At 36.0% G+C, this 69,619-nt stretch overlaps 8 protein-coding genes, 1 long non-coding RNA gene and 3 other non-coding genes across 14 annotated transcripts; 10 read left to right on the top strand and 2 right to left on the bottom strand.

Moving 5' to 3' along the window:
• The first annotated feature begins 653 nt into the window (after nt 1-653).
• On the top strand, nt 654-4,936 carry LOC112023948 (cytochrome P450 724B1). Its single transcript, XM_024056577.2, has 9 exons — nt 654-941; nt 1,119-1,443; nt 2,415-2,567; nt 2,815-3,060; nt 3,164-3,250; nt 3,345-3,423; nt 3,542-3,648; nt 4,261-4,379; nt 4,696-4,936. Exons 1-9 carry the CDS (start codon nt 739-741, stop codon nt 4,805-4,807), a joined length of 1,431 nt encoding a protein of 476 aa, XP_023912345.2. The 5' UTR covers nt 654-738; the 3' UTR covers nt 4,808-4,936.
• Nucleotides 4,937-12,639: 7,703 nt separating this feature from the next.
• On the top strand, nt 12,640-12,737 carry LOC112024051 (small nucleolar RNA Z157/R69/R10). The gene has a single exon (XR_002884094.2). It is a non-coding gene; the product is annotated as a small nucleolar RNA Z157/R69/R10 (small nucleolar RNA).
• A 7,240-nt stretch (nt 12,738-19,977) lies between these two features.
• On the top strand, nt 19,978-20,063 carry LOC112024052 (small nucleolar RNA R11/Z151). The gene has a single exon (XR_002884095.1). It is a non-coding gene; the product is annotated as a small nucleolar RNA R11/Z151 (small nucleolar RNA).
• Nucleotides 20,064-20,156: 93 nt separating this feature from the next.
• On the top strand, nt 20,157-20,268 carry LOC112024053 (small nucleolar RNA Z152/R70/R12). Its single transcript, XR_002884096.1, has one exon. It is a non-coding gene; the product is annotated as a small nucleolar RNA Z152/R70/R12 (small nucleolar RNA).
• Nucleotides 20,269-23,129: 2,861 nt separating this feature from the next.
• LOC112024003 (uncharacterized) lies at nt 23,130-25,021 on the top strand. The gene is made up of 4 exons (XM_024056648.1): nt 23,130-24,048; nt 24,178-24,255; nt 24,345-24,505; nt 24,638-25,021. The coding sequence occupies exons 1-4, from the start codon at nt 23,130-23,132 to the stop codon at nt 25,019-25,021; spliced, it is 1,542 nt and encodes a 513-aa protein (XP_023912416.1).
• Nucleotides 25,022-27,809: 2,788 nt separating this feature from the next.
• On the top strand, nt 27,810-30,766 carry LOC112023973 (SEC1 family transport protein SLY1). The gene is made up of 2 exons (XM_024056612.2): nt 27,810-28,037; nt 28,420-30,766. The coding sequence occupies exons 1-2, from the start codon at nt 28,007-28,009 to the stop codon at nt 30,228-30,230; spliced, it is 1,842 nt and encodes a 613-aa protein (XP_023912380.1). The 5' UTR covers nt 27,810-28,006; the 3' UTR covers nt 30,231-30,766.
• Nucleotides 30,767-34,150: 3,384 nt separating this feature from the next.
• Nucleotides 34,151-39,623, top strand: LOC112023966 (proteasome subunit beta type-7-B). Of its 3 annotated transcripts, none has more exons than XM_024056601.2 (9): nt 34,151-34,284; nt 35,831-35,993; nt 37,454-37,595; nt 37,748-37,844; nt 37,926-37,995; nt 38,099-38,203; nt 38,553-38,651; nt 38,756-38,843; nt 39,181-39,623. In XM_024056601.2, the coding sequence occupies exons 2-9, from the start codon at nt 35,850-35,852 to the stop codon at nt 39,255-39,257; spliced, it is 822 nt and encodes a 273-aa protein (XP_023912369.2). In that variant the 5' UTR covers nt 34,151-34,284; nt 35,831-35,849; the 3' UTR covers nt 39,258-39,623. The 3 variants fall into 3 exon arrangements, with proteins under 3 accessions (XP_023912369.2, XP_065622077.1, XP_065622078.1); XM_065766005.1 differs by lacking the exon at nt 34,151-34,284 and adding an exon at nt 34,865-34,953; XM_065766006.1 differs by lacking the exon at nt 34,151-34,284 and adding an exon at nt 34,975-34,995.
• A 2,677-nt stretch (nt 39,624-42,300) lies between these two features.
• LOC112024013 (ras-related protein RABB1b) lies at nt 42,301-51,151 on the top strand. The gene is made up of 6 exons (XM_024056657.2): nt 42,301-42,533; nt 42,620-42,759; nt 44,857-44,939; nt 49,590-49,794; nt 49,902-49,970; nt 50,793-51,151. Exons 1-6 carry the CDS (start codon nt 42,488-42,490, stop codon nt 50,883-50,885), a joined length of 636 nt encoding a protein of 211 aa, XP_023912425.1. The 5' UTR covers nt 42,301-42,487; the 3' UTR covers nt 50,886-51,151.
• Nucleotides 47,111-55,626, bottom strand: LOC112023977 (pre-rRNA-processing protein ESF2). The gene is made up of 8 exons (XM_024056617.2): nt 55,488-55,626; nt 54,201-54,921; nt 54,004-54,067; nt 53,833-53,900; nt 48,780-48,869; nt 48,573-48,703; nt 47,684-47,835; nt 47,111-47,599 (listed from the first exon to the last, which is right to left on the bottom strand). The coding sequence occupies exons 1-8, from the start codon at nt 55,602-55,604 to the stop codon at nt 47,554-47,556; spliced, it is 1,389 nt and encodes a 462-aa protein (XP_023912385.2). The 5' UTR covers nt 55,605-55,626; the 3' UTR covers nt 47,111-47,553.
• LOC136064356 (uncharacterized) lies at nt 52,544-53,702 on the bottom strand. The gene is made up of 2 exons (XR_010625978.1): nt 53,117-53,702; nt 52,544-53,032 (listed from the first exon to the last, which is right to left on the bottom strand). It is a non-coding gene; the product is annotated as an uncharacterized LOC136064356 (long non-coding RNA).
• A 1,564-nt stretch (nt 55,627-57,190) lies between the features above and the next one.
• Nucleotides 57,191-66,601, top strand: LOC112023968 (pentatricopeptide repeat-containing protein At4g35850, mitochondrial; the record flags this gene model as incomplete). Its single annotated transcript, XM_024056604.2, is given in 13 exon segments — nt 57,191-57,333; nt 57,449-57,584; nt 57,740-57,902; nt 59,011-59,076; nt 59,181-59,278; nt 59,368-59,485; nt 59,574-59,783; nt 62,562-62,638; nt 64,358-64,451; nt 65,246-65,311; nt 65,403-65,480; nt 65,650-65,751; nt 66,406-66,601. Coding segments are annotated over 13 exon segments (1,335 nt in total). The 5' UTR covers nt 57,191-57,305.
• Nucleotides 66,602-66,856: 255 nt separating this feature from the next.
• Nucleotides 66,857-67,236, top strand: LOC112024034 (uncharacterized; the record flags this gene model as incomplete). The annotated part of the gene is made up of 1 exon (XM_024056675.2): nt 66,857-67,236. A coding segment is annotated over exon 1 (380 nt), but the record flags the coding sequence as incomplete, so codon positions are not given.
• Between the last annotated feature and the right edge of the window lie 2,383 nt (nt 67,237-69,619).

Here is a 69,619-nt window from a genome sequence, read left to right as displayed (position 1 = left end):
TAATTGTTTTCTAGAAAATGTTTGTTGAAAATTAATAAAATTTTCTAGAAAACAACTTTATGTTACATGAAACTAAACAAATATATAAGAACTTTATTTCACGTGAAGCTAAATAAGGAAAATCAAGAGAGATAATTTCCCAACTCATTTTAATTAAGGTCACTACCAATTATTGGAAAATGAAATGGTTTTCTAGAAAATGTTTGTTAAAAAATGAATGAAAAATGTTAATGTCAAAACAAACAGAGTATAAGATTAGAGCAATGTTATAGCCATAAACTATTTTATTAATCTTCATCTAAACCCACTACTCATATTACTTTTTTATTTACTAATAATCACTCATCACATCAATAGTTTGTAAAAAAATTTATAAATTAATTTATATCTCTAGTATTATTCATAAAATTATACTTTTACATTTGTAATATTTAGTTTAAATTATAAAATAGATTTATTTTGAATGAAGAAGAGAAGTTACAGTCACTCACCAAAAAAAAAAAAGGGAAAAAATTTGTCCTTATCTATTCTAAGTTTTTTGTAAGCCTGTTTTAAAGGCAAAATCTCCGCTTCTGTTGTTTATGGTCCCTATATATATAAGTCTGCCAGCATGCCAAAACACAGCAATTGAGACCATAACAAAGGCTCGAGAATCAACAAACAAGACAAGCTTGTGGCATTTCAAAGAATAGACAGGCTTGTGAATTTCTTCTAGCTGCAAGAGATATATCAGGCACTATGGTTTTGATTTTTCCTATTATATTAGCTCTGTGTTTAGGCCTAGTTTTGTCTTTTCTTCTCGTAAACTTCTTCAGGAAACAAGATGCTCCAAACTTACCTCCTGGGCACATGGGATGGCCCCTTTTGGGAGAGACTATCGGCTTCCTCAAACCCCATAAATCAAACTCTATTGGAAGCTTCTTACAACAACATTGCTCTAGGTAATATACCAAGTTCGTTTATTCTGTATATATATTCTCTTTTCCTATGTTCTTGGATGAAGTTTTGTCATACATTAGTATCAAATTAAGCAGGACATTTGTACCAAGATATGCCCATGCAGCTAAGTCTCATAAAATAAAATAAAAAGTACATCAATTTGGAGTGTTTTCATGCAGGTATGGGAGGATTTTTAAGTCTCATCTATTTGGCTCACCAACCATAGTTTCCTGCGATCACGAGTTCAACCTTTTCATTCTTCAGAATGAGGAGAAGCTATTTCAGGTGAGCTACCCCAAGTCCATGCAAGGCATTCTTGGGAAGTATTCTTTGATTATCGCAACCGGAGAGATTCACAAGAAGCTTAGAAGCTTTGCTGTCAGCTTCATCGGCACATCCAAGTCAACACCAGAATTCTTTCATCTTGCGGAAAATATGTCAATCTCAATGATGGATTCATGGAAAAGCTGTAAACCAGTTTCGTTTTACAAAGAAGCTAAAGAGGTATATAGTACTTTCAGCAGCTTAATTACATGGTAAAAATAAGGTTAAATTTCGTATTTGATACTTAGCTTTAATCGTTGTCTTAAAGTCATCCTCGTGTTTTAAAATGTTGGGAAAAGGTCCTTATCATCATTTTTAATGGATAAAAATTATGATGTAGCAAATGGAATTCGTGAAATCAAAATCACTTTGACAAGGTGGAGTTTATAAAAAAGTCGTACACAAAACTCTCATTTTTATGAGGCCAGAGAGAGTTTCTATGCATGTTGCAGTATTACATGTATTTTAATCTTACACTATTTTTGGTACTCTTCTTTTTATTTTAATCTTATGTTATTTTTGGTAATTTTCTTGTATGTTACCTAATTGGGTGAATATAAATGTCATGTTCCATTTTTTGTGTTCAACTTTATACTTCACCAACCCCTTTACCTCTCTCTTGTGTGTGTTTGTTTGTCAAAAACTTTATATTTCATCAATCACAACTTACATGTAAAAGTGTTATTACGTTTAAAATTATATTCATGCATTTGGATGAGTTTATAATCAATAGAAAAGAAGAAGGATTAGTTGCAACCCCTATCTTAATTTTTTTTCCTATTCTGAAAAATTGTTGTTGTACTTATCCCTTTAAAAAATTTCATCTATGATAGCAAAATTTAAAAAATACTCGTCAATATCTTTGTGTCAGTCTTTTGCAATGCCAACAATAACTTGACATGATTTTATTTCTCACGTTAGTATTTTCCATTCACAAAAGAACCGTTAAAAATTTATTATAATCAATTTTCCAAAATACATGGACTACCATGAAACAGTTTTAAATATAAAGACAATTTAGAAACAAAGGTAAAATGCTGATAACCAAATATGCCATTTAAGTAAAAATAAAATTAGCAATGACAATAACAAGAAAACAAAAACATACCAATTGAATTCATGTTTAATTTAACTTTTTCAATTCAACGCAGTTTGCACTCAAAATTATGGTGAAGGAGATTTTGAGTATTGAACCAGATGAACCACTAGCCTCAAAGATATTAGAAGACTTCGAGACCTACATGAGAGGCTTTGTGTCTTTGCCATTAAATATACCTGGGAGTGCATATGCCAACACTGTGAAGGTACTTAACATGTATGATTAAATAAAACGGTAAAACTTGTTGCATACACCAATTTGCACAACTTGAAATCATGTCTTCAACGCACGATTTTAGTTGTTTTTCATCTGTGTGTAAGAACGTGTGTGCAAATTGGTGTGTGAACTTAACATCACTCTAAATAAAATGCACCCATTGATCCATGTGCTAAATTATGCTTATGCTAATACTCAAAGCTATCTTTGATATTCTCTTTTGTTGGCTACTTTAGGCTAGAGCAAGACTTTCTTCCACTGTTAAACAAATGATTAAAGAGAGGGAACAAAGGAATATTGTGGGGCTTATAGAAAGAGGAGACTTCTTAGATGTGGTTTTGTCAAAGAAGAGCCTAACCAATGACGAGATAGTAAGCATTGTATTGGACATCTTGTTAGGGGGTTACGAGACAACTGCAACACTCATGTCCTTAATTGTCTACTTTCTTGGGCAAGCACCAAATGCTTTAGAAAATTTGAAGGTTGCTCTCTGTTTTCTCTCTCTTAGAATCTGCATGAACAAAAATATTACATGCTAATTGCTAAAGAGGGTTATTTTGTTCAACATTTATGTGTACTATACAGGAAGAACACCAAGGGATAAGGAAAAGAAAAGAGGATGGAGAACCTTTGAACTGGGAAGATTACAAGAAAATGAAGTTCACCCGCAATGTAATTATTAACATCATATTTATATATAGTGATTTATTTTCCACTAGAAAGGTTATAAAAGTCTTCATATAGAACTAACACATGCTAACTGTAGGTTATATGTGAAGCAATGAGATGTGGGAATGTAGTAAAATTTCTGCACAGGAAAGCTCTGCAAGATGTTAAATATAAAGGTTCTTAATTTACATAATTAGAAGTACTGTTTTGGAGTATATTATATGATTGTCTCTTTATTGCAATAATTGGTGACAGCTTCTAACTCAATGGAGATCATGATTAAAAATGTTGCAGATATTCTCATACCCTCAGGATGGAAGGTTTTTCCCATCTTCACAGCAGTAAATTTTGATTCAGCTCTCCATAGAAACCCCTTAGAGTTTAATCCTTGGAGATGGTTTGTAAGTATATCAATTCTTCCTCTAGTCCAATATGTAAAATCAGACACCTCGTTTAGACATAAACCTCTACTACTAATAATAATTAAAAACTTCATGTCAGATTTTTTTGTCACAAAAAATTAGCAGACACCTTCTTTGACGACTAATCTTTGAATGAAATGAAATAATAAACTTTCTGATATCATTATAATAATTTTAGTGATTTAAACTATTTTTTTTCTGCAGTCCTTGTCTCTTCTACAACTTTGTCTCCTTTTTGTTACTATCATTTTGTCCTATAAACAACTAGGAACCTTTTTCCAACTAATTTGTGATGAAAATTTTATACTCACTTATTTTTTTCTTCCCAAATATCTGCAAGTATCCTTTATTTTAGTTGTTCACATGTATCATATGTATATAGGTAAGCATTCATTTTCATGTTAGTTACAAGTTATTAAAAAGTATATATGGATAAAGAATTTGAAAAAAAATTTGAAAATGCCTTTAATTAATGCTAGCATAGATGCAGACACAGGACTTTGTAGTAGTTATGCATTTTTTGCATGTATATAAGTGACATTTTCTTAAGCTCCCAATAATTCCAATTTCAATCATTGACCCCATTGGCAGGATGAAGAAACAAGCAAAAAAGTGTCACCGTTTGGTGGTGGACCAAGGCTATGTCCAGGTGCTGAACTTGCCAAAGTAGAGATTGCATGCTTCCTTCATCATCTTGTCCTTAATTATAGGTAAAATTTCACTAACCCAGCCCCCACTAAAATGATGGCATGTATGGATTATGGATGACAATAGGCAGGTTAATCTAGCAACCTACTGCAACCCATTTAGGGTTCTATATAATTGAGCTTGCTTTATCTTTTTCCAGCAATCATTTTAATTGATATTCTCACTCATAGTACCACTTTCCATAAGGAGGAACATAAGTCTTTGGTTTAGGTGATAGTGTATAATTAAAGCAGCTCTTTATCAAGTATACTCAAAATTTCATGTAAAACTTATTAGTGCTTCTTCCTTTTGATGCTATATTCTATGTTCTTGCACCAGGTGGAAAACAAAAGCAGATGACTACCCACTTGCTCACCCTTATGTGGAATTCCGAAGAGGCTTGCTACTGGAGATTGAACCAATAGGGAAGATTTTTGGAAGGGAATCTTAGTTGGGTTTCAACTATTTATGTCCTCAAAAGCTAAAGTCAAGCCTATTCGCATTGGGGACCAAACAAGTTGTGACTCATTGATATGTTGGGATTGAAGCCCCCCCTAGAATATTTAATAGTCCCCTATTCAGCCAAAAAAAAAAAAAAAATTACATCGTCCCCTAGGTAGGCTACATTGTAAATTGCAACAATGTCCTAATGAATAAAGAAAATGAAAAAAAAAATAAAGAAAATGAATATTACATTAAATTGAAAATATATTCAATATATATATATATAATTTTTTTTTTTTTGGGCTAAATGATCAGCCCAAATGCATTATAGCATTCGGCTTTCAAAGATGCAAAAACCATTTTAGATGATACTGTAGCAGAAAATACCAAAAACACAACCACATTTGGTAATGTATTTTGCAAAAATTCCTACAACATGCTACCTAGTGAACATGTAAATATATACATGTCCATTGTTGCTTATCTTTATTTTTTATTCAGTTATCTCTCTCATTTATATTGAAAACACAAAAACTCTCTCACTCTCTCGTCGCCTCTCTCCTCCCATTTAGTTTTAGTTTAAATTCACAACGTTGATAACTGAGTGTAGCCCGTACTTTTGGGATAATTATTAACTTAACATGGTATTAAAATAATAAATTTTGAGTTCAATCTCTTGTATCTACCTTACACCCCATTTAAATTTTCATGTGTTTGGCCCTTACTTAATAGCAGCTTAGGTGGCCCGCACATGAAAAAAGAGTAATAAATTAAATGATTAAATTCACCAACTCCTATTAACTTAAACTTTTAAAAAAAATCAGTAATTTAACAACAATATACACTCACTATTTCTTTTCTCTTTTTTTTTAAGATACAGTCACTATTTCTAATTTATGCTATGCATTTTGCATTTTGTCAACAAAAAAATATTTATGCTCAGCAATAGTCAAATACGAAGAACCATCTAGTTTGGAACATGAATAACAAGAAAATAATTAAAAAATTTCATTGTAGGGTCACGATTTTCGGGCTAGGCCCAAATGCGAACGGCATCTTGGCCCAGTGGACCCATTACAATGAATTTTGTAGAAAGTGGGCCAAAGAGCTTGGCTTTAGTGCAGGAATAACAGTTAAAACGAATTTTTATGCTGATAAAACGGGAATGAACTAAGTTCATCAAAGAAAGCTTGTCCTCAGCCCAACTCGAGGAGCTCTCATTTTGTACATATTGGGTGATAATGGCTGCCAGAGTTCTTGACATCGCCATCCTCCCCTCCCTGGTCGGTTCCTCCAATTATATAGTCCTCTTTAAACAATCTTAACATTCCACTTGTTGATCATCCAAGCTTATACTTGAGTGCCTATCCCATCAAACACCTTCTTTGACGTTCTGTGAGTCGCGGTAACCGAGGTAGCACTGTTCAGAGTGATTTCCTCATCAATGCGCCCAGAACGTTAGTTGTGGGCATTTAATGCAGAGGTGACAGTTTCTCCTTGAATTGCGCCTCCACCATGCTCCCAAGTCCGGCCCATTGCACTCGTCCTTCTCTTTGGAGTGCTCTGGGAGGCTACCTTTGATTGTGTGCCGCTCTTCCTTTCTACGGTCTTGGTTGACCAAGGACAGGATTATCCTCGGCTATACTCCTCAGCACTTTGGGTTCTCTTTGTTCGTTCTCGGACATTCCTTCCTCCTCGGCGTGGGCCTTGGGCTCATTATGAAATGGGCTGGGGTCACCGAATTCTCTGGCCCCACGATAGCCCCTTGAAATCTTACTGTCCGGACCCTCGGACGAAGAGGAGGATTTTGATGTCCTTAGGTCCTTGTCACGGCTTGTCGAGCCTTGTCTTTCGTCAGCACCTGAGTCTCTTCACCTACCCAAGGCACGTTCTTGGCGCTTCGAAATACGGAGTGCCTCAATATACAGAGCACCTCGATATACGGAGCGCGCCCTCATTAAATTCTGGCGGCTCTGTGCCCCCACGTTCGTCAAGTACTTTAAGCTCTCAACCCTCTAGGCATTTCCAAGAACCTTGCCAAGATCGTGATCAAGGCCTAGGGAATGAGATGGCCCTGGATTAGAGCAAGGGTAAGGAAGCTGAGCCCCTTTTAGGAACCAAAGATGCCGCTCAGATCCTAGGCGACGCAGTTGAAGCAAAGGAAGCAAAGCCCAAAGATGTTTCTACCTTTCAACCGAGCAAGAAATGAGACCCTCCTCTTTCGGCCAAGAATCGAAACGGGCGTAGATCGTATCAGACTTTCGGTGCGACAAAGTCTGGGTCTCACCTTGATGGTAGGACATCTTGCAGTTAGGAGAAAGGTTCGTAAGAAATATAACATTTTTCTCTAGTATGCGTCTTTGCCTGCCCTTCAAGCTGGTAGTTATTCGCATCCAGTTCACTCACCGATAAAGGTTTGTACGATTGCTGAACGGCTGATGCCTGAACGTTGTCGTCTCCAATGCTTAATTATCATGAAACTGGGGGAGAATCAAGGGAACGTCTTAGGATGGGGCCATCAGGCCCTTCCACTTCTTCCCCTTTCTCATCGCCGGTACCACCCACACTGGCTTGATTGTTGTTGGTAGTCTTAAAACAAGCCTGTCTCAGCCTCCCTTTTTATAGTTAACTTTAAAACAAGCCTGCCTAAGCCATTCGGTGTATGATGTACCTTTCCTTTATTTAATAAAAAAGGCTGTACTTTTCACTTTATGAATTTTTTCTTTCTCTACAATTATTATTTATTGTGTGTGTTGTCATTTTTCCCTCCAATGGGACTCGGAACTAATGCCGTTGGTGGTAACAAGGAAATCGTCGCCTTGACTTTAACAAAGCCAACTACAGCACTTGGTTGCTAGCCTTAAATAAGTTAGCTATGTGGGAATAATTAGAAACATAACCATGTGTTCTATACCGCAAACTGTGTAACTATGAAAGGATATTAGATTTAAAGTAAGTCGTCCGAGGGGACCATCGTGCATTAAGGCTCTGCTCGGCATTTACAATGACGTCATGGCGTCGGTTTTCCCCAAGCGTCTGATCCAAGGATCCAAACATGTCTTAGGTTCTGTCTAACACTTAGATAATTTGTCAAAAGTTGTTAATTTCTCCACAGGTTTGAGTCCAAGGACCATGCAAGACCTTGGTTCTGTCTAACACTTAGATAATTTGTCAAAAGTTGTTAGTTTCCCCATAGGTTTGTGTCTGAGAATCATGCAAAACCTTGGTTCTGTCTAATACTTAGATAATTTGTCAAAAGTTGTTAGTTTCCCCACAAGTTTGAGTCCAAGGACCATGCAAGAACTTGGTTCTGTCTAACACTTAAATAATTTGTCAAAAGTTGTTAGTTTCCACACAAGTTTGAGTCCGAGAACCATGCAAGACCTTGGTTCTGTCTAACATTTAGATAATTTGTCAAAAGTTGTTAGTTTCCCCACATGTTTGAGTCCGAGGACCATGCAAGACCTTGGTTCTGTCTAACATTTAGATAATTTGTCAAAAGTTGTTAGTTTCCCCACAGGTTTAAGTTCGAGGACCATGCAAGACCTTGATTCTGTCTAACACTTAGATAATTTGTCAAAAGTTGTTAGTTTCCCCATAGGTTTGAGTCCGAGGACCATGCAAGACCTTGGTTCTGTCTAACACTTAGATAATTTGTCAAAAGTTCTTAGTTTCCCCACAAGTTTGAGTTCGAGGACCATGCAAGACCTTGAAACTGTCTAACACTTAGATAATTTGTCAAAAGTTGTTAGTTTCCCCCACAGGTTTGAGTCCGAGGACTATGCAAGACCTTGGTTCTGTCTAACACTTAAATAATTTGTCAAAAGTTGTTAGTTTCTCCACAGGTTTGAGTCCGAGGACCATGCAAGACCTTGGTTCTGTCTAACACTTAAGCAGAAGGTCTGAGGACCCGTCATAGCTAAGGTTTCGTTTAACCACTTTAGTTGATTATAAGATATTGGCATATACTTTCCAGAACTAGCCCCGCCGCAGGACCTCCTTGGATTGCTCTGTGTTACTACCATTTCCCCTGATGGAGGTCCAGCGAACTCAACCGCCAGATTTGCGAGGGCCTGACCCTGGATAGAGGTACAGGGCATGTACTTGATGTCAGAAGCCCCCAGAATTGTCCCTCATTCAGTAATCCTTCCCGTATAATCTGCACTTCGAAATATAGACCTAAGCAAAAGCTGAGCTAGGACAACAACTGTGTGTGCCTCATGTAGTGTCTTACTTGCATAGTAAACTAGCCACCATAATGGCTTTCCCCAGGGACTTTGGCCGATGAGGGCCTGATCCTATCTTAACTACCCGTCGCACATACTATCACACAAGCTCTCTCTACAGACAGCGCCAATTGTAAGGTCACGATTTTCGAGCTAGGCCCAAATGTGAACGGCATCTTGACCCAGTGGACCCATTACAATGAATTTTGTAAAGAGTGAGCCAAAGAGCTTAGCTTTAGTGTAGGGATAACAGTTAAAACGAATTTTTATGCTGATAAAACGGGAATGAACTAAGTTCATCAAAGAAAGCTTGTCCTTGGCCCAACCTGAGGAGCTCTCATTTTGTACATATTGGGTGACAATGGCTGCCAGAGTTCTTAACATCGCCATCCTCCCCTCCCTGGTCGGTTCCTCCAATTATATAGTCCTCTTTAAATGATCTTAACCTTCCACTTGTTAATCATCCAAGTTTATACTTGAGTGTCTGTCCCATCAGACACCCTCTCTGACGTTTTGTGAGTCGCGGTAACTGAGGTAGCACTGTTCAAAGTCATTTCCTCATCAATACACCCAGAACGTTAGTTGTGGGCATTTAATGCGGAAGTGACAGTTTCTCCTTGAATTGCGCCCCCACCATGCTCCCAAGTCTGGCCCATTGCACTCGTCCTTCTCTTTGGAGTGCTCTGGGAGGCTGTCTTTGATGGTGTGCCGCTTTTCCCTTCTACGGTTTTGGTTGACCGAGGACAGGATTATCCTCGGATATGCTCCTCGGCACTTTGGGTTCTCTTTGTTCGTCCTCGGACATTCCTTCCTCCTCAGCGTGGGCCTTGGGCTCATTATGCAATGGGTCAGGGTCACCGAATTCTCTGGCCCCACATCCATTTATGCAAATCTGCCTATAGCATTGCACCTCACCTAACCTGTTGCCATTTATACATTTCTAAACTTATTATCACTCCCTCATTTCAATTTTAAAAAATTACTCCTTCAATTCCAAATTGTTGTCTTGTTTAAAAGAAAAAAAAAACCAACTTTTTTTTAGAGAGAGAAAAAATTCTAACAATTTAAGTAAATATCATTTAATGTTTTGCATTTTGGTTAAAAACATACAATTTTGCTTCATTAACAAAGTACAATTTTGCAAAAATACCCCCCAAAAAATTAAACTTTAGTGAAAGAATAGTATTAACTTAAAAAAAAAATGCAAGTTATAGATTTTTTTTTATGGATTTTTTTTTTTAAATAAGACTATATTTTCAAACATCTCAAACTTAGGGTGGCAAAATCAACCCAAACTCATTTACCCATCTAAACCTACTCACAAAAATAAGATCTAAACCCACCAAATTATTAATTGGGTCAAATGGGTATTGACTCAACTAAATCCAATTAACATGAGTATTCTAATTAGGCACCTAATTAGATCCAAGTATTACCCACGTATCATTTACCCAAATTATTCAACCCTAAAATACCTCTAAAACCACTAAAAAGGACCAAAATACCCTTAGATCCACCAAAATTACTAAAATACACTCCAAATAACAAAAAATACCCTGAAACCCCTAAAATAATGAAAATATCTTTGAATTTCTAAAATGACCAAAATACTTCCAAAATCTCTAAAATAAACCAAAATACCCTAAAATTTCTAAAATAACCAAATACCCCCAAAATTTCTAAAACGACCAAAAATACCCTAGTACCTTTTTAAAGACCGAAAATACCCTGAAATCTAATTTAAAAACCATAACACCCAAAAACCTCTAAAATGACCAAAATATCCCAAAAATCTCTAAAATGAGCCAAAATACCCAAAAACCACTAAAATAACCAAAATACTTTCGAAACTTCTAAAATGACCAAAATACCCAAAAACCTCTAAAATGATTTAAAACCTAGAAAATCTCTAAAACAACCAAAATACCTTTGAAAACATCAAAAATGAGAAAAACACTCGTAAACCTCTAAAATAACCAAAATATCCCTGAAATATGAAATATCTAAAACGATCAAAATATTCTTAAAACCTTACTAAAAATAACCCCGAAACCTCTAAAATTGCCAAAAATACCTTCAAATCTCTAAAATGATCATAAATACCCTCAAAAGATCAAAAACTACCAAAATACTTTTGAGACATTTAAAATGACCAAAATACACTTGAAACTTCTAAAATGACCAAAAAAAAAATCTCAAATCTTTAAAATTGCTAAAATACTCTAATTTATATATCTAACTCATTTATGCCCAATCCAAACTCCACCCATTTGACACCCTACTCAAAATAAAATAAAGGACCTATAATTTGGGGTGAGTGAATATTTTAAAAGCTATAAAATGACCCCAAAAAATCTCAAAATCTCTAAAATGGCTAATGTAGATTTAGGATTTGTGGCCCAAGCCCAAAACAATGAATTTGTAGAGCGTGGATGATAGAGCTAGGTTAGTTATGGAATTAACAACGATTGGTTAAAACCTCCAAGTATAAACCAGCTGAAAGATACACGTAAAAACAAAATGAATTAGAGTCCGAAGAGGTTTTATGATAAATTCAGTAGTGATTACAGTTCTTAGAGCTACAATAAAACTTCTCTTTCTCTATTTTTTCTCGACCCTTTCTCCTTTCATCAGGAGCCCTTCTTCTTTATATAGTATCCTTCCCCCTCATCCCCATCGTCCACTTGTTCTTCATCTGGGTACCTACTTGAGTGTATGTCATGTCATGTATCTTCTTTAGTTTTTTGTGAGTGGCGGTAGCTGAGGTTATACTGTTCAGGGGTCTTCTCCACATAAATGCGGCCAGAAAAGTTACTGCAGTGCATTTAATACGGTGATGGCAGCTTTTCCTTTTAGATATTTCTCCATTCTTCTTATCTCCAGGCGTGTCTAAAGCTTATCTAGACTGCTGAAGTCATTAGTAAACTCATTCGAACTCCCTAGATATTTATATGACCAAGAATCTTTACATCCGAGGAGAAATGATCTCTTCAAAACACTGATGCTCTCTTCGGACGGATCTTCTTCGCTCCCAAGTATCCTTCTCTCGTGCAAAGTACCCATCAACAATTTTAGCCTCTTCAGACATACAATAACCTTCACATTGGGCTCTAGGCCCACTACGTATGATTGGGTTTTTCCCCCCACAGCTAAAATACTCTAATTTATGTATCCAACTCATTTATGCCCAATCCAAACTCCACCCATTTAACACCCTACTCAAAATAAAATAAAGGACCGACAATTTGGGGTGAGTGAATATTTTAAAAGGATAATTACAGATTACTCACTTGTGGTTTAACCCGAATTTAACTTACCCAGTGGTTTTACTTTTGACACTTTACTCACTCGTGGTTCATTTCGTCTATGCTCCGTAACCCACCTCTAATTTTTCCGTTACTCTAACACGTTTCATTAAAAAATCAAACAAGAAATCAAATCAAACACTCCTCTCCCACACGCTCCCTATGCTTCCTCAACCACTTGGGATCTTAGATGCTCCACAAACATGACTAATCTCTTCACTTGTTGCTTTTGTTCAAGCTGAAGAACTTGGATTCAGATGTGATGGTAAGCCACCTCTAATTTTTCTATCTTTGTCTGTGTTTGTTTGAAGTGTGTAGTGATGAGGCTATTTGTAGACTAGAGTTTCTGATCTAGGTTCTTCTTCCCATATTCTGATTATAAACCCTTGGCTGTCTGAGCACATTACCTCCTCTATTTCTTTTTATTTTTTGGTTTTTAATTTTTTTTTATGGCGAAAAGCACATTTTAGTCCCTACATTTTCAGGCTATTCCCGTTTTAGTCCCTAAGTTTTATTTTTACTGCTTTTAGTCTCTATCCTAAAAAACGGGTTCCATTTTAGTCCCTGCCATTACATCATAAATGGATATTGCTGACGTGGCAAACGGCATTGATAAAAAATAATAAAATAATGTCTACAGTAACCAGACCTTGGCACTGTTAGTTACTCCCCTCCCTTAGTAGTCACGTGTCCCTCACATGACCCTCCCTAACCCAAATAAAACCCCAAATCACGCCAATACCAAATAGAAATCCCTAACCCCCAAATTTCCTCAGCTCCTCGCTCATCAGTCACAACACAGATTGAAGTCCCTCACCAGTCACGAATTAATCCATACATCTTCAAATCAATTGCTCCTCGCTCACCACATAACAGAAAACCATCTTCAAATCAACTACTTTCCATGGATTCAAGCTCGATGTCATCGAGTGGAAGCTTGAGGAAAAGGGGCCCAACCCGATGCTTCTACTCGGAGAAACCCGTTTTGGTCGTTTCGTGGACACTTGACAACCCTGGAAGAAGGTTCTACGGGTGTCCAAATTACTGGGTAAGGTAGTGATTTTGTCTGGGTTTTAAAATTTTTTCTGGGTTTTAATATTTTTTCTAGGTAAGGTCATTTTGTGTAATGTTTTTAAATTTCTATATAGTTTCTGGGTTTTAAAATTTATTCTGGGTAAGGTCATTTCGTGTAACATTTTTAAATTTCTATATAGTTTCTGGGTTTTAAAATTTGTTCTGGGTAAGGTCGTTTCGTGTAACGTTTTTAAATTTCTATATAGTTTCTGGGTTTTAAAATTTGTTCTGGGTAAGGTTGTTTCGTGTAACATTTTTAAATTTCTTGTTTTTAAATTTCTATATAGTTTCTGTGTTTTTAAATTTCTAAATTTCTATATACTTTCTGGCTTTTTCTGGGTTTTTGGGTTATTTCTCTTAGTTCTAAGACCGTCATTTTGATCTTAAACTAACACAGCTTCATAATATTTGACAACCAAATTCTTTTGCTAATTCGTAGAAAAAAAGTAGATAACAAATTTTTTTCCTTCTTCATTTTTTTGCTAATCTGTCTTGGGAACCTAGAATTTCTTTTCTTAAAAAAAAAATTAAAAAAATTAAAATTTGGTTTTCTCAGCTTGTTGCTGACAATATAAATTTGGTTTTCTTGTATTTTGCTAATACAAGTGTTGGAATATTGTGCTAATACTATTTGCTAATACTATTTGTTAATGGGTTTTGCTAATAAGGTAGTATTTGCTGGTAAGGTAGTATTTGCTAATACTATTTGTTCTTGTTTTTCATGATTTTGGTTGAAGATATGATGGGTTTTATCTGGCCCTTGGGTGTCAGGTTGGACGCAAGTGTAAATTTTTTCAGTGGCGTGATGATGAAATCTGCGAGCGTGGCAAGGTGCTGATTCCGGAGCAGAGGCAACGGATTTTGACCCTTGAAGCTGCCATTGTAGGCTACAGGAAGAGAGAGAAGAGGCTGCTCATTTGCCTGGGGCTGTCTCTGGTGATAAGTGGGATGCTACTCTGTTTGATGCTTCTTTTGGTTGGCTAAATAGGTGGGTGGGGGGGGGGGGGGGGGAGAAATGGGTCATTAGGTGGGTAGGTATTAGTGGAAAAAGGCCTAAATTTTGGTGTTGGCATGTGTTGGTATGTATTAGATGAAAAATGCCATAATTTGTGTTGGTATGTATTAGTGGGAGAAGGCCTGATTTTTGGTGTAATTATCTTTGTAATCTAAGACTTAGCAATGGAATATGGTATTTTTAATTAATCTGTGATTTGTGTACCAATCTATTACATTGTTATGAAGTGTTTGTGCAGTTTGAACAGTGCCTTAAAAGGGTTATAACAAAATTTTGAATGGAGACAGCAATTTGATATTAACTGTGCAATTTGAAACTGCAATTTGAGTCTGCCAAGCAAGAAAATGGAGCTGACTGCAGAAACATCAGTTTTTAAAACTTATGAAGTAAATTTTCTAATATATTTAGCATCACTCAAATAAAAGGAGCTGACTGTACTGCAAAATAAAAGAGGCAGCTCTTTTATGTATTAAAGGAGCTAGGTGCAAAATATTTAGCACCTCTCAAAATAAAGGAGCTGACTGTAATATATTTAGCACACCAGCAGACTGTGATATTACCTGCACACCAACAGCCTGTCATCAAAACTGGAACTCCAATGCTCACATTCATTACATAATTTACTAAACTGCATAATTTACGAAACTGCATAATTCATTACATAATTTACTAAACTGCATAAACTGGAACTCCATTGCCCACATTGATTGAATTACATTTATTAAACTGCATAATTTACCAAACCTGCATAATTTACGTTCATTACATATTAAACTGCATAAAACATACATCATACATCATTACACATTAATCCATACATCATTAGATTCAGCCTAGCACATTAAACTGGCTACTGCCCAGCACATTAAACTCCAATGCTCACCAAACCTGCATAATCACCAAACTTCCCAGCACATTAAACTGAATATTACCTGCATAGACTATGTAATACACTCAAGTTTCATCCAAAAGACATGAGTTTAAGCCTTTTAAAAATTAAAGCTAAAAACCAGTAAATCTGAATAATGGAAGTTGAATCATCACAATATTACCAATAATCAAAATAATTACAAAATATTTAACACCAATGACTGTTTTGGGTGTACCACAATAATTACAAAATGTAGGACAAAGTCTACCAAGCACATTCATACAAAAAAAAGACTTGGTCAGCCATTATATAAGTATACCAAAATGCCAATTGTTCTAGCAGTTACATAAACATATGAAGAGTGCTTTCAACATATAGCACAACAAAAAAAAAGGTCCTGCTTCAGCTTGCTATCTTTTAGTTGATCTCATTGCTGCCATATATCTTGCTGCATTCCCAGTTGCATTCAAGGTCTCAGTAGTGACTGCACCTCTCTTCCTCTGTCTTTTTGGTCTTGGATTCGATTGGTTATCAGTGGGGGGTGGAGGTGCACTTGTGGTCACATCCTTGGCTGGTTATGCATTGCCTACAGCTGGGCTGTTTGCATGACCATCCTTGGCTACCTGCAAGCACAAGCACAATAACAATTAATAGTTTGCCAACTGAAAAAAAAAACCAATGGAGATATTGAAGTCAAAATAGTATATTTACCCTCCTAGTGGTCGTACTGGCTTGGGATGCACTCCCAGGCAAGGAAGAGTTCCCTCCTACTTCTCCCTTGCAGCTCCTCTTGTTGTGTCCTAATTTCCCACATAACGTGCATTGTTTTGAGATGCCTAGACCTCTATTTTTTCTATGACTTCTAGGTTCATCAGGCTCTAGTGTCCTCTTCTTCTTAGGCCTACCAGGAGGTCTCCTCTTGATAGGGGGTTGCACAGGTGGTAGTCCACTAGGTCTCCACATATTCTGGCCATTGATGGGCTTTATAATGGGTTCATAGCAATCAATGTAAGTAGTCCTTTTGTAGCAAGCATTGACATACTTTTCAGCATCTTCTCTGTTGAAAAATATACAAGAAATGGCATGGCAACATGGCATGCCAAGTATGTCCCACTTCCTATAGCTGCACTTCTTCTCTTCCAAGTCCACAATGAAACTCTCCAGCCTATTCTTCACTTCAAACTTCATACGACTAGCCCAACATACTATCCACTTGCTGCATGCCAACTTCTCCTTGTGCAGCCTATTCCTTATCTTAGGACATAACTTAGATTCCACCTTCATAATCATTTCTCTGTTTGCTTGAAATCTAGTCATCAGATATAGCCTAATACATTCAAGCCGCAAGCACATAGAAAGAAATGGAGAATTAATCATTCATGAATTACACAGGTCTATGGATCATAATGCAAATGAAAGGGAGAATTATGCATACCATGGTAATTATAGGTTTGCTCCTGAACTTAATTAACATGCTGTTGAAGCTTTCACACATGTTGTTCAGGATGGTGTCACTCTGGCCATCACTTTTGAACATGTGCCTAGCCCAGATAGTTGTTGAGTGAGACTGCAGCTATTTGAATGCATCTTCATCCACCTTCTTTAGCTCATTCATTGCCCTCTCAAATGCTTGCTGATAGGTAGCCTTGGCTGCTTTCCAAAAAAGGTCTCTAATAAGAACACCAAGATGATGTTTCCTCAACTTATTGTATAAATGTCTGCAGCAGATCCTGTGCTGTGGCCAATTATCAACAAAGGTGTTCACCAACCCCTGCAAAGCACAATCATTTAATTCAGCAAGCAATGAAGCTACCATCAACTAAAATTAATTCAACAAGCAATAAATCTACCATCATACCTTCTGCTGGTCAGATATGAACACCCATTTGTTGTCATCTCCTATGTCAGAAAGCAATAAATTAAGAAACCAGGTCCAAGTGTCCTTTGTTTCAGCCTCAACTACTGCATATGCTAAGGGAAAGTATTCATCATTGGGATCTCTGCCAACAGCACACATCAGCTGACCACTGTCTTGATCTTTAAATGGCATGCATCTAGACCAATGATTGGCCTATACCCTGCAAAAAAGCCTTTCTTGCAACCTTCCAGGCAGATGTAGATTCTTTCAAAATATGGTAGCTCAGTTGCCAATCCATGCTCGGCTGCCAAATTACCATCATTAAAAGTATGCATCTTAATCAAAACTGTGCTCCCAGGACTATACCTTCTCAACTCATCATAGTACTCTCATAGTTGGTTGAACTGTGCAGTGTGGGCCCCATCAATAGCATCTTGAGCTTTTTCTTTAGCCCTTCTTACCTTGCCTGTACTTATGTTAACCACATACTTCTCATGTACAGCATCCTGAATGTCCTTAAGTTTTATGTCAGGTTGTCTCCTAACCCTCTTCACTAACTTTTTCCCAATGTATGATGCTGTGCACCTTGGATTTCTATAACTTCTGCTGCATGTGTGTTCCATGTTCAATGTTTTCAATCTAAAACTCTTCTCCCTTGGCACCTTTGCAAGGTAGGCAACAAACTTGCACCCTGGCTGGCATCGGGCTCTCACTCTCACCAAGTCATTTTTCACAAATTTTATACCCCACCCACCATCAATTGCATAATCAGTTATAGCATCTTTAAATTGTTTAGTTGAGATGAACAACATATCCTTCTTAAACTTAAGGTGCTCAGCTTTGGCTATTGGCCTAAAGATTGGGTATTTGCTCCTCCTAATAGAATTGTCAACATCTTCTTCTTGAATGTCATCATGACTTGAATCATCACCATCCTCATTGCTTGATGATGATTCGTCAAGGCTAAGCAGCTCCTCACTCTCATAGTCAGAATTCATGAGACCACCATCCATTTGTCCTGGTTCAACCTCATCATCTTCAGCTTGATTGTCCCAACTATCAGTACTATCTTCACCAATATTCATTGGTTGAATTTCTGGCTCTTCTTCTAAGTCACTCCTCTCATCCTCACTACCCTCACTACTCTCCTCAACTTGGTCATCAACAACTGGTGCTTTGCCAGCCCTCCTAGCACAAACCTGCTCAGCATCTACCTTATGTGGCTCACCATGGTCAACATTAGTAAATTCAGCATTATCATGACCTCCAAATTGTGAAAAATCAGGTCTGTACTCTTCATCACCATACTCAGCATACTCAGCATCTACACTTACACCTTCTAGTTCACTACCAGGTAACTCAAGTGGTTCATGCACTGGATGCTCCACAAAGACATGAATCTTCCCATATCCCTTTACCAAGTCAGTCATGAACATAGCAGCATCATCATCAACCACCTGATGGAAATTTACGTGCTCTGGGTTCACACCAGACATTTTAAACCATAACTTATCTACTTTAGTGTAGCCAAATTCCCTACAGATTCTCTCAATTTCTACTTTTGACCACTTATCTGGGTTACAATTATCCACTATATCAATTGTCCCTCCCACATACACTTGAGGGTCCCACATGAAATGCCCACCATGGTGGACATGCAGAGTAAAAAGCTCATCCATCCTGCATGCAAGTTACGGGCAGAAAACAAAATGGAAAAAGATATCCACTTTTTGAAATTAATAATACTTTGTTAGGCTAATAAACAAATAAAAAAGCATACAATACCGACAACCCATTCACATGGACCCAGCCACTTCTTGAAAAGCAAGACACAATACAGACAATCAATGCAAATACCAACACAAAGATATCAAGGTCAATATAGTGGTCCTTGATAAACAATAGTGACACACAATACAGACAAACAACCACAAATGCCAACAACAATACAGTCAGTATTGTGGTCCCTGATAAACAAAAGTAAAACAAACATAGCTGCAAATACCAAAAGCAACACACAACAGCCAAACAATGCAAATCCCAAAAATATTCCACTATCACAGTCAGTATTATGTCCACTACAAAAGCTATAAAGGAAGAGAGGAAGAGAGAGAGTGAGACACAACGAGAGAGATAAATAGAGAGAGATTGAAATTCCAAAGCAATAACAAAACACAACATCTAAAAATTCCCAAATTCTCAAAACCCAACAGCTGAGATTCAGATGGCATTCATAACACAGAGAGAGAGAGAGAGAGAGAGAGAGAGAGAGAGTTGGAGAGAAATAATACCTTCGCAGCTCAGCACAAACACTCTGAAGCTATCTGTGATTATGCTTGCCGATTTGTGATTTTTTGAGCTTGCCGATTTGTGGGTTTTTTGTGCAACTCTATGGTCTTGTGATGAGTAATGGGTAAGGTAAGAGATTAGGGATTGCACAAATCTATGGGTCTTGCCGTCACGTGTGTTCAGGTGTGAATGGTGTCATTTTGGGTTTTATTTGGGTTAGGGAGGGTTACGTTCTGATCAAAAAAAAAAAAAGGAGGGTCACGTGACTACTAAGGGCGGGGAGTAACTAACAGTGCCAAGGTCTGGTTACTGTAGACATTATTTTATTATTTTTTATCAATGCTGTTTGCCACATCAACAATATCCGTTTATGATGTAACGGCAGGGACTAAAATGGAACCCGTTTTTCAGGATATGGACTAAAAGCGGTAAAAATAAAACTTAGGGACTAAAACGGGAATAGCCTGAAAATGTAGGGACTAAAATGTGCTTTTTGCCTTTTTTTATTTGTGTATAAAAGATGCATGATTTTTTGAATTAGGCTAATGATGATAACTTCATTATCTTAGCGGATTTCGATAAGAGATTTATTTCGATGATCTAAACGTTACACACACTGAAGCCCCCTAATAATATGTATGTTGTCTTTTAAATATTATAAAGTTCCACTTTTTTTTTTCTTTTAATTGTTAAATTTGGTTTGTGGGACTGGGACTTGGTTGCTATGATGAGATTAAACATTTGGATAGTGTTTTGGGTAGTGGACGAGAACCAAAAGGCCTCGCCATGAGCTCATTTTATTACAACGACTTCTCCTTCCATTGAGCTCTAGTCCCAACAAATTCATTGCTCAATTTATGCAATTGTGTACTATGTGTGTGTGTCTGTGTCTGTGTGTGTGTTTAATCGAATCTGTTGGGGTTTTTCTTGATTATGGGGGAAATATTCTATTTGGGTTTTTCTTGATTATTTTTTTTTTTAGGGTTTGAATTTTCTGGGGTTTGATGTAAAAGTGTTTGTGTTTTTTTAGATTAGGAAAATTAGTTTCCTTTTTCATTTGGGGTTTTTGATTGTTGTGGGGTTTATTGCAAGGGGGTTTGTGATTTGGGAAATTCCACATTGTTACTTCAATTTTGGTGTTTCTGGAATTTTTTTTTTTTAGCAGGTGCATTATTGGAATTGTCTGGAAAGGTTTCACTTTTAGATTAGGAAATTTAGTTTCCTTGCACGATCAAAACCCAGATGATTCTCTATCTAATAAATTAAGTGGGTGGCATTGTTGCATTTAAGATCCCAAGTGGGTGAGCAAGCGTAGAGAGTGTGTGGAGAAGAGTGTTTGATCTGATTTCTTGTTTGATTTTTTGACGAAACATGTTAAAGTAACGGAAAAATTAGAGGTGGGTTACGAAGCATAGACGGAATGAATCACGGGTGGGTAAACTGTCAAAAATAAAACCACGGGTCGGTAAGTTAAATTCAGGTTAAACCACCGGTGGGTAATCTGTAATTATCCCTATTTTAAAAGCTCAAAACTTATTTTAAATTGCCAATCACAAAGCATAGACGGAATGAATCACAGGTGGGTAAAGTGTCAAAAATAAAACCACGGGTGGGTAAGTTAAATTCGGGTTAAACCACCGGTGGGTAATCTGTAATTATCCCTATTTTAAAAGCTCAAAACTTATTTTAAATTGCCAATCCAACCTCCCATATTTTCCACTTGTTTATTAACACGGTTTTTGAGAATCATGAAAAAAATAAATACTAGTAGAACACATAGTGAAAGATTTTACTAAAAAGATGGAGAGAGAAAGAATGAAACACTCTGATGAAGAAGAAGATATGTTGGCCCGCAACACCAAGAAATTTAAAGACAGGCATTTGCCATCAGCAGAACTAGGAGGGAATGAGCATGAAGTGTGTAACAAAGGGAGAAGCTACAAGGACAAAGTAGTGGGAGCGATACCCAGAGCTTTTGAACAAGCCTTTGGCTTTGAAAGCTTTATGTAGGAAGATACTGTCTCTGATGATGAAGAAGAGCAGGAGCAAGAGGGTAGTACCAGAGTTTGCTTCTCGAAAGAAGAAAAGATTCACATGAGAGACCCATGGAAAAGGGCGATTATCATCAAAACTTTTGGGCGTAGACTGGGTTTCTCATTTCTTGTAGAAAAAATCCGTAGTATGTGGAAGCCGACAAGGAATATGGATTGTATTGATTTGGGCTTTGACTTCTTCTTGGTTAAATTTGAGTTAGCGATTGATGTGGATTTTATACTGAAGGGTGGCCCATGGTTCATTGGGCAACACTATCTAGCAATTAGGCAGTGGGAACCTGAGTTTAAAGCATCCACTGCAACCTTATCATCAGTGGCAGTTTGGATTAGATTACCGGAATTACCCATTGAATTCTATGAGACAAACGCTCTTCTTGAAATTGGAAGAGCCATAGGCCCGGTATTACGTATTGATGCACATACAGCCACTAGGGTGAGAAGGCGTTTTGCCAGGCTTTGTGTACAGGTAAACTTGGAGAAGCCGCTGCTAAGAACCATCCATATTAGCAAAATTGTACAGAGTATACAATACAAGGGGATTAACGCTTTATGTTTTACATGTGGCAGGATTGGGCACAAGGTTGAAACATGCCCTCATGTTGTTAGGGAGTATGCCACGAGGCCAAACACGGAGCAAAATGTTAGTATGGGAAATAACTCCAATGAATAGTTGGCTGTAGGGAAAGATGCGGAGAAGACCAAACTTGAAGATTACGATGAGTGGATGGTGGTTAATTGACGGAAGTCTAAGGGTAGAGTGGATAATAGACCACAGCAATTTGACCAGAGTCAGACAAGTGAAGTGATTCCTGAAGCTAGTTCCATAGCCACGCCTAAGGTGGCTGAGCAGTACAAAAGAGACGGCAAGAGGAAGGCAACGCACACGCAACCTGGAACGTCTCAATGGGAGACAAGCAAGACTTTAAAGTCAAATCAGTTCAGAGGCAACTTGGGAAAGGGTGCTAAGGTTGCTGGTTTTCGCTCTAAAACAAACCAGAGAGCTAAAGGAGTAGTTGAAAATCAACAAGATAAAATGGGCCTAGGGGAAACTAAGGGCCTATTCTCTTTTGGGCCGAGCCAAGGTGTAGTAAACAATGAGAGGGCTAACTCAAGCTCGTTTCTTTTTTCAAGTCTAACTAACACAAGTAATAGCCCTAGAATATTAGGGAAGGAGTCAGGTAAGAGTAATTCTGATAAGAGCCGAAATGGAAGGGAGAGAGAAATGGGGGATTTTCTACAAAGGAAAGGTGATACCAGTGGGAGACGAGACCGTACGGTGGATACGGCAGGACCCTACCGAGATATGGGGTTGGTTCGATGCAAAGTTAATGGGAGCTTGGAAAAATTTGTTCCCGTTGACGGAGTCGAGTCGACGGGTGGGGTACTTGCCATTGAAGGACGAGGCTTGGGTAACAACTCCAAACTCGTGGTGGAGGTTTCTAACGGACAGACCACCAGTGCCAATCACACCGCTGATAAACTTAAGGACATCAGTACCAAAATCAAGGGCGCTGAATTAGGAAAAATTTCTATCCAAGGTAGAAGCGGAGTGGATTCAACCAGTGGTTTCTGTGAGGAAGAGACTTCAAGAGCGCCCAGTGGAATGCGTGACGATGGGCAATCTTAACTGGGTGGAAATGTTACAATTTGCAAAACTGGAGATCAATGGCACAGTGCTGATAAAGGCAACGCAGGAGTCGATGGGGGTGATCAAACACTCAACAACTCTCTTTCGAAGAGTGTGGAAGTCGAAGATGGAGCTTTTGGAAGCATGGAAGTTGAGGGACAATGAAGGTGTTTCCTCACTATCTCATTTTGATTCTGCTTACAACCAAAATAGAATCATGAATATACTGATATGGAACTGCAAGGGTGCAATGAAACCCCAATTTAGAAAGACAGTTATGGATCTTGTGGAATGGCATTCACCAATTCTCATGGTGATTACAGAAACTAGAATGTATGGGGCTAAGGCCAACAAAATTATTGAGTTACTTCCATTTGATGGTGCTGCTGTGGCAGATACTATCGGATTTGCTGGTGGAATTTGGCTGCTCTGGCGAACGGACTTGGTGAATGTGGATGTCCTGGCAACAACCGAGCAGGAGATTCATGCCATTATTCGGGTAAGAGCTCAAACCTGTCATTGGCTTATTAGTGCTATTTATGCTAATCCCAGATTTGCAAAACGATGTATTCTTTGGAATAATATTAAATTGTTAGCTGTCATGCATGACCTCCCTTGGGCACTCATGGGTGATTTTAATGAGGTGCTTTCAGAGGAGGAAAAATATGGGGGGAATCCGGTGTGCCAAAGAAGGGTGAGAGCCATTAAAGAGTGTATGGATGTGTGTCATATGATGGATTTAGGATTTTCTGGGCCTAAGTTTACTTGGACTAACAAGAGAGAAGTTGGTGATCTTATCCAATGTAGACTCGATAGGTGTTGGGCTAATCCGGAGTGGAAAGGACTCTTTGAAGAGGCTAATGTTACTCACTTGGCAAGAGTTAACTCTGACCACTGCCCGTTGTTACTAAAGCTGAGTCCCAATTTGGGTAATGTGGCGGATAGATCATTTAGATTTCAACCGATGTGGCTCAATCACAAGGACTTCCCAGCTTTAGTGAGAGAGGCTTGGGAAGGGTAAAATGACAGACTGGATGGTGCTATTTCTTCTTTCAAAGATAAAGCTTTGAGGTGGAATAAAGAAGTGTTTGGTAATGAGTTTGTCAGGAAGAAGCAGATTATGGCTAGGTTGTTGGGTACTCAAAAAGCTTTAGCTTTGAGGCTAAACAATTTTGTGCTCAATCTCCAAAATCAGCTTACTGAAGAGTAAAATCTTATTCTACAGATGGAGGAGGAGATTTGGGCAATGAAAGCAAGGACGGATTGGATCATTATGGGGGAAAGGAACACCTCGTACTTCCATATGTCTACAATGGTCAGAGAAGCAAGAACAGAATTACTTGTATTCAGAATGCCGAAGGGGAGTGGATTCATGACATTGATGAAGTAAAGAACATATTTTTGTTAAGTTACAAAAAGTTTTATCAAACGGAACAATGTTTTTGTCCTATCATCCCCCAATGGAACTCGGATTGGTGTGTCAAACTTAATCAGGATGAAGCTAATGGGTTGGTCTAGGTTCCCTCGGATGGTGAGATTTGGTCAGCCCTGAAGTCTATGAAACCGTACAAAGCCCCTGGCATTGATGGTCTTCATGTTGGGTTTTTTCAAAGGTTTTGGCTTGTGGTTGGGGAATTAGTGAAAAAAGAGGTTAAATGGGTGTTTCTGAGCCAAAAGATACCTGAATACTTGAACCAGACACTCATTGCCCTTATTCCTAAGCAAATTGGGCTGGAGACTATCAGTCATTTTAGGCCAATCAGCTTGTGCAATACTGTTTACAAGATTATTTCAAAAATTATTGTTCAAAGGGTTAAACCATTGCTACCTACCCTTATCTCTCCCATGCAGGCAGCCTTTCTTGAGGGAAGAAGGAGTTCAGATAATGTGATTATAGCATAAGAGTTAATTTACTCCTTGAAAAATAGAAAAGGGAAGGATGGGTACATGGTTATTAAGATTGATTTAGAAAAGGCTTATGACCGCCTTGAGTGGAGTTTTGTAAAAATGGTTTTAGAACATTTTGGGTTTCCTTAGGAAATGATTAAACTTATTATGAGTTGTATATCCTCAACAACCACAGCCTTATTGTTTAATGGTAGTAAATTAGAAGCATTCCAACCCTCAAGAGGCATAAGACAGGGTGATCCCATATCACCATATCTGTTTCTGCTGTGCATGGAGTTTCTTGGGGCCCAGATCACCAGTATGTGCGAAGGTAAAAGGTGGGATAGAATGAAAGCTTTGAGAAATGGGCCGAGCTTCTCCCATGTGTTCTTTACTGATGATTTGATAATGTTTGCTAAGGCAAATCATAAGAACTGTGAGGCTATCATTGAGGTGCTTGATAATTTTTGTAATCTTGCTGGCCAAAAAGTTAACCTCGAGAAGTCTAAGATTCTTTTTTTTCCTAATGTTCCTAGAAGGCGGAGGAGGTTTATTTGTAGAAAGATGGGCTTGATTGCTACAAACAATTTAGTAAGATACCTTGGGTTTCCATTATTGACTCAGGGAAGATCAAGAGGCACCTACAATTTTATTGTGGAAAGGGTGCAAAATAAGTTTGCTAGGTGGAGGTCTAAGCTACTGTCTAGAGCTGGGAAACTTGTGTTAGTGAAGTCTGCAGCTACCCCTATAGCTGAATATTTCATGCAATGTCAAGCGCTACCTAGTCAAGTGTGTGAAGCAGTGGATAAAACAATAAGAGATTTCCTTTAGGGTTCAACAGAGGAGAAGAGGAAAATGCATATGGTCAAGTGGAGCACTGTTACCCTTCTAAAAGATCTTGGAGGTCTGGGGCTGCACTCAATGAAGGATAGGAATTTAGCGATTCTTGCAAAACTTTGCTGGAGGTTGGCTGGTGCTAAGGGTTCCCCATGGGCTGATATGTTGTCAGCAAAGTATCTTACACCCAACAGAATGACTGAGGATGGGAAGAAATTACCTTGTTCTAGTATTTGGACAGCTTGTAAAAAGGGAGGCCCAATCTATGTTAAAGGTCTCAAATGGGCTGTTAGGAGCGGTGAAACTATTAATTTTTTAGATGGATTTCTGGTTGTCTAAAGGTACTTTGCGTAGTCTCATTCACGGTCCCTTACAACGGGGTGAGGAGAATTTAACTGTTAGGCAATATCTTGACAATAAGACTAGTGGAAGGGCTTATAAATTATCATTTGAGCTACCGAATCAGTTGCTTAATGTTATTAAAGCTACACCATTATCTATAGATCAGAATAAAGAGGATATGCTACATTGGGCTTACTCTAAGAATGGTTTATTCTCTCTAAAGTCTGCCTATCTGTTGGCAAGGGGTTTAAATCCCTTGAACCAGGAAACTGATCCAATTGATTGGGTTTGGAAGGTGGAAACTCTGCCAAAGGTTCATTTCTTTTTATGGTTGTGCCTCCATAATAGCATTCCCACTGGAGAAGTTCTGGGTTCAAAGGGTTTAAACCTCAACCCCATCTGCAGTCTGTGTAATAAGGAGATGGAATCCGTGGAGCACCTTGTGAGGGGCTGTGAAGTGGCAAAAGGATTCTGGCAGGAGCTGAAAGTGCCTTATTGTATGAAGGACACCTTTAACTTACCTATTGGAAAATGATTGGAGTCCAACTGTAGGAGTGAGAGTTATTCTTTGTTTATGGGCATTCCATGGAAAATTTTGTTTCCAATGGGGGTTTGGCATCTGTGGCTGCATCGAAACAATTTTGTCTTTAAAATAGGTAAGGTGGAGTGCTTATGGCTCAAGAAATGTATTAAAGAGAGTGCTAAATTTTACGCCATAGGGTTCAATGCTAAAGTGGAAAGAAGTAGAGATGTTATACCCGTTGGTTGGTCGAAGCCACCAGAGGGCTGGGCTAAACTTAATACAGACGGATCAGTTATGGGGAACCCAGCGATAGCTGGAGGTGGAGGCGTGATCAGGGGTCAAGAAGGAGAATGGTTAGCTGGTTTTGCTAGACCACTCAGACAAACCAATAGCTGCATGGCTGAACTATGGGCATTAAGAGATGGGCTGCTGCTGGCTAAGGAGATGGGTCTTAATAATCTTATAGTTGAGGTGGATGCTTTAAGTGTGGTTCTCCTTATGAAAAACAGCACTTGTAATTTGCTAATGGAGCCTCTCCTAACGAATTGGAGGAACCTATTGAAGGCGTTCCCTAATATGCAAGTGGTCCATGCCTACCGAGAGGCCAACCAATGCACTGATGCATTGGCAAAATTAGGAGCTGCATCACTAACTTCCTTTGTTGTTTTTTGGACTCCACCGCCTATGGTGGATGGTATTATAGCTCATGATAGAGCCAATGTATTTTGTAACAGATTAGTTTTTCTTTAATCTAATGAAAGTTCATGGTTTACCCAAAAGAAAAAAGATTTTACTAAACATTTTCCTATAGATATAATGAAAATTAACATAATTTTTGAGAAATAATTACAACATGCTACTTACTTCGCAGATCAAATCTCACAGTTCGAACCCTTTCTCCCCTAAACTCCCAAAAACTTTATACATGGAAATGTACCAATTCAGTTACAATGCCTCTCTCTTTTAACACAATTTTGTAAGATGAAAGACAGAAAGAGTGTTTTTAATTTGATAATACCCTCTCTCTCTTTTTTTGTTGGCTGAGTTATTTATGAAATAATTTCATGTCATTATCACACATTAAAAAAAAAAAAAATTCAAAATCCCATAATGAAATAATTTTCTGAAGACATTCTCAAAAAAGAAAAGAAAAAATTTCGGAAGAAACAAGCACGGACGGAACGCAACGCTTTCTCAGGCACAGAGCCCCCAAATTTGCAGAGCTCAAAAAAAACATTTTACGTACACAGAAAGTAAGCGAAAATTACTGGTGTTTTCGGAACACAGTTTTCACTGGCATGGCTCTCAATCTCCGTCAAAAGCAAACAGGTACTCTCTCTCTCACTCTGGATCTTCTTCTTGCTTGCTTTAGATCTTCTTCTTTTTCTTTTTTTTTTTCAAATCTGAGAAACTAAATTGAAATTCCAACAATTAATCGAAAACCCATTTCGTTTATGAGAATATTAGCTTATACCTACCTAAATTCATCCATAAATTTTATGTTTTTGGCTAAAAAAAGAGACTGAAATGGAATTATTTTCTTTATTGTTCAATTGTGTCTGCAATTTTTGGTTCAGAAAATGTCAATCTCTGCATTAACAAAGTAACTGAGTTAAATTCGAACAATTAAACAATAACCCATTTCATATATGTGTGAATTAAGTGTATACGTGTTATTGAATTCGATGTGTTATATTGTTTGTGGGTTCAGAATGTATTACCCGAATGTTGAATTTGAACCAACCCGTGAATGCAACGGGTACTGCAAACGAAGAGGTGTACAAGATCTTGATCTATGATAAGTTTTGCCAAAACATCCTGTCCCCATTGATTAGTGTCAAGGACCTTCGAAAACATGGTGTGACCTTATACTTTCTCATTGATAAGGATCGAAAACCGGTCCATGATGTGCCTGCCGTGTATTTTGTCCAAGCCAATCAATCCAACATTCAGCGAATCATTGCTGATGCCTCCCGGTCACTGTATGATACTTTTCACTTGAATTTTTCATCCGCTGTACCCCGCCTGCTGCTTGAAGATATTGCATCTGGGACTTTGAGTTCGGATTCAATCCAACGGATTGCAAAGGTGCATGATCAGTACTTGGAGTTTGTGACATTGGAGGATAATTTGTTTTCGTTGGCACAGAAGTCTAGTTTTGTGCAATTGAATGATCCATCAGCTGGGGATCGTGAGATTGAGGAGATTGTGGAGAGGATTGTAACTGGTTTGTTTTGTGTATTGGCTACACTGGCCGTGGTGCCAATAATTAGGTGCCCACGTGGTGGGCCAGCTGAGATGGTTGCTTCAGCATTAGATCAGAGATTGCGAGACCATTTGTTGTCAAAGAACAATTTGTTTACAGAAGGTGGGAGTTTCACGAGCTCTTTCCAGCGGCCAGTTTTGTGTATATTTGATAGGAATTTTGAGTTGTCAGTTGCATTACAGCATGATTTTAGGTATCGAGCTCTTGTTCATGATGTTCTTGGATTGAGGCTGAATAGGTTGAGTTTACAAGGTGAAAAGGGTGGGATGAAGTCGTTTGAGTTGGATAGTTCTGACCCATTTTGGGTGGCTAATGGATTGTTGGAATTTCCTGAAGTCGCAGTGGAGATTGAGACTCAATTGAACAAGTATAAGAAGGATGTTGATGAGGTCAATAGGAGGACCGGTGGGACTGACGGGGCAGAGTTTGATGGGACAGACTTAATGGGGAGCACAAAGCATTTAATGAATGCAGTGAACTCACTGCCTGAGTTGACAGAGCGGAAGCAGGTGATAGATAAGCACACCAATATTGCAACTGTTTTGTTGGGTGAGATCAAGGAGAGGTCACTTGATTCTTATGCAAAAAAGGAGAATGAGATGTTGGTCAGAGGAACCATTGATCGGAATGAGCTCCTTGGTGTGCTCAGAGGGAAAGGGACAAAGCTGGATAAGCTGAGGTTCGCTATCATGTATCTGATCTCCTCAGAAAGCATTAATCAATCGGAAGTGGAATCAGTAGAAGCAGCACTCAGAGAGTCTGAGGTTGATACTAGTGCATTTCAGTATGTGAAAAAATTGAAGTCATTGAATGTCTCGATGGCATCAGCAAATTCAGCCAGCAGAAATAACATTGTCGACTGGGCTGAGAAATTTTATGCTGTGACTGCTGGTGTGAAGAATCTCTTATCTAGTGATAGGCAACTGGCATTGCCAAGGACAGTGGAAGCCTTGATGGAAGGGAAGCCGAATCCTGAAACTGATAATTACGTTGTATTTGATCCTCGCACTCCTAAGTCAGGTTCTGGTAGTAGTCATTTGAAAGGACCGTTTAAGGAAGCTATTGTGTTCATGATTGGCGGTGGTAATTATGTTGAGTACGGGAGCTTGCAAGAGCTTGTACAGCACCAGCAGCCTGTCAAGCATGTTATATATGGAACTACAGAAATCCTCACAGGAGTGGAGTTTATTGAGCAGCTTACACTGTTGGGGCATAAGATGGGATTTGGGAGTAGCACTGCTGCTCCAACTCCTTAATACAGATGTGTCTTTCATTCTCTTTGACGCTTGCAGTTTGGCATGGCACCTTATACATGGTTGAGGGGAGGTACTGTGGAAAGTTAAAAAGCAATAATTAATTGAACATAGATTTGAAGCTGGCTATTTCAGAACTGATGCAGAGATTGTTGGACAATGCATTTCTTTCTTGATTCCGAGGCATGCGTGCTGGTTTCAAATGATACTTAATATTGACTGCCTTTCAGAATCTCAAAGTATGCCTCTTGGTCTTTCATCATGGGGTTTCTTCCATTGAAAATCTGTATTTAACTTTATTGAAGAGTTTGAAGTAAGTTTCTGCAGTTAGAAAATATTCTTTTTTCTTAGCTGTTCTTGAAACTAAGCTTATGAGAAAGATATGTTAATTTTTTCCATACGTTACTATGAGTGCTACCCTGATTAACATTTGGCAGTGTAAGTTACCTGATGTATGTGTTGATTGGAAATTGTCTGGAAGAATCATTTCTGTATCTACTATTCAGTAAGTAAAACTTGTGGATGAATGTTACTTGCTATTGGTCAGTACTTGTATGTAATGTAATATATAAATTGCAAGAACCATGTCAAGAGCTCAATTGTTGGCACCTTTTGGTGTTTCCCAAACATCAAGGGTTCAAATCTTTTTTTCCCATTGTAATTATTGAATTATCAAAAAAAAAAAAGCAAGAACCACTTGCTCTCTTTCAATGGACACTTAACTTTCACGGGCTTTAACTTAAGGCTTCGCATTCACGTCTTTTGATCGCGCTAATTTTCATTATGAGCTCCAACTCAAATGGCAGCTCTTTTTCTTGTAAGAGTAAGGTGGAGAGTAAAGATCATGGGGCTCAAAGCACTTGGGGGGGTGCCACTTGAAGTAAAGAGTTTGCTGGTAATGAATGACCATTTTAAACGCTAGGAAACAAAGCTACTACAAGGTGAGAAATAATGCAAGAAACCAATATAATCACCAACATTGATTCAATATAATTATCTTACTTGCAACCCCACATAAATTCGCCTTCACACCAAAGGCTTCAAGGACTGCTTCTAAAATTGCACTTGCACTGAGAGACTTTATTATCATCTGCCAGGGACAAATGGAAGGAACCCTTTAAGTACAACTATCAGCGATAAAAATAACTTCTGACTGACAACAAAGCATAAATATTGAACAAATTCCAATTTTGATAATTTAGTAAAATCGTTGACCCACTTACAATAAATGGTTCATTGGAAAAGGATACATACTGTTAAGAAAAACCCAAGTTAGGAAAAGAGAAAACAAATAACAATGGAACAAGGCAAAGGCGCATCAATTAATGTTCTCAAACAGGGAGAAAAAACTATATTTCATAAAATATATTTTTTTAAATCCCTACAAGATAAAGTTTAGCCTAAGATATATGATGAATTATTGATATTTAGAAGTGGAAAAAAAAATTGTAGAGGCAACTTAATAAAAAATGAATGTCCAAATTAAGTGAAATGAATTCAAAAACTACTAGATGAATGTCCAAATTGGAACATGACAAGCTATTGCGTAGATCTATTTGAAAAACTTGTCTGTCAACTCAATTTTAAAACCGCTAATGATTCTGGTTAGAGAAACATGCCATCATTAACTCAATTCCAAATATATGCTAAGAAGTAACTGAGTTGTACCAAATGATAGTCTAGTATGGTACTCATATCTATGGTTCAAATCATGAATTCCTAGCAAGAAAAAGAATCAAGCTTTTAAAAAAAAAAATTGTTTTTATCATTTTAAAAAATCTCAAAAATACATTTTATCAAAAAAGAAATTGTCACGTACCAAGATTTTTGTTTTTGTGATAATTGATATTTTAATATTTGTTAATTTAACACTTTGAGATAATTTTTATTTTAATTTTGATATTTCATTTTTCAACCAATATTATAAAATCACCTATACTGAATTGATACGATTTTGTGACTTATATATATATATATATATATAAATTGTGGAGGAGGATTTGTTCCAAGCCCGCAAGCAGTTTGTCTGCTTTGGGACCGAAGGACCTGCACAGCTTTGTTCTTAGGCATGAGTGGGGTGCATCTTTCTTCGATGTGAGAGCAAGTCTAAAACACTGCTCATGTCACTTGCAAAGAATAAAGTCGTGCGGGTCCTTTGGTCCCAAAGCAGACAAACTGCTTGCGGGTTTGGAAAAAATCCTTCCCCACAATTTTTATATATATATTGTAGGGTCCGTTTTTGTTGTAGCCCAAAAGATATGGGTTCCCCCAGGCCCAACGAACCCAGAACAATAAATTTGTAGAGAGTGGATCGAAGGTTTAGGCGCTCACCTGCCTACATGAGGTATGAACTACTTTTCTCTTATTGAAAGATACTAAGACCAATTTATAACTGGGGGATGCTCCTCGGACCATGGCCAAGGAGGTTTTTCCTCTCCCAAAAACCCCCCTCTTACACTTTGCTCTCCTTTCTTATATATCCCCCTTATCCTCCTCCTGTTGATCATCTATTGGCCTCCCTCCTGACTGTCTGTCCCGTCAGAGGTCATATCCGTGCTCAGAGGGCTCATCCTGATCGATGTTGCCCTGTCAAGGGGTTACATCCCCATTAATACGACCAGAAGGGTTAGGTAAGCGTATTCAATGCCGAGGTGACAGTCCGCCCAGGGCTTGCCCCTTCTCCGTATTTCTGTTGCCAACGCATGGCACTAGGCCCTCTCCTCCTCGGATATTCCAGGAGTCCTTTGGTAGGGTGGTCCTCGTGTTTTTCCGAGGCCTCGGACGCCCGAGGACAGGGTCATCCTCGGACCCATCATGCATCCTCGGCGTGGGCCATTTGGGCTTGGCTTGGAGTGGGCCAGGGCTACCCGATTTTCTGGCCCCACATATATATATATATATCACTAATAGTTTCAATTTCGATGGAAACATTTCTAGTTAATATCTCAAGATATGATTTTCAATTTTTTTAAACAAAAATTAAGAGTTGATTCAGATTAAAAAATTAAGTAAAAATTAGGCTAAAATGCATTTTACATCTTTTAGGTTTGAGTCGCTTTTAAATCAATCCTTCAACTTTCAAAAATTGCATTTTGTACTCTTAACTATTAAGACAATGCTAAAATGCCCATTTTGCCAAGGTTTGTCACATTATTTTTTGTCATTAACCCAATATAAAATGACATCATTTCACCAAAATTTTAATTGCTTCATTTGTCAAAAAAGAAAAGGAAAAACAAGATATCAATAGACTAGTACTCCTTTGAGAGTAGGGGTGTGCATTCAATCCATTGACTACATCCAGGCCAACTTGATGTTTTGGTGTTAGTTATTAATGGGTTGATTGGTTAATTTGGTCCTCTCCTCTTTTTTTAAGCTTAGGTTGGTTCGGTCGGGTTAATAAAATGTTCAACCCAAGTAACTCGACCCAATCCATGTTATTAGGCTTGATTTGTGTTAATTGAAATCATTTATTAGGAACCTAAATGGTTTATTAAATGGGTATCTTAATTTTCTTCTCTTTTATTATTTTTTTTGTAAAAAAAAAATGTAAGAAATAGAAAGTTAGCAGGACGATGTTGTTTTATATCAGTAATATTATGACAAATCATGATAGAAGGGGCATATCAATATCATCCTAAATCCTAATAGCTAAGTATATAATATTTAATTTCTGAAAATCAATTTAATAGGTACTACAAAATTAAATATGGTAAAAATAAAATACATTTTAAGCTAAAAATTAAGGGCAAAAGTTATTTAAAAAAAAAAAAAACTTAAGTTTAGTGTTCTTGTGCACTGAATCGTTAAGACATGGACGCATGTGGAACACTTATTAGGTGTACACAACAAGCCCAAAGCCCAGTTCCAAAACTTAAATGGGTTTAAAAAAAAAGGGACGCATATACAATAGAAGCCAATAATTAAAAAGGCTCTCAAAGTCTTGGATTTCTTTTCTAGGTTTTCCATAGATAAAGAAAAAAAAAAACTATAATAATAATCTCTCACTGGTATTCGCTTTTGCTTGGCAATTGGGTTTCCTCGGTGTCTCTCTCAGGTAAATCTTGTTCCTTATTTTCCACAACGTTGTTGTTCTCTGTTAACCTTAGCTACGAGATTTCGATCTTTTCGATTCCAAGTTTGGGACTTTTTTTAGTTTTTTTTACTCTCTGTGTATGAATCACGACTAGGGTAGCTTGTAAAATGTTAGTATTATGAATTTCAAGTGAAATTTGTGAAAGATCCTGTGTTTTAGTAGTTTGTACTTGTAAGTGTTGATTATTGTGGAGCAAAAAAATTGTGGGTTTTGATCTGATAAGCTTGAAAATTTGTGGGCTTGACCCATTTGTGTGTGTGTGTGTGTGTGTGTGTGTGAGAGAGAGAGAGAGATTGTATAAGATCGAGCATTGAACGTTGTTACATGGGTGCATTTCCTTTTAGGTGATTAATTTAGTTTAACATGCTAAATACTTAGTGGGTTTTGATCTTGAAAGCTTGAAATGGGTTTGAGTCATTTGTGTGTGAGTGAGAAAATTGTACAACATCAGTCATTGAATATTGTTGCGTGGATACGGTTTCTTTTATGTGATTAATTTGAAGTTAAATTCTGATTACCTAGTTTGCACTTGAACTTATAGCTGGCTGGGGAAAAAAATTCTGGGTTTTGATCTGGAAAGCTTGAAAATTTGTGGGCTTGAGCTGTTTGGGTGTGAGAAAGTTGTACAAGGTCAGACATTTGACATAGTTACCTGGATTCTATTTCTTCTAGGTGATTATTTTAGTTAAATGCTAATTACTTAGTTTGCACTTGAACTTATAGCTGCTTGGTTTTGATCTGGAAAGCTTGTAAATTTATGGGCTCGAGTCAATTGGGTGTGTGAGAAAGTTGTACAAGATTAGATATTAAACGTACTTGTAAAAATTAAATAAATAAATAAATAAAACAAAAACAAAGCTTTAGTCACAAATATTTTGGTGTTATCTATGGATACTTTTTCTTCTAGGTGATTAATTTAAAGTTAAATGCTAATTAATTAGTTTGCACTTTGCACCTGAACTTATAGCTGACCCCCCCCCCCCCCCCCCCCCCAATAAAAACTTAGGTTTTGATCTGGAAAGCTTGAAAATTGTGGTCTTGACTCTTGAGCCATTTGTGTGTGCAGTCAAGATAAGAACTAAGAAACCCCAATACTGCCCTAACTAGTTTTCTTACCACCAGAGCTAGGGGCCCAGAGGTCTCAAACTTGATAGGGTAGCTGTTGATACAGACTTGTTGAAGCATGGGGTTTCTAAATCAGGGTCTGATATAACGTGTTTGATTGCTTAGTAGATTTATTATGAGGGCGGAAAAGGAACTGAAATTTCAGATTTTAGGGTTTTCATTATTTTAGACCAGTGGAAGGGTACAAAAACTCCTACTCAGTTGAACTCAATACAATATTTGGCTTAGTTGAGCTGGTTTTTTATTTAATAAAACTTTCTGAAACACAAAAATATAGAGGTGCAAAGTTTTTCTTTTGCTTTTTTTGTCTTTGTTTCGATAATTGGTTTTCATGGTAGGTGGGTGTGATAACCGATAAGTATCTTTTGCTTTCTATGTGCAGGTTAAGTTGAAGTTTTAAGATGTCTAACTCGGCTATAGATGTTCCCCCCAAGGGCGGATTTAGTTTTGATCTCTGCAGAAGAAACGATATGCTTAGTAAGAAGGGAGTTCAGCCACCATCATATCGGAAGACAGGAACTACAATTGTTGGTTTAGTTTTCCAGGTATGACTGTTTGATGTGCTATTGATCAGCTATTGTTATGTATATATGTATATATTTTATATGTATGAGATATGATGCTGGAAAAAGTAGTGAATGATTTGTAGATTGAGCCATATTCTTCACTGATAAATATTTCCTGACTTTCAAGCTAATGATGTTGATGCTAGGTTCACAGAGTCAAAATTTATGCATTAATATTACTTGGCATGTAGATCAAACAGCTGGATCATAAGTCAATGATCTATTTTGTTAAATATATTTACCATAAGTGTATATTCAAATAGATGGATTGCTATCATGTGTAGTCATTTAGAATTGATATTGCTTTTGTATCATTCCTGTAAGAATTTAAGTGCATGTTCATAATTTAAGTGCATGTTCAAACTTTGTTGGAAGCCGGCCAATAGTAGGGGTTTCGTGGTGAGGAGGTATTATCACTCCCTATCCCCCTCTACCGCCATTCCCTTCCTGTGGAAAATGATGTGGCAATCAAAGGTTCCCCCCCGGGTAGCTTTTTTCTCGTGGACTGCGGCCTTAGGCAAGATTCTAACTATAAATAACCTTCGGAAGAGGCATTTTGTTGTCCTTGAGTGGTGTTTTATGTGCAAAAGGTGTGGGGAATCTGTTGATCATCTCCTCCTTCACTGTCCTTTGGCCTTGAGATGTGGAGTATGGTCTTTTGTTTGTTTGGTATTTGTTGGGTGATGCCTCAAAGGGTTGTGGATTTGTTGGATTGTTGGTCATGTAACTTCAGGCGTCATCGCAATATAGTTATATGGAGGATGGTGCCGCACTGTTTGATGTGGTGTCTCTGGCGGGAACGGAATGCCAGAAGCTTTGAGGGTCACGAGCGGTCCATTCTTGAGTTTAAGTCTTATTTCTTTTTTACTCTTCTCGAATGGTGTTTAGTTATACCATCTTTTTCTTGCTTTTCTCTTCCTGTTTTGTATGATCATTGTAATTTGGTTTCTTGATGTTTTTGCCTGTCTAGTACATTTCCTATGTACGGGGCTGTGTTCTTCTTTAATATATATCTTCCGTTACTTATCAAAAAAAAAAAAATTTGCATATCAGAATAAAAGTAGCATTGCAATAATCTTGTTCTGACAGTAAGATGAAAAGGACTTCTGAAATGGAAACTATTGAGCCATAATTAAATGCATGTAGTTTGTAGATTGCCTATAGTATAGTAGTGATAATTAGTTGGAACTGGTGCAATAGAAAAGCAAATAAATAGTGTAGTAATTAGTTATGATCTTGAAAAAATAAATAGTACAGTAGTGAGAGTTATTTAACGATATGCATGATTTATTAGTAGACACCCATCACATGTTCATGTGCTCCAAATGTACATGAGCATATATATGTTGTTATTTGTTTGTTTTAGGTAGTGTATTCTGAGAGACTTCTTCCAGGATTTATATACTTATCTTTTATTCCTTTTTCAACATTTTATTCAGGACGGCGTCATTCTTGGAGCAGATACGAGAGCCACTGAAGGACCCATAGTTTGTGATAAGAACTGTGAAAAGATTCATTATATGGCACCAAACATATATTGTTGTGGAGCAGGAACTGCTGCTGATACAGAGGCAGTAACAGGTATTTGTTAATGTGGATGTTTAATGTGGTTATATTTGTTGCACTATTGTTGTTTAGCACCTCAAGGCTGCAGGAAGATGAAGGATATGAAATTGTCTTATTTTCTTTGTACGACCATAGCTAATGCACTGCTTTGGTGTTTACTTATATAGACATGGTCAGCTCACAGCTACAACTGCATCGCTACCATACTGGTCGAGAATCAAGGGTTATTACAGCATTGACCCTTCTTAAGAAACACCTTTTCAAGTAAGTTTATTTGTTTCGGACACTTCTTGACTTATATCTAGTTAAATGGCATAAAATTCTAACTGCTGAATATGGTTTCAGCTACCAAGGCCATGTTTCAGCTGCTCTGGTTCTTGGTGGGGTTGATGTTACTGGACCTCATCTACATACTGTGAGTTTAGTTTCAAGCATTTAATTTGGCAATAACCTTCTATATTAGCTTTCATAATTAGTTGATTTCTTAAGGTTGAACGTTGAAACCTATATTTTGGTAGATATATCCCCATGGATCAACTGACACGCTGCCGTTTGCAACAATGGGATCTGGTTCACTTGCTGCCATGGCCATGTTCGAGTCCAAGTATAAAGAAGGCCTGACTGTAAGTCAGAATGTTATGGCTGTAAAGTTTTTTACATGTTTGATGAGCTCACAATGATGTAGTAGTACTTAAGATATAGACAAATTCAATACAACTTTCACTTCAATGTTCATCTATTATGATGATGAGTAATTATCTTTCTATCTTCAATTATGATTTACATATGGTTGTGTGTCCATTACAACTGTCAGGAGGCTAAATTTTAGTATCTCAAGAAACTAGTAACTTGTAGGAGACAAACATGGCTGCTTTAGCATGACCTGCTTTCTACTTTAACAGTATTGATTGTATCTGAAATGCTTATTTAGTTTTCTCACTTGACCTTTTTTCCTGGCCTCCTGTGCTGCAGAGGGACGAAGGAATCAAACTTGTTGTTGAAGCTATATGCTCTGGTATATTTAATGATTTGGGAAGTGGAAGCAATGTTGATGTTTGTGTGATAACCAAGGTTTGTTGTTCCTTGCAAGTTTTCACCACTTAGTTGTTGTGGTAAAAGTAATTCTTAATCTAATACTGATGCAAGTTTCTTCTCCTCTTGAACTGCTGCCACAGGGGCACAAGGAGTACCTTAGAAACCATCTGTTGCCTAATCCCCGTACCTATGTCAATCCAAAAGGCTTTTCTTTTACTAAGAAGACTGGTTAGTGACATACTCCCTCACTTTATTTATTATACATACATTTACTATATCCCTAGCATATTTGCTCAATTTTATGGCTGGCTGATTTTGGTCGGTACAGTTAAATTAATGCGCAATTCAGCTTGTTCATGGCATATAAGTTTTGCTTTTCCTGATGGTTCATCTTTAATGCTTGCTATGAAGCTTGCATTATCAGTATATTTTATTTGCATTCCTTCATTTAAGCAAAGATTGAGATTGACATATTCAGCTCTTTACCTCTTGCCTTGTTTCAGCAGTATGATGCTTACTCTTGTAAAATTCGTTACTGATTATATTCCATTTACTATGTTTACAGAAGTTCTCTTAACGAAGATTACTCCATTGAAGGAGAAGGTGGAAGTGATTGAAGGAGGAGATGCAATGGAAGAGTGAAATCCATCACACAGGAGCAGTACAAACGAGTAAGCCGTGAGCAGTACAAAAGACCGTGTGTCAGTTGCATTGTTTTTCATAACTTCCATTATAGTTGTTGTATTAAGCAGAATGCTGATGTAGTTTTCAGTATTCAGCTTCAATATCTCAATGTCTCGACATTAACTTGTTATGGATTATACTTCCAAACTCGCATGCAGGCTGGCAAGATAATTTGGTCATTTGTTCTGTATGTGTCTTTGTATCCTGATTTAAGATCCTGGTTGCTTAAATCGCACCTCAGATTCACACTTGTAGAAACTCAATTTTATTGAGTAATCTCTAGGTTTAAACTGTTGATTGAACGCAAAAGCAAAGATTAAACTATGAAGGTCTAGTGCTGGGTGATTTTTATTATATAACATTACAACCTGATAATTTAAATCATGATTTCATCAGTTTGGGTTCACTGATAAAACCATGACAGCTATGCCAATTGGAAAAATAGACCCAGACTGTTATTCCTACATTCCTTTAAATCTTGATATGATGATTATCTTAAAGCAAAGCAACTAGGGCCATTTTGATGGAGTTTACTCAAAGTGTATTGTTATAGAACATGGAATCAAACCGATATTGAAGAAAACACTGTTAAACTAATACTAGAAACAAATATTTTTATTAAGGAGACTGATCACGATGGATTTCATCAGGTTATCTCTTGGTTCCTGTTGCCACGTTATCTTTTTGATAAATTTTTTTTCTTAAAAAAAAATTTCTAATGTAGGTGGGATATGATTATAAGTTTGTTATTCGATAACAACAGATTTTATGGTCAAATCTAAAGTGATAAACATATAGTAACTGTTAACATTTGCAGTTTACATATCAAATTACAAAAACCACCAATGGAAATCCTACTACAGTACTGCTAGTGCTAGGTATTGTTTCAAATTACGTTTTTATTCACAAACAAACTAGTACAGTGGATTTATAAAAAGATAAAATTATAAAGATAAAGAGAATCTGAATAAACTAGTCTTCCAAAGTTACTTTCTATGATTCACAAAAAAAGAGAAAAGAAAAAAATAGTTACTTTCTCTCATACATATCTTCTCCCTCACGTAAAGAGAAACACATGCGTACGATATCCTCTGTACATTCTGCTCAAACCATTAAACTAGAAGTCCCAAAAGAAGGACAGGCCTTTGTTTGAAGGAAGCCGAAAGTGAAAAGATAAGTACCAAAAAAGTTATAGGAATTCCTTACGATGCATGAATCCTTATCACATATGAACACCTATGTACAAAGTGTTGCTGAAATAACAATCCTCGTAAATTTTGTTTTATGAACCTACAAGATAAAATACAATTCCTCCTTTGTCCTTGAGTTACCTTATTTTTATGGATTAACACGATGATGTCCCTAATTTATAAAATCTCTATTATTCTTACGATATAAGAGCATCCGCATTTGAGCTTGTATATGCCAAATGTTAAAAACATTTGGCATTTAAGCCCCAAAACCCATCAGCAATGGGAAGGCCATATCCCATATGCAAAAAAAAAAATTGAGATTTTGCTACAGTACCATCTCAAATGTAAGATGGTCCTGTAGCAAAATGGTATAAAAAAAATATTTTTTAATGCTTTTACCCAGCAAATTTCTCACTCCTCTCTCATTTTATCTATTTCTTTTCTCTCTCTTTCTTCTCTCTTTCTCATCCCCTCTCTCTCTCGCCATTGTCAATCTTCTCTCTTTTGTCTGTGCCAGATCGGAGCTCACGCCGAATCACCAAGCCAGATCGAAGCTCACGCCGAATTTGATTTCTAGATCGGCGTGGTGGCGAGGCTGGTGGCGTGGCTGAGATGGGCGTGGTGGCTGGAGGTCAGCGCGGTGGAGATCGGTGTTTGGTGGTGTTGACATGGTGACTGAGTCGTGCATGGAGATCGGTTTGGCGAGGTGGGTTTTGATTTTGGGTGGGTTCAGATTGGGTTTTGATCGTGGGTTCTGTGGAGATCGAATTTTGATCGCATGGGTGCCGAAATAATGGGTTTGTTGGTTTTCTGATTTAATGGGTTTGTTGGTTTATGATTTAATGGATTTTTTCGGTGGGTGTGTGGCGTGGTGGTGGTGACTGGTGGTTTGTTGGGGTTCGGCGGCAATGGCAAATCTGATCACTTTAAAGATCGGCATGGATTGTTGATGGTGGGTTTTTCTTCAAATTTTTGTTTTGGGATTGTTGTTGTGATTTGCTGGGGTGGCTGGGTTTGTTCATGGTGATTTGTTGTTGTGATTTTCTCTGGGTTTTTTTTTTTTTTTTTTTTTTTTATATTTTAATTAGTAGGATTGGGATATAAAAGTTGGGATGTTGGAGAATTGTAAAATTGTATTGTATAATTGAAAAATTGACTTTTTGAGATGGTAAAATAAGATGGGATTTAGAATCCGGCTGTGGATGCTCTAATGATTAATGAATAACTCAATCCAATATCAATTTTGCAACACGTTAGGGACATTATTATATTTCCTTATACCTCAAATAAAATATAAGAAATTTTCCAATAAAAAAAAAAGTACCACAAAAATCACTAGAAACAGAAAACCGAATATTTTGTGTGCCACAAGTAGGTTAGCGCCAGAGTTGTGGCACATGACAAACACAAACAAGATGAATTATACCCCATAGATCGGATTATGTCCAATCCTCTCCAATTAAGTAAACAACAACTTTATAAATTCAAAAAAAAAAAAAAAAAAGTCACAAACAAAAAGTCAAAAAACACACTGTGAGCAGTCCAACTAGTTAAGTTTTTATCATTAAATAAAAAATTTCAAATTTAAACCTACCTACACCAAAAATCAACTGACACTAGATAATAAAAGCAATTACTATCTAATGTATCTATTTAAAAAGAAAAGAAAAAAAATACAGCACAGCACAACATTTGCCAATTTTTAGATAGCGTGTCGGTATAACAAATACGTCACCGTGTCTTTTCTTTTCAGTTTCTTCTTCTAAATTCTAATCATTATTATTATTTTTTTTTTCAAAACATTATATAAATACAAAAGACATAAATAATTACATTCCTTTCCTCTCATTTCAGCCTCGACAACTCTCCAACTCGAACCTTCTTTCTTTCTTTAAGGTTTCAGGTTTGTGTGTTTGTGTGTGTGTGTTTTGTTGGTGGTGGTGTTGGTGTTGGTGTCTCTGCTTGATTTCTCTACACGACATCGTATCATCGGCCATGTCGTACGACTACCTCTTCAAGTACATCATCATCGGAGACACAGGTTTCATATTTAGTCATCAAACATGTTTTTTTTTCTTTTTTCTTTTTTCTTTTTTGGTGGGTGAATAATAATTGGGTGTGATACAGGTGTAGGGAAATCGTGTCTGCTCTTGCAATTCACTGACAAGAGATTCCAACCCGTGCATGATCTCACCATTGGTGTCGAGTTCGGAGCTCGCATGGTCACCATCGACAGTCGTCCTATCAAGCTTCAGATTTGGGACACTGTAAGTCCCATCTTTCTCTTTTCTTTTCTATTTTTTTTGAAAAACCCAACAACAAATATGTTAAATTTAGCATCGTATATTATTAGTTTTTTTAAAAAAAAACAATTTTTGTTTTTGAATGCTAAAAAATCCCCCACGTTTGGATTAGCCTAGTACCACTATTTGGCGTTGTTTAAGGTTTTTTTTTTCCAATTCATTTGCTTGTGAAATTGATGAAGGCGTAGCAGCTTTGTTTGGCTTGAAAGGGATTTGTAAGGAATATTCTAGTAATTATACTGTTTGGTAGTTTAGTGGGAAGGGAAGGAATTAAATTGGGCAAGTGGGCATGCCTCCCAAAACTCAATTCTTTTTAGTAGGAGTTTTTTATTAGGATGAGAATTATTGATTCCCAATTATTTGTGATAATTTGGATGAGAATCATTGATAAACAAAGATGATACTTAAATTTAACCTTTCATTTATCTTTTCCTTTAAACTAACTATGTTGGGTTATTATTTATAATTCAATAGTTGGGGATAGGGGAATTTAATTTTAAACTCTAGATGTCTCTATTGGAAACATTAGGAGGTGTGAACCAATTTAGCTACAAGGCTTTTAACTATATAGGGTTAATTTTTAAAAATAGGAATATATACATGACCATTTTGTTTACCCACCCCAAATACACAACCTAGCCCGCAAGAAACGTGTATGAGGTAATCCCAAGACTTGAACTGGAGACCTCATGGGGGGTTCCCATGAGGCCAACCAATTGAGCTACCCTATGCGGGCTATGTATAAGATTATTTTAAACAAATAAAGTTTATATTTTTAATTGCTAATATCTAAAAAATGGTATAAATATAAGTTCTTAGTAGATCTGAACAGTAGAAAGTCAACTATTGGGAACGATAGTTGTCATGAGTTTAAACTCTAAAGAGTCTATAAGTCTTGAGGTTTGAAATTTTAGCAAGTAGTAACCAAAATAGGCCCTTAAAAATGGAGGTGAAATATTGATATCATCTATAATAGTAAAAATTATATATTTCTTTCATTTCATTCTTTCTTTTATAAACTCCCAAACATAGTGTAAAGGTATAGTTGATAGCATGTCATTTAAAATCAGTTACTATAAGTTATTGACAAGATTTTAAATGAGGTGTTATCATATTTATACATCTATAGATATGTCGAAAATTACATCTTTAGTCATAAAATCAGCTTTCTTCATTCCTAAGCAAAACAGAGAGTGTTCTAGAAACGGAGGGTTAATTTTTCAAAAAAAAAAATTTTGGAATTTTATTTTTATCTTTGTGTTGCTATCATAACTAAAAGTGAAAAGTATGCTATTACAAAATTTAGCAATAATTAGATAATATTACAAGGTTATACAAAGGGTCAAGTAAAGCTGTAATTGTGTTACTAGTTTGATGTATTTTGACGCTGTGTTCATCACTTTCATCCAATTCTATCATTAAAACCATATGGTTCTTTCATTGGAAAGAGTAATTAAAAGGTTAATTTTGGATTTATTATACTTCTCTTCATCCACTAAGTGAAAAATTATGTCAAATCATGTCAAATTTGTTATTCTCCCCACCTGATTAGTACAACTGGTTGGCTGTTACTCATCCGATTGCAGATGGGGAGGAAAAAAGTAATTGATCTCAAATCTATTAAAGTTAATGCAATATTTTGGAATTTATTGAAGCTTGTGACTACCTAGTACCTTCTCAATCCAACATATTTATGTTTCCTTGTTTCTGTGGGTTGAATATTAATCCAAAATTACTTATTAAAAAAAGAAAAAGAATATTAATCCAAAATAATGTTACTTGGCCCTTATGTCTTAGACTCTTAGCGTTATAGGCATTGTAATCATGAATGAAGGTTCTAGATACATGCATAGAACAGGTTGTAGATAGGCAGTATTAATTTCGCTTATGAGTATGTTCAGTGAAGGTTCTTTTTCTTATTATTTTGTTCTGAATTCTTCAATTTGTACATCCGTATATTTAAGCAATCACCTTCATCACATTCACTTGCTTCTGTTAACCACTGTATTTCAAGGTTGCATTGAACATATTCATAAGCCATGGAACTTGGTTTTCTTTCAGGCTGGGCAAGAATCTTTCCGGTCCATCACTAGATCTTACTACAGAGGAGCAGCTGGAGCACTTCTGGTATATGACATAACCAGGTGTGTGGGGGGTGTGAGAGAGAGAGCATATCATTTTTGGCAAAGAAAGATTTTAGACTCATGTATACTTATGTAGAAAATGCATTTTAGCATCTGCATGCTTGCCCGTTAGTGTAGTCTTTTGTGAGCAATGAACAGATTCAGAAATTATATATATATATATATATATATATTTGCCATAGATTTATTTTCAAGTTATTGCAGTTGAGTGAAGAATTGGAAATACATTTCATGCCCTTGCTGTGAATCCTGTGATAGTTTTATGCATTGAGAGTTTTTTATAGCAACCACTGTAGAGTATGATCAGTTGGTCCGAAGACCAATCTATGTGACTTTTGCGGGTTTTCACCTTATTTCCTCTAAAAAGAATCATTAGGCATAGTGGCATACTTGATCGTCCCCCCCCCCCCCCCCCCCCCCCCCCCTGGCATCAAGGTTGGGTATGGGCGCCCCCAGGGTCCGTCAGGTGCAAGAGATGGAGCAGTTGCTCAGAGAGGTGGTTGTTGTGGCTAATGAAATAGGAAGAACTTCTGTACTTGATCTTTTAGTGCAATTTACTTCGTTTGTTCATCCCCACTACATGAATACACTCTATAAACTGTCATGCTGACTTGTGAAGAGCATTAAGATGTATAGATTTAACTTCAGTTGTTCTTGGGAATTGGGACAGATTTGGTTCTTATGCCAGTAATTCAACTCTTAGTGCTCAAAGATAACTTAATGACGTTTGCACCATGACAAAATTGGTTAATGATATGTGGATATTACTTTTTTCTTTAGTGTACTTTTTGGAGAATGAGAATGCTTGCTTGAATTCCTAACTCTTTCATTTCTTTTTTGGTGGTTTAATTAAATGGTGAGAGGTCACATATTGTGTGTAGCCTTGCCAAATTTTCATTCCCCTACTCAAGGGGATGTAACACTTATATAGCGTGGATGGTGCGCTGGTGAAGAATTGCATTGCATTCTGTTGATCTTCAAATGCGCCACCAAAAGCAGATTTGTTTATTTATTTATTTTTGTTATATGTATAAGTAGTAAGTTTTATTAGAAAAATGAAGATCAAGTACACGGGAAGGATGCCAGACGTGTCATATCCAAGCTTTAAAAGTACAATTATAAATAAACTCTTAATAGAGCATCCTCATCAGGCTAGTCAAACTAGCTATTTGGTAAAAATAATAAATAAACACCCCTAAAAATAGCCTGCATCAGGCTCAATAATGTAGCATTCAACAATAACAAATGAATAAATGAATAGTAACTTAATATCTCTATTGAGTTATGTACATTCTGCACACTCGTGTTCTCCACAGAGCTCTCTCGCAGATTTGGATTGATTTTGCTTGGGTTGCTTGTGGTGGGTTGATATTTTGATTGATTTTTGCGGATCAACTTTGGGTTTCTTCATCAACATGGTTATGGTGGAGCTAATGATGACTTGGAGCTCGAATCAGAGTTGGAGATGATAGATCAAAGCTAATGTTTGTAGATTTGGGTTGATATGGGCTGATTTGGGTTGCTCACGGTGGCAGAGCTCGTGGGTTGACTGGGTTGCAATGGCAGAGCTCGCTGGTTGTCTGGGTTACGGGTTGCAGTGGCAGAACTTGTGGGTTTGCAAGAGACTAAGTTGATTTTGGAAAGGAGTAAGAAAAAAAAAATTAATAGAATATAAATAGAATATGTGTAGAGCCTAACGTGAATGCTTTCAAGAAAGAAAATTTATCTACGCCCGCCAAAGGCAGAAAAGAAATTCTATATATACAAAAATTTTCACACCTAATGTGACAAATTGTTAGTAGCAAGATGTAATTAGTGTGTCTAGATAAGAATTAGTAAAAACCTGTTAACTCAATTGTTGTTGTGAAAAGTGATAAATTTTTTTGTGCATTCAGCATTGCACAAGGCAAAAAATATGCCCCGTTTCTCTTTGATGCTCTGCATGTTTCAATGAATAACGTAATTTGGTAAGAAAGATTTATAGTGCTGTGGTAGGCCCTGACCATTATGACTTCTAGGTAGACGTTCAAAATTATGGAATCGGAGACCAGATAACCATTGCCTCGAACTCTGTTATTACATGTGACAGTTGTGATTCAATTCCTTTTGCAGGACTCGCAAGCAATCCAACAAACAAACAAAAAAATACGTTTTACAGCCACAGCTCCATATAAGTGCAACTATGATGATACTTTGTACAAATCAAATTTGAATTCAAATATGGAGTTAGTAAAATATAAAGTAGACAACCATGCTAATGATTTAGCCCAGAAATCTTCACAAAGTGTAGGGCAGACATTGAAGTGCCCTCAAGAAAATCCATTTCAGACATGGAAAGAACCGATTGATTATCTGAAACTTCCAAGAAAGTCAGCAGTTCACAACTGTATTGGTGACAACTGTCAACTGTGGTTCACACGTTGATTTCAAATGGTCCCTTGAGTAATCAGAGAGCACAGAATAAACTACTGAAGAATTTAAATGAAAACAACAAAACCAAGACTGACTATAAACTCATTAAAATGTTGGGAACTCAAATTACAAAAATGATTTTTCACACAAGTATTCACGAGTATACGCATTTGGCACTCAACTCAAGAACTTGATATTTAACTTATGTCAATTGCTTGAATACTTCATCGCTAAGAATCAGCAAATACCTGCAAAGAGAATTGTTGGACAAACTTAAACAAGAAATGACAATAAAATAGATGAAATAGTTGTCAATTAACAAACTGACTTACCCCAGCCAGGGTATCTTTCGAAAGTCGGGTTTGGTTTGTCCTGCATTATTTGCAACTGGTTGCTTTTGTGGGAAATGGCGAATAACCTTTGCTGCCTGCTGGCTAACAGGGAGATCGGAGTTCACTCCTAACTCTTGTTGGACCTTTAGCTTCTGTGGATGCAAGATAAAACAGATCGTATTGAATTACTGTAACATTTCTCAAACCAAGAAAATCCTAAACTGAATGCCCTGAGTGAACTAAATTTCTGACTAAGAATGCCATGCCCAAGGAGCAATTTGTATAAGTCAACATGATTGAGCAAAACCACAAAAGAGTAAATGAACTGCCACAAAATGCATAATCCAAAATTCATGAATACCCGTTAGTTTTTTTATAGAAGCAGATAGCTCCATCCATTAATAATAATTAAACCCGTTTTTAATTTAAATACATGACATAGTTTTGCGAAGTTTTAAACCTTCATCAAATCAAAAATTTCAGTGATACCAATACATTTTGAATATTTCCAAATAAAGAATATAGACATAATTCTACAAAAAGCTCAATCAAACTAATGGTTTTTTTCATGGGAAAAACACAACTCATACACTCACTGAACCCTACATCTCATTCTCCATCTCTTGTTATACTTGAGGAAACAGCACTATATTCAAAGATCATGCCTGCTAATAAATTTGACAATGTGGATATTCTCTATTTAGCATTCCAGTTTGTTAAAAGTAATCAATTCCGCAAAACGGCAATGTATAAAGATCTTAAAAAACCTTTTAAAACATCCAAAGCTGAGTTTTTATATTAACTATGTCAATCAAAATACAGAGTCTGGTCAACTGCATCCATAGTGTGATCAAGAAAAAGTATTACTTTGACAAAATATATTTTGTACCTTCTGTAATCGTTCTTCTATAGCACTCAAAGCACGGGACTTATCAACTTTTTTGAGATAGAAATCCCGTTCCCTTTTGGCAGCAGAAATTTCTAAATCTAGTTTTTGCTCTCGAATGGCATTCTTCTCAACTGCAATAGAAGCATCTTAGATTATATCACTAAAGCACTACGATTTATATCACAGCACAATTCATAAAGGTCCTACCAATCTCTGCAGTAAGATCATCCCACTTGAATTTACTCAAGTACTTGATATTCCACATATCATAATAGAATTGTGACCTCTTCCTTCCACCTAAAGATGAACAAAAAAAAAAAAAAAAAAAGGAGACAATTGATTTTCAATTACAAGAGAAAGACAAGTTGGCCACACTTTACTAAAAAAAAACAAATAATATATATAAGCAAACTTAGAGAAATGAATCCTCTATTTTTTTTTTTTATAATTCAATAGCTGGGGGAGAGAGGATTTGAACCCTAGATATCACTGTTGGAAACACTAGGTGCTAATTGAGCTATAATGCTGTTGGCCCTCTAAAGTGTATTCAATGAAACACATTGATAAACTAAGTAAGGCCTCTGGAAACCATAATTAATGCACAACTAAATAGGGCCCTGAAAATTCATAATTAATGTACAAAATTTAGCTGTCCAAAAGAACCCACTTTGCAGGTCTTGAGAGGAACACCAATAATCTTTATNCCTCTCTCACAAACAGAGTTGTGATTTGTGAATGGGAAAAAGAGGAGGAGGGTAGGGTTTCCTTTCGGCTAAAATCAAGGTGACGTGTTAAAAACAGTGTGGAACCCTGTATTGGCACCATTAATAGTAGTTAGTGAATGCTCATGTGGACTCCTAAGTTGACCTTAGCTCCTGATACATAATTACTAATGCCAGTGGTCTGAGGTTAAGCTCATGACGTCATGCTAGCTTTGGAGTTCTAAAACTTGTATATTTGTGCCTCCAATCCCCTGTTCTGGTACAACTAAAACCAGGAATTTATTCTTTTTCCTAGGAGAGAGACATTTAATCATTTGGCAAGCTGGCTAGAGGATGCTCGGCAGCATGCTAATCCCAACATGTCAATCATGCTCATAGGGAACAAGAGTGATCTTGCACATCGGAGGGCTGTCAGCAAAGAGGAAGGGGAACAATTTGCAAAGGAAAATGGGCTTTTATTCTTGGAGGCATCTGCAAGAACAGCTCAAAATGTTGAGGAGGTGATGTAACTTAACAACGTCAAGAAAGGCCTCTAAAGTGTTAGGCCTTACAAGTTTAAATGTCAACTTTTTATTTCTTTAATCTAATATAGTGTCATATCTTACAGGCTTTCATAAAGACTGCTGCAAAGATCCTTCAGAATATTCAGGAGGGTGTATTTGATGTATCTAATGAGGTAACTGAATAGTCATTTTGTTGTAGAGAAACTTTAGGCTATTGGGACTTGAGACAGTATCTTTAGTTCTGTTTTTTCTTGTTCTGATTTAACATGCAATATTAAAGTGCATGACAAATAATAGAAAATTTGATAAATGCAAAACGAGCAATTTTTCTTATCCTTGGGCTATCTTGCTCCGGCTGGATATTTGCATGGGCAAAATTGATTTGTTTGATTATCCAGCTCTCTATTCTGATCTCTTTTGGTTAAACTTGTATAGATGTATTCAAGGAGAAGGATTTGTATGTCCTGGTCCTCCAGGATTTCAATTTTTAGTTTAAATAACTTGAATAAAGTATGAAATGACACTTTTTTCTCTAGCAATTTATAATTTATGCAGGGATTAGAGTTTTATAAATGTAAATAGGAAATGACTGTGTAAGATGTCATTGTTTTTGTTCGAGAAAAATCTCCAAAACTTATGCCATCATGCGTTGTTGTATTTATATCAAGCAATTCATGCTAGCAATTGTTCTTCAAATCTCTTGATTTTAAATCCTCAAATGCAATCACATCCTTGTGGTTTTGTGTTGGTAGAGTTACCAGGAATTTTAGAATGGTCAATTGCTTGATTAGATTGTTGGGGCTTTCTGATTGGGTCAGTTTGTCTAAACAAAGTTATGGGTATAAATCCCGACTTCTTAATGATGTCCACTCCACGGACTTAAGTAAACAGGCCGAGTCAGAGATGGTTGGTTCCACATTTCTGGAGCCTCATGATGTCCTTCCTCTAAAAGATTATCTTTTAGATCCTAACACCCTTTTTGTTAATATCTGCAGTCATCTGGCATCAAGGTTGGGTATGGGCGCCCCCAGGGTCCGTCAGGTGCAAGAGATGGAGCAGTTGCTCAGAGAGGTGGTTGTTGTGGCTAATGAAATAGGAAGAACTTCTGTACTTGATCTTTTAGTGCAATTTACTTCGTTTGTTCATCCCCACTACATGAATACACTCTATAAACTGTCATGCTGACTTGTGAAGAGCATTAAGATGTATAGATTTAACTTCAGTTGTTCTTGGGAATTGGGACAGATTTGGTTCTTATGCCAGTAATTCAACTCTTAGTGCTCAAAGATAACTTAATGACGTTTGCACCATGACAAAATTGGTTAATGATATGTGGATATTACTTTTTTCTTTAGTGTACTTTTTGGAGAATGAGAATGCTTGCTTGAATTCCTAACTCTTTCATTTCTTTTTTGGTGGTTTAATTAAATGGTGAGAGGTCACATATTGTGTGTAGCCTTGCCAAATTTTCATTCCCCTACTCAAGGGGATGTAACACTTATATAGCGTGGATGGTGCGCTGGTGAAGAATTGCATTGCATTCTGTTGATCTTCAAATGCGCCACCAAAAGCAGATTTGTTTATTTATTTATTTTTGTTATATGTATAAGTAGTAAGTTTTATTAGAAAAATGAAGATCAAGTACACGGGAAGGATGCCAGACGTGTCATATCCAAGCTTTAAAAGTACAATTATAAATAAACTCTTAATAGAGCATCCTCATCAGGCTAGTCAAACTAGCTATTTGGTAAAAATAATAAATAAACACCCCTAAAAATAGCCTGCATCAGGCTCAATAATGTAGCATTCAACAATAACAAATGAATAAATGAATAGTAACTTAATATCTCTATTGAGTTATGTACATTCTGCACACTCGTGTTCTCCACAGAGCTCTCTCGCAGATTTGGATTGATTTTGCTTGGGTTGCTTGTGGTGGGTTGATATTTTGATTGATTTTTGCGGATCAACTTTGGGTTTCTTCATCAACATGGTTATGGTGGAGCTAATGATGACTTGGAGCTCGAATCAGAGTTGGAGATGATAGATCAAAGCTAATGTTTGTAGATTTGGGTTGATATGGGCTGATTTGGGTTGCTCACGGTGGCAGAGCTCGTGGGTTGACTGGGTTGCAATGGCAGAGCTCGCTGGTTGTCTGGGTTACGGGTTGCAGTGGCAGAACTTGTGGGTTTGCAAGAGACTAAGTTGATTTTGGAAAGGAGTAAGAAAAAAAAAATTAATAGAATATAAATAGAATATGTGTAGAGCCTAACGTGAATGCTTTCAAGAAAGAAAATTTATCTACGCCCGCCAAAGGCAGAAAAGAAATTCTATATATACAAAAATTTTCACACCTAATGTGACAAATTGTTAGTAGCAAGATGTAATTAGTGTGTCTAGATAAGAATTAGTAAAAACCTGTTAACTCAATTGTTGTTGTGAAAAGTGATAAATTTTTTTGTGCATTCAGCATTGCACAAGGCAAAAAATATGCCCCGTTTCTCTTTGATGCTCTGCATGTTTCAATGAATAACGTAATTTGGTAAGAAAGATTTATAGTGCTGTGGTAGGCCCTGACCATTATGACTTCTAGGTAGACGTTCAAAATTATGGAATCGGAGACCAGATAACCATTGCCTCGAACTCTGTTATTACATGTGACAGTTGTGATTCAATTCCTTTTGCAGGACTCGCAAGCAATCCAACAAACAAACAAAAAAATACGTTTTACAGCCACAGCTCCATATAAGTGCAACTATGATGATACTTTGTACAAATCAAATTTGAATTCAAATATGGAGTTAGTAAAATATAAAGTAGACAACCATGCTAATGATTTAGCCCAGAAATCTTCACAAAGTGTAGGGCAGACATTGAAGTGCCCTCAAGAAAATCCATTTCAGACATGGAAAGAACCGATTGATTATCTGAAACTTCCAAGAAAGTCAGCAGTTCACAACTGTATTGGTGACAACTGTCAACTGTGGTTCACACGTTGATTTCAAATGGTCCCTTGAGTAATCAGAGAGCACAGAATAAACTACTGAAGAATTTAAATGAAAACAACAAAACCAAGACTGACTATAAACTCATTAAAATGTTGGGAACTCAAATTACAAAAATGATTTTTCACACAAGTATTCACGAGTATACGCATTTGGCACTCAACTCAAGAACTTGATATTTAACTTATGTCAATTGCTTGAATACTTCATCGCTAAGAATCAGCAAATACCTGCAAAGAGAATTGTTGGACAAACTTAAACAAGAAATGACAATAAAATAGATGAAATAGTTGTCAATTAACAAACTGACTTACCCCAGCCAGGGTATCTTTCGAAAGTCGGGTTTGGTTTGTCCTGCATTATTTGCAACTGGTTGCTTTTGTGGGAAATGGCGAATAACCTTTGCTGCCTGCTGGCTAACAGGGAGATCGGAGTTCACTCCTAACTCTTGTTGGACCTTTAGCTTCTGTGGATGCAAGATAAAACAGATCGTATTGAATTACTGTAACATTTCTCAAACCAAGAAAATCCTAAACTGAATGCCCTGAGTGAACTAAATTTCTGACTAAGAATGCCATGCCCAAGGAGCAATTTGTATAAGTCAACATGATTGAGCAAAACCACAAAAGAGTAAATGAACTGCCACAAAATGCATAATCCAAAATTCATGAATACCCGTTAGTTTTTTTATAGAAGCAGATAGCTCCATCCATTAATAATAATTAAACCCGTTTTTAATTTAAATACATGACATAGTTTTGCGAAGTTTTAAACCTTCATCAAATCAAAAATTTCAGTGATACCAATACATTTTGAATATTTCCAAATAAAGAATATAGACATAATTCTACAAAAAGCTCAATCAAACTAATGGTTTTTTTCATGGGAAAAACACAACTCATACACTCACTTGAACCCTACATCTCATTTGAGAGGAACACCAATAATCTTTATGTATAAAAAATTTAAAAAAAAAAAAAAAAAAAAAAGAACCGAAAAAGAAGGTGAAAATTTCCATCGAAACACATACCTATTTGTTCACCATTTAACATGTTAGCAACTCTCTTAGCAACCTTTTTATCCGTAAATTCAACCCATCTACAAGGCAAACAGCAACTATCAAATAATTGGATACTACCAATTACAATTATCAAGCTTTAATAAACTAAAATGGGAGATATAAAAGAATTTTCAGACATACCCTTCGGAAAATTTTTGCTTTCCGTACTTACCAGCTCGACTACGATATACTTGAGAAGCAGGATCTGTAAAAAACCAAAATTTCAACATGTATAGAAAATCATTGAAGGAAAAGGAAAACCAAAAAGGAAACAAGAAAAACCATGTAATTTTTTAAATTAATAAAAATGACAAAAGAAATTTACACTGGTTGTTTACTTTGAGATACCAGATAAATCCGATCTATTTCTCCATATTGAGAGAGAATAACACGAAGACCATCAGGATCCATTTTTGGAGGAATCCGACTCAAGTAGCAAATGCCACGCATGCCACCCTTTGCAGCTCGCTCCAAAACCCGCTTCTTCTTTTTTTCTTTCTGAAGATCTGCGGCAATCTTAGCATTCGCTTCTGAATACTCCTTATATCTTTTAACCATTTGTTCTTCCTCATCCAAATGACTCTCTCCATTCACCTCTTCTTTAATCTTACCCTTCCCAACTTCCACCGACAAATTTTCTCCTTCGTTTTCACTAGCATCGTCATCAGATTTTGAATTCTCCTCCACTTCCTTTTTGTTTAACAATAACTTATGTTCAGTTGGCATTTCATCATTGGATTTCAGACTATTAACCTCGTCTTTCTCCTCTAGAAGATTCCCTCCCTTAAACTCTAGTTGATCCTCTTGTTTATCCTCAACCTTCACAGTTCCCACTAATAAACCCTTTTTCTTGCTGTTTGTGATTGCATCATTGAATTTTGGATTCCCTTCCATTACGAACCTCCTGTCAACTGCTTCCTTTTCATGTAATAATTGCTTCTTTTTATTTTTCTTTTTTATGCTACTTTTACCCCTGGATTTTGCACTATGAAAATTGCATTCTTCATCAGTCATTCTTACCAATGAAAACAAGACAGAAATCAGAGTTTGATGATCACACTACAAAAAAAGACAACATAAAACTGACAACCATAAGTAAATAAATAACAGCAGCAAGAAAATCAATATACAAAACTTATTTCATACAATTTCAAACCCCCTCAATTCTCATTTTAACCCATGACTCCTCCACCATAGAAAGAGAGCAAAAAAATCAATCTGACAAAAGATTAACCATGTATATCACAATCAAAGTAGACGTTTATCAGTATCATTACCTCAAATTAGCGGCTTTCAAACTAGAGAGAAATTCAGATAAACCTTCAAATTCAACAAACTACAAAGCAAAGCAGTGAAAGTACAAACCACCCCACTTCCATTACACAGTTTCACACCTATACACATTACATAATTTACATCACCCACCCAATTCAGAAAACTCTCTCCCTCAGTCTCTCTCTAAAGTTTCAAGATACCCAAAACTCAACAGTGTAAAGAACAAATTTTTTTCACAAATATAACAACAAAAACTCAAACAGTACAACAATAGAATAAACCCATATCAGCGTATAACCCTATGTAGAGAGAGAGAGAGAGAGAGAGAGAGAGAGAGAGAGAGAGAGAACCTGAAGATTGTGGGTGGCGCCGCCGAGCTGAGGCTGTGGGTGCGCGAGACGAGAGAAGAAAGAGAGGACAGTGATAGAGAGAACAGAGGGAAATTCGATGGGGTTGGTATACTGCATGGTCAGCTGGGCCGTAACTTAAACAAACCCTTCAAGCCCACTTACATTGTAGAGGTTTTTTTTTTTTTTTTTTTAAGACGAGAATTTTTCTTACTTGACTGTGTTTGCTAGCCTTTGGCCCGTTTGGCAACTCTACTCAAACATAAAACTACACATTTTAAATAATATAACATACATTTTTACATACTTTTTTATCTACACATATATCAAAAATACTTAAATAATATTACTCAAACTAACCCACCAAACAGGCCCAACCAATGAAAGTTTGATTTCCAACAAACATGTTTGATGTTCAAAATCTTGGGATATGCTTGGCTTCAATGCGTTTTGTGCACTGAATCCGATGGGTTTTAAACATCAGAACATTTTATCAGGTCTAGTGCATAGGACATTGAACCCAAGCCAAATCCTAAAAATCTCATTTCTTTCAAATATCAAATTATCAAAAAATAGGTTTGTGAAAATAATAATAATAAATAAATTGATGTATTAAGAATTAGATATCCCCATCTTGACATGTGATGGCACAAATCAAATGGCTTTCAAGACACCAAATATTATGTTCTCTCTCTCACGTAAAAATGAATCTTTTTTTTTTTTTTTAAATCAAAATGAATTGAATCTATCTTGTACTTAGGGTCCGTTTGGTATCTCATCTTTAATAATGTTGTTTGCTGTTTAAACACCCAAACAGGTGGGCCCCATGCTGAAATATGTGTTTGGTAAGTGATTCTTAACTATTGTTGTTTGAGTTTAGTGTTCAAGCGTTGTTTGAGTTGTGTTTCACATGAGAGTCCAATACTATGGGCCCACTTGAAGCAAATTCATTGTGCTGTCTTTCGCGTAAATTCACTATGTTGTTCCACGCGTAAATTCATTGTGCTCTCCCACTCTGTGTGTTGTCTTCCTTTGATGTGTAACAATACCGGTGGAAGCTTTTTTTTTTTTTTTTTTTAAAAAAAAAAAAAACACACACACAGATACCAAATACACAACTTCATATTTCTAAACACCAAAATATCTATTTAAAACACATTATCAAACACATTTTCCTCTTTATGAATACTATAAATACGTATTTTTGACATCACTTTTTAAATCACATTTTTACATCATTTTAAACAACATTACTCAAATTCCTCTACCAAACGGATCCTTAAACTTTCAAGATTTACTAGAATATAATAGATCCGCTCGGTTAGACATTTTTGAAGCTTAAAATAATGTTTAAAAAACCCAAAATTTTGTTTTGCAACCACAAGTCTTCATAGTTTTTTTTTTTAAAATCTCATTTTAAACTCAAAATACTGTTTTCTAACTTCTTATGAAAATACACCCAATATGCATGAGATTCATTTTTGCCCCGTAACTGTGCTCGTGGGGCTACTAGTTATAACTAGAATTGGCTCCTGATCATCTCCTCTCTTCCGTCTTGGCTTTTCTCCCTAGAAGATTGAGATGGATTGGGACTATCCTCTAATTTTTTTTTTTCCTCTATATATCATGATTATTATTCATTAATATATATATTAAAAATAAAAAAAGAAAATCGAGCCTAAGTAACCCAGCCCATATATCCACATAAATTAAAACGGTGCGCTTAACCCCAAAAAACCCGGCCAAAAATTTCACTATCCCATAGCCAAAGGGTTTTACTTGTACTTGTACAGAGTGAAACAGAAACAGAGACGAATAGCAATGAAGCTCCTCTTCCAGTCTTTCACCGGTAATCCTCCATTTCCATTTCCCAATCTCTCAAAAACCCACCTTCCCAATTTCCCCTTTTTTTCATTTAAATCTCATAAATATGAATTTTTTTTTTTTTATATATAAATTTTCAGGCCACCATAGATCAGTAGCTCAAGTACTGGGTCGCCGGTACTTTGCAGCTTCAACAGAAGAATATGCAAAGCGAAACTACGCCAACAATGTCTCTGAGTACAACTCTGTTGTGGGCTCACTCACTGCCCAAAGAAGGTACTTTTTTTTTTTTTAATAATATTTCTATACATTCATTTTTAGCTTTTTAACATTAACAAATTTTTCATCTTTATCTTTATTAGTATGTGAAAAGAACTTACTTTTTTTTTATATAGTACAAGACTTGATTTTTATGGGTGTATACTATATAGGCATTTCTTGTTGAGGGATGTGTATGATGATATGATGTTGGATGGGGTGCAGCCCACAAGGGATGTGTTCCACTCCCTCATTGTTGGGACCATGAAAGGCGTACGTTTGCAAGACGGTTTTTACTTCAAGGATCAAATGAAAACCACCGGTTTGCTTCCTGATGTATGTGTCTTTTACTCGTTTTTTTTTAAAAAAGAACTAGTATAATTCATGTAGTAGGACTTAGGACTACAGTTTTTCTTAGGTGTTGCGGCTTATATTACTTAAATTAAATTTAACAGCTTGGTTGCATTGGAATTTAATTGTCGTTAGGGAAGATAACACTGCTTGTTCTGTATTCATAATGCAGTCAAGTGATTGAATTTAATTGGGGAGCTTAAGTTTTTCCCATTTAGTATATATGGGATTTTCAGAAATGTGATGTTTGTAGATAACAGGTTTTTAAATTGATCCTATTGAGCAATTATAGAGGCCTGTTTGGTTTTTATTTTTATATTTTGGGTTGGATGATTGATGCTGTGTATGTATGGGGTTTATTGCAGGTCAGAAGTGTGATGTTTGTATATTGAAATTTTCTCATGTGATCTCTCTGAGAATTTTAGAACCCCAATTCGTTTTTTCATGTTAATGTTCTGTTTGAGTGCTGATGTGTATGAGGAACAAGTAGCAAGGAAGCTGGGACCTTTTCTTTTTCTGTTTAAAATCTTGCAAGGAGAAACATATTGGTTTGATTTTTGTTTTGTGCTGATGTTTCTCCCATAGGACATAAAGAAGATGGGTTTGGTTAGTTAAATCTTAATATTAGTTGTGTGAAGCAGGGTTGTGCATGTTCGTTATTTATTGTATTTGCTATACCTTTTAGGGCATTGTGCTTGAATATGACAGAGAACTTCTTGTGGCTGATACAGTGAATCACAGATAAGATAAGCTTATGCAATCAGTATTAGGATTTTTTTCTGTGCTTGTTGTGTGTGTGTTTCAGGGAGAAGCTGTGTGCATTCACCTGTACCAAAAATAAATATGTCCCTTTTGAAGTTTCCCCCCCTTCAAGTAGGGAGAGATTGTTTTATTCTCTTATTTATAGTATGCTGCAAATATAATTATTTTCAAATGCATGAATCCACTAGTCCAGTAAATAAGTTGATCCAATATTTGTGCATGTGCTCTGTTTTGTATCTCTTAATGTCAAAGCTTTCAATTATGTAAGCCAAATTTATTATTAATCTTTTTTTTGTACAGATTTGAATTTGTGTTTTTATTAATGTTATAGGTTAATTTATACAACATTTTAATCTCGTTATGCGGGAAATGCAAAAACTCTGACCAGGCAGTCCAGGTAAATTGGAGCATTAATTTGTAATGAATACATTATTTCGTTTGTATAGCATTTGAAGCTTAATCAGACTGTTTTCTTAATAACTTTTTCTATTTGAATAAAAGATTTTGGAAGAAATGAAGAAATCTGAAGTAAAGCCCAATGCCCAAACTTTTGTCTGTCTACTTAATGCATGTGCTGCAGCAGGCCGGTTAGATCGAGTGTATGTTACTTATTGCTATGAGTTTTCATATTGGCCTACCTTGGTACATTTTTTACTACAACATTATAAGCTACACTTTAACATGATAGGTATGCAATTGTTCGTGATATGACTGCTGCTGGTGTTGGGTTGAACAAATTCTGCTATGCAGGACTTATAACTGCACACAAGAACAAGACACCTGTAGCTGATGATTTTGCCACCAAAGTATCCAAATATGTTTCTCTGCTTTAATTAGTTTGTATTGTCTCATTTTTCTTTTAAGAGTTTTCTAATATTTTGCTTTTGTGGAAAGGTCATTGAGTTTGTTGAGCGGTCTAAGGACTCTTTGGCAGTTGATTCAACTGGCACTACGGCTGAAAATGTGATGATGGGTGTTTCAGAAGAAGAAATGTATAATATACCCACTGCCGAATATGTTTTTAGGCGTGGAGGTTTTATAAACAGGCAGCTGATGATTTATCATGTTGCTCTTCATGCTTGTGCTGATCTCAAGAATGTAGAGGTACTAGTCGACATCTCTGCTTACCTCTTGATTTTACTTGTTAAGAAAAATCAAATTCTTCCAGCTCCTATGCATGTGTGTGACTGTTCTAACAAATTTTGGTACTGACAACAAAAATATCTTATCTGATAAGCCAACAAGTGCTAGCTCAAACGACATTCAAAAACATGCTTAAAGCTTAAAGCCTAAGCACATTGTTGGCCAAAGCAAATCTTATCTAATGAAGCTTGTCTCAAGTGAACAAGTTTTTGGTGCTTTTTGAAGAAGCACAAAACTTGCCTAGGCATTCCTTTTTTCTTTTTCGGTTTAAAAATATTTGAATCATTATAATTAATTACTTAATTGTGAAGGAAATGACATAGACCACTGAATCATTATACAAATAGTATTCTTAAGGTGTTTTATTACACAAAATTTTTTTTGTTTACATATAAAAAGACAAGAACAATATAGTTTTAGTGGATGAATCTAGACAAGAGTAGGGTGGATGAAGTGGAGAACCACATCAAGAGTCTTGTGCAATCGTAGAATATCTATTAAGTTAAAAGGGAAATTTTTATAAAACTGCTATACGAACTACTGTGCTCTAATGAATGTTGAACTGTTAAGAGGCAACATGTTCATAAAATGAGTGTAGCTGAAATGCAAATGTTAAGATGGATGAGTGAAAATGCATGGAAAAATAGGATTCAAAATAAGGAAATCCACTTAAAGATCAGGGTAACCCTTATTGATGAAAAGATGAGGGAAAGTCACTTGAGATGGTTTGGTCATGAAAGGAGAGCAATTAATGCACCGATAAGAAAGAGTGAATTGATCCTAGTTGAGGGAACAAAAAGAGATAGAGGAAGACCAAAAATAATATTAAAAAAAAAAAAAAAAAAAAAGGACGTGTCAATTAACGAAGTAACAAAGAGTATGACAGAGATAGAGGAAGACCAAAAATAATATTAAAAAAAAAAAAAAAAAAAAAGGACGTGTCAATTAACGAAGTAACAAAGAGTATGACTTCAAATAAAATAGAATAGAAGAAAAGAATAAATGTGATTGACCCTAACTAATTTGTTGAGAATCTATAGCCGACTCCAAAATTTTGGGACTAAGGCTTTTTTGTTGTTGTATCAAAAGACAAGAACAATTATAATTTTATCATTCTTGTGCTTTTTGGTTTTTGCCTTTGGTATATATTTTGATTGAACCAAATACTTCATTTTAATCATAGCTATTATAATTATGTATTTTTATAAAGCACAAAAGATAAGTATTGTATAAATTTTTATGTGTAAATTTAATGTGACTAGACTATTATCATATTATTCATTGCTAATTGTTTACAAATTTTATATTTCAAAATTTAAATAATTTATTTAAAATTTGAACTTATAAAAATATTTAAAATTTGAACTTACAAATTTTATGCAATGCCATATCCATTTGAGCTTAGGACAAAATATATTATCTTGATTTATTAACTTTTTTTTATTATATGCTATGAATATTAGAGGTTGTTATTCATTACATTTGAAACATGTGCACTATACTTCAACAAGGTGTGCACTTGTGAATTGCGCATAGACTACAAGATGCATGTGTGCTTCACATTTTTACCAACACTAGTACCTTCTCCCCTTGTAAGAGTAAGGTGGAAGGGTGAGTTTATGCTGTCATGGTTTCAAGACCAGTGTGCATGCAACTTACCAACAAGGGAAAAAAAATATCTTGTCTGACAAGGTAGCATTATATGTGATGATGAGCCAATGCTTATGATACAAATCTTTACTTGGGAAAAGCCAGCTGTAAAATTAGATTAAAACTTTGTAGGTTACATGTTACTTCTGAACATAGTTTAAAACCTTGTTACCACCATCAAATTAGTTGACATTCTTGATGCTCTAGTATATTTGAGCTTTTTTTCCCCTTTTCACATTTATTTTTTCATCTGTAAAAACAAAAGGAGCTTATTCTGGCAAGTTCTGTTTAAAATTGTTCGTATTCTGTGTCCAAGAAATCTGAAATCAATAAGAAAGAATAAAAATTGGGCTATGTTTACTGAGAGAGGCTGCATTTGATTAGTAGATCCCCATCAGTATGATGTCTTATGCCCAATCCTGCAATATCATGCGAGTTAAGAAGGGCAATGTCGCTTGTAAAGCTCTTCATTTTGAAAGGTTTTGTCATCATGGCTGCAAATGAATTGCTCAAGCCTTACTCTCTTTTTTTTTTCGGATAAGCAAGCTCAAGCCTTACTTTTGTCTGAATAATATGCTCTCATGACCTTCTGTCACCTATTTCATTTGTTAGTTTGTACCTATAATTATATACAGACACAGAAGACCAGGAAAATATTGTTGTTTTGAAGCCCTAATGTAGAAGTCTTTACTTATAACATAAAATTTTCTTTATTGTTGCTGGTTTTAGTGATTTTTTTTTTTAATAAGTAATAAATTTCATTGAAAAAAAGCTAAAAGAAATTACAAAGAAAGCAAAGCACACAGGCAGCTTGCCAAGAGGGCCAGAGGCAAACTGAAAAAAAAAAAATTAAATAACAAAGAAAGTATAAAAATCAAGCAGATCAGGCAGAGAGTTGAAAGTAAAAACAGCTGAAGCATTTACCAACCAAAAAAAGTCTGAAAGAAGAGAAGCTTCAACTCATTAATTGCTTAATTTTCATTTATTTTTCTGTTGCTTAATATCTAAGAATTGAGAGAATTTTCTGTTGAATGCTATGAAGTAATTTTCTGCTTTTATATGGGTGCTTTTTTTTTATGACCATGGTAGGTGATGGAAACTTTGTTGGAGATGCTAAAGAATAATGGAAATACTCCTGATGTCTTTATTGTGATGCAAGTTATGAGGTAAATAGTTGTTGATGAATTTCAAATTATTTCTTGCTTAAATGAGCTATGGACTACCATGGATGTGGCAAATACATGTATACATACATGATATATGTTTATTTGTACAGATGCATTCATTGATATTAAGATCATGACTGAAAAGTTCAATTCTTAGTGCATGTGTGCTTTTTCACTTGTGGTTCATACTTGCATTTTAAGTGAGAATAGCTTTGTCTCTTAGTTTAGTTGATCTGTTCTTCTCTGTGCAACACTGGCCTAAAAAGGAACCAAAAAAAAAAAAAAAAGAGTGAAAAAAGCCTTTGCATGTAAGTCATTAAGAGATGCAGCTGTCACAGATTCACTAATTTTATATAAGGTTTAGAATATGTATTTACATGACCTTCCCGATAACTACTCAATATGGGCATCCTGGCCATGGAACATTTGGTGCAGTAGCCTACTTTAATCTGCAACCCATTTTGATGTTAATGATTTGTGATTCTCTTGTTGTGTGCGTTAGATAAATTTTGTAAAATGCAACAATTGATACTCCTGACTGGCGAATGCATATTTTTGGTTGTGTGCCGTTTGAGCTGGAGTGGGATGTGTGTGTGTGGCTTATTTGATTATGTAAGGATATTTCTAATCCATTTGAGTTTATTTTAATTGACCAACATATATGCTACACTTTCTTCTTCTTCTTCTTCTTTTTTAAAATTGAGAATCTAATATGCTACACTTCTATGATAACAAAACTAGAAGAAAAATAATTTTGGTTATAATTATCAAAAAGAGTGTGTATCTGCATATGTAAACTGCAACAAGGCATGCTCCTAAAGTGGCCAATACATATAGAATATGTGTTTGTCTGATTTGGTTAAGCTAGAGCATTGCCAGTCCATTTGAGTCAAGCTAAATTGGTAAAAAAATTATGTAAGCTTCTCTGATAACAAACTGGAAGAAAATTAATTTTTGGTTATCGATGTGAAGGTGAACTTACATGTAAGCTAACTGCCCTGCTGATTTTCTCATGAAATTGGTATCTCTCACCAGTAGCTGCTGCATGTTAGTTAGAATTTTTTTAATAAAAAAAGAAAAGAAAAGGCAAAAACTGTATGGTCTGGTTGATGAGCTTAGAGCAGTTCTATAGATGAATATCTTTGGTTTTACAAATCCCACTTGCCCAGGCATATTCTTGGATGGGATGTGGTTTGCATTATGATATATTGTTAAAGAGAATACTTATCAAAAAATATATTGTTAAAGAGAAATAAAAACATAACTCAGGACCAGCAGCACTGCCAAGTAAGTTTGTCATGGCTAATAAATAACATTTGCAATTCAGCCATCACTTTATAGGTCCTTTGCAGTGAGCCAAAAGCTTAATCTTTTCTTTGGTTGTATCTTCAGAAGTTCCACTGATCTATATATTTGTAAGGTAGGCTTTTCTATTTTCTTCCATTCCTTGTAAACTCTGGTTAGGTCTGTCTGTGTCTGTTGACTCTATTCTGGAATCTCTCTATTAACCTGATTTCTCTGGACATTGATTACGTTCTATCCACCTTGCCATTTTGTATTTTGTATGTATGTGTTCTAGAATACCTACTCTATTTACTAGACAGTGCTCTTGATGTTATATTCTTTTATTTTGCCTTCATCTTATCTTACTTGACCTTTCTTTTTGGCCGTACCACTTTACATATTTCTGTATTGCCTTAAACTAACATTTATTTGCAGGTGCTATCTACATTCTGGGGACATCGATCGTGGCCTTAAAACTTTTGAAGACTACATGAGTTCAGGGAAGCCGCCTATAGTGGAACTATATGTGGTGAGTTTTTAAACCAATACAATTTCTGCAATGTGCTAAGTCATATATCTTTTCTTTCAGTAAATAATAAAAATTCTTTTAAAAATTAATGAACAGATAGACAGGAAGAGTATACTACTTCCCAAGAAATTAGAATAAAATTTTAAGAGAGAATTGCAATTATGAATGACTATATTAATTCTTAATATCTGAATGCTGTTACCTTTTTTATATGATCTTGACAAAATTTTGGATTTACAGTTTTACATTGTTCTTGGTTTTAGACAACCCAATGAACATATCACTATGCTGTTAATACTGCATCAAGTTATCAGGGTAATTTGTACTAATCAAAAAAGTTTATCGGACCAGCTTTTCTTAGAATATTTTTTCCCATTATAAATTTCCACCATCCCAATGTTTATCTCATTACTTTTTTGTGTAGATGTATTTTTCAATTTTGTTTTTGTTCCTTTTGGCTCTTTCTTTTCATTTTCCCTGTGTACTAGGATAGTGCTTTTGTTTTGGGGGGTGCTATTTTAATGATATTGAGTTTGTTATTGAAAAGGAAAAAGCTCCTTGGTGGGACAACAAAGATGTTTCTATTCATGTTTGTCAGGGACAATCGTTTGGTTACTTTGTGCCAGTTAAAAGTGGATTTCATGTTTATGTAATGTACAGTCATATCAAGATTTTTTTTTTTTTGATGACATAGGCGAACTTCACTCAGATTAGTTGCACGTTGCAGAGCATACTGTATCAAGATATTATTGTATTATACAGACATTAAATTACTGTGATTTATGTGGTTGTAGACACTTGTAGAGGGAGCCATGGTTGGACATACTCCCAAGGGAATGCAACTTGCTCAAGACACGCTGGTATGGTTGTTATGTAGCTTCTTACTTGAGTTCGTGATTCATTGTCTTGATTGTTTTAACCCTATCTGCGGTTCTACATTTTCTTATGCAGGTAAACATGAATTCCAGGGACTTTTTCTTGAGCCCAAAAATGGGGAGTGATCTCCTCCTTTTAGCTTCTGGTGAAAAAGTACGTAATACCTTGTTAAATTACTTGATTAGATCCCTGTGGTTGCTAGGGAGAAAGAGAGATTTTGTTATTTGTCCTGGCTCTATATGATTCTTTGTCATTCTTCCTAGCCTGTATATTTTGGTTTATACTGTCTATTTTCCAACTAAATTATAATATATCCTTGCAGACTGGTGGATATACTACTGCTAACTACATATGGGATCTGATGCAAGCTCGCAACTTTATTCCTTCACTTCCTGCTGTGGAAGCATATTACAAGGGCTTAAAAGTGAGTTTCTTGCCCAGATAATGCTTAAGAAATAGTAAATTCTCATGAGTGATTTTCTTAGCACGTCTGTTTCAACAATGGTGTTACTTAGCTGTTAGACTGCAAATTACTCTGGATGTTACTTAGAAATCTATGGTGTTAAATATTGTTTGAAAACTTTGAAAACAATTTGAAATCTATAACAAAAGGAGCCTAAAACTACTGTTTGAGTATTTTTTGGCGGAGCAACATTTAAGTTAATTGTGCTAGACTGCTAGTGCTGGGCTAGAAAGTATTCTTTGAGCATTGAAGACTAAGTCAGAGGAGGGAATAGAAATCATTTATTGTCATGTATGAGGGATTTTTTTTTTTTTAGATCCAAAAAGTTAGTAATGACCTAGATTGTTTCCAGCCCAACACAACCAGAAATTGTAATGCTTCATAGCAGAAAGTGCAGCTAGTTATTTTTACAGTCAATAACAATATCCTCTAAGTTGTCAAATTCCAGTCCTTCATCTTCTGGATGCATCCAAATGCCTGCAATTGCTACTATGTCTGGCCATGTTGGCCCTCATATAGCTAGATATCTCTTCATATATGAATTATGTGCATATTCATAACTGATTCCCATTATGTGCATATTCGTAACTGTGTCCATTTTTGTTCTGGGTTCAGGAACGTGAAATACCTGAAGATGATCCACGACTGTTGCTAGTTTCTAAGACTTACGACAACCTTCGCCAAAGATCTGGACCAGGACCTCGACGACCTTAGTTGGATGATATCGAAAGATTCCTTGGAGAGTCTTTGGCATGGATTTTTTGGTTATATTATTTATGTTTTGATGCAAGAGATACAACTACAAGGATTTGTTTTTTGGTACCACTAGGCAATTTTCACCAGCTTCCTCTCTCGCATTTAATGTATCCAACGGCTTCTGAAAACCAACCCTTTTTTCCTTTCTTTGATTATTAATATAGTACGTATTTTATAAGAAGACCAACTATACTAGAGTATAATTAGAGTTGGACTACTATCTGAATAGAAATAAAAGGACTGGCTATACATTCTCCACAACATACATTCATTTGGGTTGTCTTTGTTTTTTGTTTCTAAAATTTTAGCCATGTCTGGCACTGAGATGGCCTCACTAACCAAGTTTCTTCCTTACCAAAGACTTGGACGTGATGATGGTTTTGATGGTTATGATGATGAAGAAATTGGAGAGAGGTATGCTGGGAAATCAAGGAGCTGGTTCAGGTTCAAAAGGGTGCCTATAAGGAGGAGATTCAAGCTTAAAGTTCCAAGCTTGAGAAGGTTCTTGAGGAGGAAAGTTAGGCTGTTCTCTTCAGTGAGACTCTCATGTGCTAAGGTGTTGAAGAGATTCAAGGAAAGTCAGGCTCATTTTGGTGATATTTTTGCTGGCAATTACTTGTTCGTACAGATCAACCCTACCTCATTGGAGTGCCTTAAGAAAGGTCATGACCTTAATGGCTTGTCCTCAAGGTACTCTATTTCAAAAGTTGCTTAATGGGTCTTCATTGGATTTACATGTCCTTGATCATAAGTGATCCTGTAATGCATTGTAATTGGGTTTGTAATTCGTTTAAGAATGATCTTGCTTTTTTTGTTTATGTTGTCCTTTTCTTTTCCAAATACTACTTAGAATGGTAAGTTGATTATTGGTAGAAGGGTTGGTATTGTATCTGCATTCTGCACCCTGGTCTTGCACTCTTGCACATCTAAACCAGTGCTTGTTACTCTTAATCTCAAGCTTATTTTTAAGCGAACTTATTTAATAACCAATGAATATAGGAACACAATACATGTTATTTTCTTCTCTTTCTTGTTGTTAGCACTAAGGTTTTTTCTTTATTATTATTATTATTATTATTTTAGAGTGTTGAAATATCACAATCAGTTCATGTGCATTTCGAATGAGTTTTAACTGTTAGAAAATTCTTGGAAACCAATTCAATATTAGATTGTGCTAAATGTAAATTTGGAAGTGGCAAATGGTAGAACATCTGCAATAGTTATGGAAAAAGAGAAGCATATGCAATTGGTATGGTAATAACCAAAATAACTAGAAATCAAATCAAGCAGCATATTTTGGAGTCATTTGGAATCTTCAGAATTCTAGTCCGTATAAGTGAAGGATAACAGGTCCTAATCATCATTTAAGCAGTTCGGCCAAAAAAAGTAGAAAAAGAATTTTAGTTACAAATTCAGGGTGGTGGTACCTACTACCTAGCCACCTTAAATCATCAATTGGTCACGGATATGGGGTAGAGCTAAAGTTTATTGCAGTAGGAAAAGTGGAACTTTATTTTGTTGGTGGCATTGCAAGGGTTGAAAAAAAAAGGCCAACTAATCAATTAAATGAAACCATAAAAGAAAGCACTGTAATGAACGTGCATGAAGCAAGAAAATTAAATGGAGGGCCCGTATATAGGTGCATTCATTCAGACAGACTGTAAGAATTAAAGGATGTGCAATGATCTGATACGAGAACCATATATAGGATCAAACTTCTTTTTTTAGATAGTCCGATAGATGGGAGAGGAGGTGCCAATCAGTTGAATATATGTTCTTTTCTCATTAAAAAAATTGAATATAAGACATAAATTTATTTTATGATTGTTAAGTTGATATGTTGTGATTAATGTTAATTTAAGTGATATTAATGGTGAATCTATGAGAAAACAATGTCTTAAATGTTACTCTTTGAAAATATCTGTTTATACCAACCGCACACCCTTGGTGCAATGGTCACTCCACAGGTATAAGTGCTTGTGGGGTGTAGGGGGTAAGGGCCGTAGTTCAAGTTTCCAAGAGGGAGCTTTATACATATATAAACTTAGATTATTCTAAAGTAGAATTTTATCTTGTATAAAAAAAAAAATTGTTTATGCCTTTAAAGTCATTTCAAATTAAACTTTACAATATCTTTTTCCAAATTTTTAAATTAGATTCTACAATTTTAAGGAAAAAAAAGTTTAAATTTAAACCCATAACCCATTATGTGTGATGATGCCGTTGATGAAAAATACTTCAGTAAAATAATTTTCATAAACGATAGATGCATGTATCAAGTAATCACATCAAATAATTTGTTTTAAGCACTTTTCCTTAACAATGTTATCGTAAAAAGGTGTGTAGTTGATTATCACAAAAAAAAAAAAAAAAAAACACTAAAACTAATAAGGTTTATCGTTTGAAACTTCGAGTTAAACATTTTTTAATACGTAGAGCTTAATTTTTTTAAGAACTTAATTTGAACTTTATAATTTAATTTGAAATCAATTCTATTTCTACTACACATATATATATATATATATATATATATATATATAGATATTTATATAACCACCTTATCACATATGTTACAAAAAATCTTCCAAGTCTAGAAGTGTTAACGAACAATGCAATTTTTTTTTTTTTTTTTTGATGAACTAAAAATAGATAGAGGCAATTCTATTTCTACTACACAATATATATATATATATATATAGATATTTATATAACCACCTTATCACATATGTTACAAAAAATCTTCCAAGTCTAGAAGTGTTAACGAACAATGCAATTTTTTTTTTTTTTTTTTTTTGATGAACTAAAAATAGATAGAGGAGGAGGCAACTTAAGTTCACATCTTTCACTTGGTACGCTTCCCATTACAGGATTTGAACTTGGGACATTTACCTTTCAAACCCTTAAGAGTGAGCCCATAATAACATGACCACTAGATCAATCACCCCTGGTGGTTAACATTGCAAAATTATATATTCATCATCTCCAACATTTATTATTTCTTCTTGACATTCAAGCTTTTTGGATTTATAAAAATAAAATAAAAATTATATGGTTATTTAATACTTTATTCCTA

This window comes from Quercus suber, unplaced genomic scaffold, assembly GCF_002906115.3.
Source record: "Quercus suber isolate HL8 unplaced genomic scaffold, Cork oak 2.0 scaffold_672, whole genome shotgun sequence".
Lineage (NCBI taxonomy): Eukaryota > Viridiplantae > Streptophyta > Magnoliopsida > Fagales > Fagaceae > Quercus > Quercus suber.
The sequence above is the reverse complement of the archived record's forward strand: the minus strand, read 5'-3'. Positions and strand labels throughout refer to the sequence as shown.

Bases quoted from the DNA above. Each gene is read 5' to 3' on its own strand.
- LOC112024013 (XM_024056657.2), top strand. From the start codon at position 42,488: ATGTCGTACGACTACCTCTTCAAGTACATCATCATCGGAGACACAG. The intron at 42,534-42,619 runs GTTTCATATTTA...GGTGTGATACAG, and splicing joins CATCATCATCGGAGACACAG to GTGTAGGGAAATCGTGTCTG. The intron at 49,795-49,901 runs GTGATGTAACTT...CATATCTTACAG, and splicing joins CAGCTCAAAATGTTGAGGAG to GCTTTCATAAAGACTGCTGC.
- LOC112023977 (XM_024056617.2), bottom strand. From the start codon at position 55,604: ATGCAGTATACCAACCCCATCGAATTTCCCTCTGTTCTCTCTATCACT. The intron at 54,922-55,487 runs GTTCTCTCTCTC...CTTTTTTTGTAG, and splicing joins GCGCCACCCACAATCTTCAG to TGTGATCATCAAACTCTGAT. The intron at 54,068-54,200 runs GTAAACAACCAG...GGTTTTTTACAG, and splicing joins GATTTATCTGGTATCTCAAA to ATCCTGCTTCTCAAGTATAT.
- LOC112023973 (XM_024056612.2), top strand. From the start codon at position 28,007: ATGGCTCTCAATCTCCGTCAAAAGCAAACAG. The intron at 28,038-28,419 runs GTACTCTCTCTC...TTGTGGGTTCAG, and splicing joins TCTCCGTCAAAAGCAAACAG to AATGTATTACCCGAATGTTG.
- LOC112023948 (XM_024056577.2), top strand. From the start codon at position 739: ATGGTTTTGATTTTTCCTATTATATTAGCTCTGTGTTTAGGCCTAGTT. The intron at 942-1,118 runs GTAATATACCAA...GTTTTCATGCAG, and splicing joins TTACAACAACATTGCTCTAG to GTATGGGAGGATTTTTAAGT. The intron at 3,649-4,260 runs GTAAGTATATCA...CCCCATTGGCAG, and splicing joins TTAATCCTTGGAGATGGTTT to GATGAAGAAACAAGCAAAAA.
- LOC112024003 (XM_024056648.1), top strand. From the start codon at position 23,130: ATGTTACAATTTGCAAAACTGGAGATCAATGGCACAGTGCTGATAAAG. The intron at 24,049-24,177 runs GTAATGTGGCGG...CTTCTTTCAAAG, and splicing joins AAAGCTGAGTCCCAATTTGG to ATAAAGCTTTGAGGTGGAAT. The intron at 24,256-24,344 runs GTACTCAAAAAG...CTTATTCTACAG, and splicing joins GATTATGGCTAGGTTGTTGG to ATGGAGGAGGAGATTTGGGC.
- LOC112023966 (XM_024056601.2), top strand. From the start codon at position 35,850: ATGTCTAACTCGGCTATAGATGTTCCCCCCAAGGGCGGATTTAGTTTT. The intron at 37,596-37,747 runs GTATTTGTTAAT...TTACTTATATAG, and splicing joins TGATACAGAGGCAGTAACAG to ACATGGTCAGCTCACAGCTA. The intron at 38,652-38,755 runs GTTTGTTGTTCC...CTGCTGCCACAG, and splicing joins ATGTTTGTGTGATAACCAAG to GGGCACAAGGAGTACCTTAG.